Here is a 70,974-nt window from a genome sequence, read left to right on the forward strand (position 1 = left end):
CCCACCCTCCCGATTCCAGTGATTTCTATGCAGCTTGAGAAACTCTGAGGTCCCCAGGCGACACTCACACTGCTGCTCCGGAACTGCACTTTGGGAACCCCTCAACCCTGACTATATGCTAGAATCAATAGGAACTTAAAAAAAGGTGAAGCTCAGCCCCACCCCTAAAGATTCTGAGTTGATTGATCTGAGATGGAGGCCTAGGTGGTTCCAACCTGGAGCCAGGGTGGAGAACCATTGCTTTCAAAGCTTGGGGGGATGCTCTGTCACTTAACTATCTACCTACATTTGTGGATGCGTCAGTTCATTCATTCTTTTGCGTGTATACTTGTTTGTTTGTTTCTTTGGGGAAGCATGTTTCATGTGCCTTTAGGTATTCTCACTGGTTCTTCCAGCCAGCCATTGCAATCCACATAGTTGTTGAACCTTTACAATGCAACAGGCATGTGCTCAGTGCTGGGGAAGCAATGTCAGGAAAAACAGTCCCTGTCCTCATGAGATTGACAAGTCTAGCTGGGGAATGAAAATGGGAAGAGATTAGTGGGGTACACTTGTGCCCAGATGGGCAAGTCCAGAGGCCCCCAGAACACAGTGAGGAGGGCCTGGTGCAGGGAAGGGTTCTGAGGGAGAGGATGCTCCAGAGGGTTGCAGTGGGCAGAGATCACCTCCAGACTCCTTTAGCTCTTATGCAGGATAGAAACCAAATTGACACCAGGCAGATTAACAAAAAGAAAGCGTACACTTTGTATTAGTTTTACATGTACCCAGGGATCTTCACAAGCAAGTGAAGTCAGAAGTGGCCAAAGCAAGATACTTTTATACTTTTTGGACAACTATCAACTTGAGAAGAAATGACAGGACAAGGAAAATTTTGATAGGAACAACAAATTTTCTAGGGGAGCCTCTAGGAGATATATGGGGTACTGGTACCTGGAACTAGTGGATGTTGAGGGTTACTATGTTAAGTATATTCAGTCATATTTATTCATTGCAGCCCCTAAGTCTCAGTCTGTGGTTACAAGGGCTATTTTCTTACCCTGGTACGGCAAAGGGTCCCCCCTCCCTCCAAAGGAATCTTTATCACTTGCTATATGCAGGAAGAGAGGTCAGCTAGCCCTTTTGGAAATTACAATTACTTCAATGTTTTCAACTCAAAAGTAATCAATATACCAATCTGGCATATTTTGGGATGGTGCATCCTTCACTCCTCCAGGGATCCAGGAGTAGAAGCAGGAGTTCATCAAGGAGCCCAGAGAGTTGAAAAGGGCACATCTGGCAGAGGGCAAAGTCCTCTACATCCTATGTTCATGGATTGGAAGAGGAAATATTGATAAGATGGCAATACACCCCAAATCAATTGAAAGATTCATGCAACCTTATCAAAATTCTAGCTGTTTTCTTTGTTGTTGTTGTTGCACAAATTGGTAAGCTGTTCTTAAAATTCCTATGGAATTTTCAGAGAGGAGAGCAGCCAGATGAGTGTGCATGGGCAGCTAGATGGGGCTAAAGGTGGCAGGCCAGATCAGACAGGGCCTTGCAGGGTATGGAGAGAAAGTTGAACTTGGTTCTCAGCATGGTAGGAGACAGTTGGAGGGTTTTCAGCAGGGGAGTCACCCCGCCTGGCTATGCTTTAGAAAGAGCTCTCTGGCCATGGGTTGCAGCACTGAGTGGAAGCTGGCCTTGTGGCTACCACTGCTACTAGCAGTGGTCTGGCAGGGGGAGCCAGAAAGAAGAGGCCTGCTTTGAGTTATATGGGGCAGGACAGGGGAGAAGCCCAGGTCAGGGCCCCACATCACAGGCTGTGGAGCCGGGGTCTGGCTTCGGCTGAGGAGGTGAGATTCTGAATGTCCCAGTTGGCTGTCAAGCCCCATGTGGGGCTAGCCCACATGACCACTATTAGTCTGTTTGGGGGTCACCTCCTTCTTTAAAGTCTAATGAGGCCATGGTTTTGTTGCAAAATAGCTTAAAAATTATTTAAGTGCAAGGGCCAATTTAAAGTGAATGTTTCAATGGACCAGGACTCGGCTACATGAGGTGGGGGTGAAAAGAGAGCCAATGTGGGTCTTACCCTGTGTCCCAGGTCTCTTCTCCCATTGGACCAACTCAGAAACCACCTGCTGCCGGCAGAATCATAAAGTCAGCCCCTCCCAGGCATCCAGCCACCATCCTCTTACTCCTGTTAAGGTGGGGCCCTCTGCTTGCACACCTCCAAGGACAGGGTGCTCACTCACTACCAAGGCAGCTGGTTCTATTGTTGGACAGTCCCGACCATGAGAATGTCCAGTTCCTTAGGTACTGGAGCTTGTCTCCTAAGGTTCCCCTCTTACCCCCTAATACACACACCTTTGGCTTCTCTAGGATCACAGAGTACTCTGCACCTTTTTCTTTCATGCACGCATGCGTGCATTCATTCAATGTTTTTTAAAGCAAGTCACTTCATTTCTGTAAGCGTCATTAAGTGGGAGTTAGACCTGCCTTATGGGTTTTCATAGGTATTAATGACACAGAGGTTAGGCAGCACTTAGCTGGTGTGTATTGCAAAATGTTGGCTCTCAGGAATAGGAAACTATTAATAAAAGTGGATCTCTTTTAATCATTGGCATGTGGCAAATTTTGTGCCAGGCCTGGGGACACAAAGACAAATTGAGACACAGTCTCCCCCAACAACCTTCAGCCCCTGAGAGGCTCATAGGTTGGGGTGGGAGGAGCACAGTGCCAAGGAGCCTTGGAGCACAGGAGGGTGCTCAGCACATCCTGGGCAGGCTCCCGGGAGGTGACTTCTCAGCTGGGACCTGAGGAGAAGTTTACCAGGAGAAGAGGGGCAATGACAGGGATGGGAGTGTGTGAGTGGGGACGGGTCCTGGTGCAAACTAGAGCCTGCTCATCCTTCCACCATCCCCCTCCCCACCGTAGGAACCTGTTCCAAACCCTGTACCTTTCTCATCAAATGAAGGTGATACCCAGCTTCTTCCTAGAGTGTTTGTGTTTGTTTAAAATAGTTCCAGACTTAGAAGTTGTAAAATTCAGTCGGGCACAGTGGCTCATGCCTGTAATCACAGCACTTTGGGAGGCTGAGGTCGGTGGATTACTTGATGTCAGGAGTTTGAGAACAGCATGGACAACATGGTGAAACTCCATCTCTACTAAAAATACAAAAATTAGCCAAGTGTGGTGGTGCACGTCTGTAGTTCCAGCTACTCAGGAGGCTGAGGCAGGAGAATTGCTTGAACCCAGGAGATGAAGGTTGCAGTGAGCTGAGATTGCACTACTGCGCTCCAGCCTGGGCAAAAGAACAAGACTCCATCTCTAAATAAATAAGTAGAAGTTACAAAACTCATATAAAGAGTTTCTGTATACTTTTCACCCAGATTCCCCAAATGTTATTTTCCACATTTGCTGGCTTTATCATTCTCTCTTATGCTCTCTCTCCACACACATATTACATATGAATATAGTGTTTTTTTTTTTTTTTTCAGAGAGAGTCTCACTCTGTTGCCCAGGCTGGAGTGCAGTGGCACAATCTCAGCTCATTGCAACCTCTACCTCCCAGGTTTAAGCAATTCTCCTGCCTCAGCCTCCCGAGAAGCTGGGATTACAGGCACCCACCACCATACCCAGCTAATTTTTGTATTTTTAATAGAGATGGAATTTCACCATGTTGGCCAGGCTGGTCTTGAACTCCTGACCTCAGGTGATCCGCCCACCTCGGCCTCCTAAAGTGCTGGGATTACAGGCATGAGCCACCGCGCCCAGCCTATACCATATTATTTTTTTTTCTGAGTCGTTTAAGAATAAGTTGTAGACAAGTTTCCTCTTTAGCCTGAATACTTAAGCATGCATTTCCTAAATAAAGGACATTCTCTTACATAACCACAGTGTATTGATCAAAATCATGTAATTATCATCCATACAATATTATTATCTCATCTACATATCTTATTCAAGTTTCATCTATTGTTTCACTAATGTCCTTACAGCAAGAGAAAAGATATTGTCTCTGGTCCAGGATCCATTTCCTGATAAAATTGCATTCAGTTGTCGTGTTGCTAATCTGAACAATTCTTTGGTTTTTGTCTCTTATGACCTTGACATTTTTCAAGAGCATAGGCCTGTTGCTTTGTATACTGTTCCTCAATTTTGGTTCCAGGATTGCTTTCAACAGTAATTCTTGATGTGATGTGTGGCTGACTTTCTCCACTAGAAAGGCTTGAGGTGCTTATTAGAATGTAATTTCTGGGCATCAGCCTAGACTTCCTGCATCAGAGTGTCTGGGATGGGGTCTGGGGATCAACTTTCTGCCCAGCACTCTCTCTGATTCTTATGTGCACTGCTGGGTTAAATGGTTCTTCTAAAATGCAGCTAAGGGTTTGTGCACTGGGCTTCTGGGTTGGTGCTTCCTGGCATGGTCCTTGTAAATTCAGTCTGTGTATTTTACCCTGAAGCCCCCTGCAGGCCCAGGAGGTCAGTGCAGGCCCTTGCCTCCAGAGCGGTTGGCAGAAGATGTGGGGCTAATTTCTGAAGCTAAAATCACCTTTGCAAAAATTGTAGTAGTAAGGGAAATCGAACATACCTGACTTCATCTTGCTTCTACCAGGCTAGTTTGCTTTTGCTCATTCTTGTGCGGAGGCCATAGTAGCCCCTTCCTGGAGCTGTTCCCTTCTTTGTTTGAAAATTGCAATCGTATTTGTAAAGACTAACAAGAGGTAACAAGGTTAGAATTATGCTAGAGGCCTACAACTTTGCTAAAGAATAGGTTGAACTATAACCATCCATTGCTTGTTTAGTTTGCTTTTCTATAAGTTGCTTACTGCCCCAGAGTCACATAACCGGAGGTCACAATATTTGTAACTTCCCCAACTGCTCGTATAGATAACTTCACTATTGTGAAACGTAAAGGACTGGTATTTGAGATATTTTTCAGATTTAGCATTCCAGGAGATCAAGAGATGCCACATGATCTGAAATCGCCTCCCAGGAACTGACTCAGCTGCTCAAAGACAGTTTAGAGACCCCTGTGATTTCTGTCCCCAGCCAATCAATTGTTTCAGTTTCCCAGCCCTCTGCCTGCCCAAGTGCCCTTAAAAATGCTAGCTTCTGAATTTTTGGGGAGATAGATTTGAAAAACATCTCCCATCCTTCTGTTTAGTTACCTTGTGATAATTAAACCCTTTCTCTACTGCAACACTGCCGTCTCAATGTTCTGGCTTTTTCTTGCAGTGGGCAAGAAGAACCCCTTTGGGCTGTGGCAAGACTCCAGCAGGAAAGGGGCAGAAGCCCCCCATATTGATGCCATGGGCTTTTCCTGATCCGTCTCTTGCCTTAACTCTGCCTGATCTTAGATCTTAGCCTTATACCTTGTGCCATGTTTGTGACCATGGAGGCCACTATGCTATAGTGGAAGGATCTGGGCTCAGGTGTCCAGTCCCATGACTTTGAGCTGTGTGGCTTTGTGAGAAAAAGTTGCTTTCCCTCTCTGAGCCTGAGGATATTCATCTATAAATGTGGGTTAGTCCTTTCTGTGCTGCTATCAAGGAATATTTGAGACCGGGTAATTTATAAAGAAAAGAGGTTTATTTGGCTCACAGTTCTGCAGGCTGTACAGGAAGCATAGTGCCAGCATCTTCTCAGCTTCTGATGAGGCCTCAGGAAGCTTTTACTCATGGTGGAAGGGAAGGGAAGTGAGTATGTCATGAGAGAGGGAGTGAGAGAGATGCCAGGCTCTTTTAAACAACCAGCTCTTGTGCAAACTCATTACTGTGGGGAGGACACCAAGCCATTCATGAAACATCTGCCCCCACGACCCAAACACCTCCCACTAGGCTCCACCTCCAACATTTGGGATCACATTTCAACATGAGATTTGGAGGAGATGAACATGCACACCATATCAAAATGCCAATAATTACCTGCAGTGTTCTTTAGGTTTGTGATGAGGAGTGAACAGTATTCTATGAGAAGGTGCCAGGCACACAGAAGGCATTCAGGAAATAAGGATATCTTTTCCTTGCCTCTGCATTCCTGTAATTTGGAGAACTGCTGCGGGGAGTACAGTAGGCTAGTGGCCCCAGTTGCAGTGCCTTTGGGATGTCCCACAGTGTTGAGCCAAGTTTACACTCTCCCTGGCAGCACTGACTGTGTAGTGGAGTTAATAGGGCCTGGGCATTTCTTCAATGTGGAACTCTTCAAAGGACAGCCTTTGCACTGGGGCACCCTGGCGGGCTGGCTGAGACTCTCCCAGTGCTGCACTGTGGTCTATGACTCTTCCCACCCATGCGTCCTTCCTTCTCCTGCTGTCCAGTCATCAATGTGATCAAATGTCTTCCTGCCTGGCCCTGCCCTTTCTCCCCTGTGTCATTTAAGGGTGCTTACCCCAATAGCTAGAAGAAAAGATCTGAAATGTTCCCAACACAAATAAATGATAAACATTTGAGGCGATCGACATCCTAAATGCCCTGATTTGATCATTATACATTGTATGTGTGTATCAGAATATCACACGTACCCTATAAATATATGCAATTATTATACATGAGTAAAAAATTTTAAGGTGTTTACCCACAGGTCCCTTTTGCTGCTACATTTGTCTTGGCATCTGTTTCCTGGTGGACCTGAACTGACACCAACCTCGAGTAAACCACCACGACATTCTCTTTGACAGTATCAGGTGAAACACCAGTAAACACATCACTGGAACCCTTGATTTCTCCTTTGCCTGTGTTAGGTTATTGTTAGAGTTGTCTGTCATGGTGGGTCTCCTCTCCCATGTCCCATTAGCATTTTTTGGTAAAAGAAAATTTTCCTCCAAAAGCAAAATAAAGTCCTTAATCGTACGTGCATTATAATGAGATGCCTTGTCAGTAAATTGTCCTCCTCCATATTGATAAGCTCATGTGACTTTGTATGTTTTGTTTTGTTTTGTTTTGTTTTTTTAGAGATAGGGTCTCCTTCTGTTGCCCAGGCTGGCATGCAATGGTGCAATCACAGCTCACTGCAACCTTGAACTCCTGGGTTCAAGCTATCCTCCTGCCTCAGCTTCCTGAATAGCTAGCACTACAGGCATGTACTATCATGGCTGGCTAACTTTTAAAATTTTTTCTGTAATGATGGGTCCTTGCTATGTTGCCTAGGCTGGTCTTGAGCTCCTGGTCTAAACAGCCCTCCTGCTTTGGCCTCCCAAAGTGCTGTGATTATAGACATGTACCACTGTGCCTAGCCATGACTTTGTGTATTTAAAAATATAGTTTATTATGTATTTCCTATTATAAAAATAATACTCATGTCTGACACAGACAGAAGTGCTGGATGTCAGAGTGCAGGCACGGTGGGAGTGAGTGTGCGCAAAAATGAAGATGGAAAAGGGACTTGAGTGTTATGGCTGGAGCACTGACATGAGGGGTCACCCACACCCCATGGGGTGGTCCCAAGAGAGAAGTGAGAAAAATCTTGTGGGGTGGTTGGTACAGAGCCTCAGACTTAGTAGGGCCTGAATGAATAGTTGTTATCATTATCACTATTGCCATGACTGCCACTACTTCAACACCTGCCTTCTCTGAGCTGTCCTGACAGTGGCTCAGTGAGCCTTTACGGTGTCCCAGGGAAGGTTCCACGAGGATCTTAAAAGGGATGGTTTGTGAGGACAGAGAGAAGAGTAAGCAGCTGATGCTATTGTGTGGTCACAGAAAGTCATCAGAATGGCCCGATCTGACTGTTTCCTATGTACCAGGCCCTGTTATAAACACCTGACACTTACTAAGCCATGAATCCTCAGCCCTCAGTGGAAGATGCAATTACTCTCACATTTCCACCCAAGAGAGGGGCTACACCAACACAGGGTTGGAAAAGGGGATGGCCAAAAACATTTTCCCAGCCTTTGGCTCAAACTCTAAAAGGTTTGGAAGTAGAGAAGCCAGGACTAGAAAACACAAAGACTTCCTTGGGAGAAGAGATATCTATCTATCTATCTATCTATATCTATCTATCTATCTATCTATCTATCTATCTATCTATCTATCTATATCAATCTACACACATACATGTGCATATGCATATATCTATACATATAGATATACACATGTACATATGCATATACATGTACATATACATACACATATATCTATCCATATACATCCTGTGATTTATTTTCAACATACATAAGATAGTGTTAGTATTCTCAATATATTAAAAATAAGTCTTCCAAACAAATAAGACACATACAAAAACAGGATGCTGGCTGGGCACAGTTGCCCATGCCTATAATCCCAGCACTTTGTGAGGCGAAGGAGGGAGGATGGCTTGAGGCCAGGAGTTTGAAATCAGCCTGGTCAACACAGTGAGACTCTGTCTCTACAAAAGAAAAATTAAAAAATTAGCTGGACGTGGTGTCTTATGCCTGTGGTCCCAGCTACTGGGGAGGCCAAGGCAGAAGGACGGCTTGAGCCCAGGAGTTCGAGGCTGCAGTGAGCTGTGATTGTGCCACTGCACTCCGACCTGGGTGACAGAGTGAGAGCCCGTCTCTAAAGAACAACAAGATGCTTATGAGCTATAAATTCACAAAATAAATACAAAAGGCCAGAAAGGACATGAAAAAAAGTCCAGCATCAGTAAAATTCAAAGAAATATAGGCTCAACTATTAAGATATCTTTAGCTGTGAAATTGAAAAAGATTTTAAAAAAATAATAAGACCTAATTTTGGAAAAGGTCTGGGGAAATTGTCACTACCATATACTTCTGAGGGGAATAAAATATGGTCACCACTTTGCCTGAGGACAGTTTGGCACCAGGTATGAACAACCTTAAAAATGCACAGACTGCTAACTCAGCGATTTCACTGCTGGGAGTTTATTAGAAAGAAATAGAGATGTGTGCAAAACTTGAGCTTCAAAACTGTGAGCCATTTTCATGATCTGTATTAATTGGATCAAAGGTCGTGGTCACCTAACCCGGAAAATGTTTACTCCTCAAGGCAACCTTTTGTTTTAAAGAAAGAGAAATACAAAGTCTGCAGTCAAACATTTTGTAAGACATAGACCCTACCTGAGGTCCTGAACCTGTGAGGGTCCCTGGAAAAGTCAATGGGACATCCAGGACCTTTTTTTTTTTTTTTCCATATTATAGAGCCCAGAGGAAATCACATAATTACAAACCATCCGGGTAAGCTGAGGACCCCAAATGCCACATTTCTTTGCTTTTGCCTGGAATGATATCAGCTTAGTGCTGTCACCCTGGTTACCTCATGCTAATCAGGAGCTCTAATTAGCAGCCACATCTGATTAATAAAAAGGGGAGAAACAGCTTAATGATTAAGCGACAGTTTGGTAGACAAAATCCTTCAAAACATGGGGCTCTGGGTGGGGGACAGACCCCGATTAAAGAGGTTCTTCTAAGGGAACATTTTAGGAACCATTGCTGTAATAACATCACTATTTTTTTTAAGTGCTCAGTTTGGGCTAGGCACCATGTTATGTTCTTTCCTTGTTTTAACTCATTTCACTTTAACAACAATTTTGTGAGGAAACTGGGGCACAAAGAGATTTAAGCAACGTGTTCAGAGTTGCTGAGAGAGTGAACAGCAGAGCCGGAACTCACATGGAGAGCTGTCTGACCCCAAAGCCAGTGCCCGCGATGGCTGTTCCATCGCCATTCCTTGCCCATCCATCCATTCTGCCATCCAGCCATTCATTCATTCATTCATTCATTCATGTATTTGCTGAGCTTCTACTGTGTGTCAGGCACTGTTCTGGGCCTCTAGGACACAGTAGTGAATTAACAAAAGTCCCCATCTTCCCAGAGCTTCCTTTATTTTTATTTTATTTATTTATTTTTTTGAGACAGAGTCTTCTCTGTCACCCAGGCTGGAATGCAGTGGCACGATCTCGGCTCACTGCAACCTCTGCCTCTTGGGTTTACTCGATTCTCCTGCTTCAGCCCCCGAGTAGCTAGGATTATAGGCACCCACCACCATGCCCAGCTAATTTTTGTATATTTAGTAGAGATGGGGTTTTGCCCTGTCGGCCAAGCTGGTCTTGAACTCCTGACCTCAAGTGATCTACCCACCTCGGCCTCCCAAAGTGTGCTGGGATTACAGGCGTGAGCCACTGTGCCCGCCCCAAGAGCTTCCTTTATAGTGGGGAGAGATAGAGATTAAATTAGTAAGCATGCGAATGCTGAGAATAATAAAAATAAAGCAGGGTGAGGGAGCAGAGAGAGATGAAGGAGCATGTTATTTTGGCTAGGGTGGTCAGGGAAGGCCTCTGTGAGGAGGTGACAATTGAGCAGAGACCTGAAGGAAAGGAAGGAACCAGTGGTGAGGACAGCCGGGGAAGAACAGACCAGGTAGAGAAACCTCAGACTCTTATTTTCCAACTGCCCTACAGTGAGTGGTCTAAGGTCCGTTCCTGTAATAAAGCCCTGATTCCATCATATCCAGTGGCTCCACTTCCCAGGCTGAGCCTTGACTGACAGAGAGTTAGTGAAGATAAATGTGGCGACGTGTTAACAACTGGCAAATCTGGGTGAAGCGCAGATGTGTCCGCGGAACTATTCTTACAACTCATCTGTAGAATTCACATTTTTCTAAATACACTTTAGAAAGATAACAATGTTGAGGAAGGAATCAGTGAGTGAATGAATGAGTGCCGTTGTTCACTACATGTGCTCCTGTTCTCCTGCAGTTTTAGATCTTTAGTTGACCCCATGCACAGCGAAAGCACCTCCCTCGTGGAGCACACAATCATTTTCTATGACTCTAAGACTCTGGGGAAGTCCAGTTCTGTTTTGTTGGGTTTTGAGCCCCAGTCTCTCTCTGCTAGGGAAAAACAGTTCTGTGTATATGTGTTGTTGTTCTGATGAAAGAGGATATTGTGCCCCCACCCCAAAGAATTGAAGGTCTGATGTTGTATATCATAGAACCTTTATTATTTATCCTCTAAATTCTTAGAAACTTACATAACGCCCGTGCTCTAGTTATGACACCATTTATAGACATTTAAAATGCATCTTCATTTATAAATATTTTACATTTGGTCCATAGAACAGATAATTTTACTAAATAATACTGTATTTTTTAAAACAGGCTCTGTATATACTTTGAATATGTATATATTACATATATTTTTTATATAGAGATAGATTTACTTGGTGTTCTGAGAATAAATCCTTATTGCAAAAAAAGCATATATGATAATACAATATTTCCCCCGCCCCGGGCAAATACTAAAAAAAGTTACACATATTCACAGTTCTCACAGTAATTGTACGACACTTAATATTGTGCTCTATAAGATGGGTTTGGATGGAAATCAGTTAGGGGATTTCTTGCCAAACATCTCACTTAGAATTGCTTACAAACATTAAATACACTGCATTTGTCTCAGAGAGACTTGGTCTCAGTTTCACACTGAAGAACAAAGAGAAAGTTGGAAGTCTTCCTGCCCTTAGTCTAAAGGAATTCACACACAGATGGAGAAGTAGAACCATGAGACACAGTGATGGGTTCCTGTCATTCTAAACCCTATCATTTAATAATACGTATGCATTCTGATCATGGATTCACCAGCTGGCACTGGGGATGCCTTGGCAATGAGACTAATTTACAGATGACCTCAGGAAAAGGCTTCAGATTTCCTACACAATATCAAATGAGACCTACGTGCCACACGTGAGGATGAATGTGTATGTTGTGCGTTCATATGTGTACACATATTTTTTTTTTCTCTACAATAATGTGCTTAATATTCTGAGGGTAATATCTTATTGCAAGAACTGGTATGCTGGTCACTTTCAGATGAGAATGACAAGAGATTAAAAACCCCACAGTCACAGTTATTTACCATAGTTATTAAGGATTAGTCATAAAACACGGCTTGTGAGCTAACTAGCTAAGGAGCTACGGGGCACGATGTATGATTTGCTACGTGGGAACCCATCTTCCTGGCAAATGAGACACGCGGAGCTACTGGAGCTTGCAAGAAACTGTCTTCGCTTGAAGTGCCGCCGCCACCACGGAGCCCAGTTCCAGAAAGGAACAAATCATACTTTCCAATGAAGCATTTTGAATCTCGGAAGCACATTGCGGGGGATCCTCTGGATTAACACTAGCTCCTCAGTTAGTGGGCTGGGTGGGTTTTAGTGGCAGTGAGGAGACTCCCGCTGAGGAATTTCAAGGAAGGTGAGGTGGCAGCAGCTTGGGGTGGGTGGCAGTGAGGGTGGTAGTTTAAGAAGGAGACCGAAAGATAACTGTGGATCCGTCTTGACTGTCGGACAGATCCTTCACCTTGATTTCCCCTACAACTGTTTTGTACTCTGTGAAATTGGGCAGCTTAAGAGAAACCGGAGCTCCAGTATAGGAAGTTTCCCCAGTAGGACCTGAGGCCCCTGGAATGGCGATAAAAAGAGATCAATTGTGCTTGTGGCAGTTTTCCAGCAAGCAGGGCTTGTCTGGATGGATTGCACTGGGCCAGGTCCAATCAGAATGGCCCGGCGGGGAGGGGACAGGGACATCGGGCTGCAGAACGCTCATTCATTCGGGCCGCGGGGACAAGGACACTCCACAGACTGCAGGAGAAGCGGCCCTGGGAATATCGACGGACGCCCCTGGGTTTTTTTTTTTTTTGTCCAGCTGCCTTGGGAAGGAGAAAACCAAAACACGAAAGCCAGAGCTCCGCTGACTTCTGGTACTTAAAAGCAAGCGTTCCCGGGAAGTCCCCATTGTACAAAATGCCCTTTTCCTGTGCATGGAGCAGCGTTCAGAGGGAAAGTAACTCCTGCAAAGTCCGAGATAACAGTCATGGGTTTCGGCAGTAAGAGAACAGTCAGGAACAGGTTTAAAAGCCAGGAGCACATGTGGCCTCGCTGCATCACGCTCCCTGGCGGGATAAAAATGATCTACCGCGGCGGTTACCAAGGCCGATCGTGGGACGCTGATGGAGCCTGGATTAAAAAGGTCACCAGCCCGCCGGGCGCCGGAAGCCACCGGGTATCCTTGCCCATGGCAGGGCCCACCTAGGGGTCTAACTGTCCTCCCACCTCCCCTTTCTGCGTGGTGATGGTGTCTGGACTCGCCACTCGAGGTAGGTTGAGATGGAAGGTATCCTCAGACATCAAGTGGGGGTCGCACTCAGCCAGGTCGGGGGGTGAGAGGGGTCGGCGAGCGGCCCCCACCCTAGATGTAGGCCTCCTTGCTGGTGGAGCTGCCGGCCTGGGGCTGCTCGGGACCATTCTCTGGGCGAACGATGTCTTCGCTGGGTTGGACCATGACTTGGATGCGCTGTGGGTACCGGGGAGGAAGGCATGAGGCTCTCTGGGGAAAATCCCAGGCTGGGATGACAGGGAACCCGCCGCTTCCCTCTCCTGCCCTCTCTTCAAGTGCATCCTGTCTGCTCTGCCTCCAAACTACACCCAAACTCCAGCCACATCCCCACATCCTGCACCCCTGCCACAGCCCCTCTCACTTGGGTTACTGCAAAAACTCCCAGTCAGCCCTCAGCTTCCACTCTTGCCTTCATTCCGTCCTCTCAGCAGCGGGAGAGTTCTGTGAAAACCGGACTCAGATCACGCCCCTGTACTCCTCAGGACCCACTGAAGGCTCCCATTTCCCCAAGAGGCAGCGCCAAAGTCCTCCAAGGCCCTACATGACCTGGCTCCTGCCACCTCCCAGTCCTCAGGGTCCTCTCCTCTTCCTCACGCATCCACCCCATCTGCATGGGACTCCCCGACGCCCCGCAAACACAGCAGGCATGCTCCTGCCCCAGGGCGTTTGCACAGGCCCTGCCCTCTCTCTGGCACAGCCTTCCTCTCAGACAGGGGCAGCTCGCTCTCCGCCTCCCTAGGTCTTGGCTCAAATGTTTCGCCTTCTCAGTGAGGCCTCACCCGGCACTTCCTAAACCCCCTACCTACTTGATTTTTCTCTGTAGTGCTCCTCCCCACCTCACATGCTTTTATTTTGTTAGTTGCTTATCTTCCTCTACCAGAATGGGAGCTCCAGGTGGCTGCAATTACTGCTTATCTTGTTCATGGCTGTGTCCCCCGCACTGACAGTAGTGTCTGGCACATCATCAGGGTTCCATCCATGTATGCTGAGTGGACGGATCCCCCACTGCCTTCGCCATCCTGCCCTGTCAGCTCACACCCTGGCCTCAGGTATGTCTTGGCCCTTCCTACCGCTGGGCCTTTGCACAAGCTGTGCTCTTTTCTGCGAGGGCATCCCCTTAACCTCTTGCCATGCTAAGACCCAGCTGCTATTTGAGGCTCTTCAGTGGATCATGGAAAAGGAAAGCTTTGGAACTGCGTTGGGAAGAAAGGGCTGAAAGCCCTGGCTCTGCTCACAGCTTCCCGAACTGGGAACCTGCTTACTCAACCCCTGTGGTTCCTCAGTTTCTTCATCTGAGGTTGGAGGAGGATGACCCAGTAACTCCACCGCGGCACATAACCTGCAGCCCAGCTTCCCTGTGCCTCGGACCTGAGAGGGCTTCCCCTGGGTCTGGCAGGTGCATTTCCCAGGGAACTACAGTGGACAGCCATTCATCCAGGGCCTTCTGGGGCGGCCCTCATGCTCTGACTCTCCACATCTCCCAGTGGCATCTTTTCAGCCTGCACACACCTCATCAATGTCTCTTTGTGTGGCACCTCCAGCACTTCTTTGCTTCCCTCAAGAATTCAGTGCAATTTAACAAAGTGCAGGCATGGACAGAGAACCCTACGTGATGGTGAGGCCCCTGCTGCGGGCAGCAGGTCTTTTGTGCTTTGTCTTTCCTTGCGGGTAAGACCACATGTTCTCTATATCAATCCTACAAATGAGATCTAGAGTGAGCCCTGAGCAAATGTGATCCCACCCTCCATCTGTTCCAAGCCCTTCATGACACCCCATTGCCGCCAGGATAAAGTCCAAAGTTCTCGTCCTGGTTTTCAAAGCCCTACATGATCTGGCTGGACCTGCTTATATCCCAGCCTCATCTCTTGTCACGCCCTCTCCTCAGACCCCTTTCCACTTTACCCTCCAGCCACACTGATCTCCCTTCATTTCACCCAATGCAGTTTATACCCCTGGACCTTAGCACATGCTTTCCAACCTCTCCTCCCCTCCCTCTTCTAGGAACATTCTTTCTGCTTCTACTTTTAAGTTTGGTTTATCCCCAGGCCTCTCCTTTGTTATCCCCTCTTCTGGGAAGCCTTCTTTAATCCTCCTTAACCCAGGTAGGGCTAAGGGAGGGCTGTTTGCTCCGACCCCCTTGGCTTTCCCTAATCTCAGTGTCTCTAATACTCTACTGTCATTGGCTATTGACTTGTCTGTCTCCCCAGCTGGACTGTGAGCTCCACAAGGGGTGGGGCTGTGCCTGGCACAGTGGGAGAGGGGCTCTGGCAATTTGAAGGGTGGGGAAGGGCTTACCTGCTTCAGGGAGCCCTTTAAGGTGAGGAACATGTAGGCCATGTACCCGGGGATGAGGACCATGGAAGACAGAGCCATCAGCCAGCCCACGCCCTGGCCCCACTTGGGGAAAACATAGTTTCCCATGGTGAGAGGCGTCATCTGCACAGCACTGAAAATGAACACGCCCTGGAAAAGGGGGAGGGGAGGGGAGGGGAGGGGAGGAGTCAGTCACCCAGGATGGACCACCCTGAAGCCAGCAGGCTGACTGCCCTCCACCCTTACCGCGAGGCTGACCCTTACAGAGGCCCAAGGTCTTAGGAGTCCTGCACTCAGCGCCACTGCTAGCACTTAAGGTGCCTTTGTGCATAATAGAAAAAGACACCCTCTCAGGGAAGATCAGCAGGAAAAGGCAACCCCTCTAGGGAGACTCATTAGAAAAGGGAATCCCTTCCTCCAAGTTCCCCGGCTTCAAAAGCAGAGCAAGGGTGAGGTATCAGCTCCCAGTGTGCGGTTGGCGGGGTCCCCTTACGTGGTACACAACATATGCAGTGGCTCTGCCCCCACCTCAAGAACCTCGGGTGGCCCCTTCCAGGCCTGCCCCTGCTTCAGCTCCTGCTTGTGGGGATGAGGGACCCTGAGAAGGAGAGTCTCCAAGTGCCAAGAGCTTGGCCTTGGTTCGAATCCCAGCGCTGACTAGCTGGGTGATACTGGTTAGGTGAGCCCCAGATCCTGCAGCGGTAAAGTGGGACAATAATACCTCTTTTCTGAGGTTTGTGGAGGATGATATAATGTGTCTTGTACCGTACAGGGTGCAGAATAGATGCCCAACAAATGGTAGAGAGAAGTATTATTAAGGAACAGGGTTTCTGGGGGCCTCTTCCACCTGCCTCTGCCTCTAGAGGTTTCTCCCTGGACCTGAGTCCTCCCAGGGCTTGGTCTAGCCCTGATAGGGCTACTCAGGCCTTGTTCTTACCGCCACAATGATTGGTGTGAAGAAAGACCAGCAGAGTTTCCACCAGATGCAGGGCCTGGATCCAACCATCTCTTGGATATTGTCATAGAATCGGTTGACACCTGTGACATTGGGAGCAGAAGGGATGGATGAGCTGTGGGTGCTTCAGAGTCAAAGCCTGGTTCTACCACCTTCTCACAGTGTGACCATGGGCAAGTCACCTAACCTCTCTGAGTCTCAGTTTCCTTGTCTGTACCATGGGGGTAATGCTCTGGGGGTCCTCGTTACCAGGTATTTTTCAATAGCCCAGTTCTCACAGCAAGTGGGTTGTGTAGGTGAGCAAGTCACTTTAACGTGAAGATATCTACCAACAAAAGGAGACTGACAAGATGATCCCCCCCAACCCTTGCCACTCTCAATGTCCCTCCCACTCAACATCTATCCCAGCCATTCCTTCAAAGGCTTTCCTGGGCAGGGGCTGTTTTTCCCTGATGGTCAGATGCTATAAGAAACTGGCAGTCTGCTGGATGCGGTGGTTCACGCCTGTAATCCCAGCACTTTGGGAGGCCGAGGCGGGAGGATCACCTGAAGTCAGGAGTTTGAGACCAGCCTGGCCAACATGGTGAAACTCCGTCTCTACTAAAAAATACAACAATTAGCCAGGTGTGGTGGCAGGCGCCTGTAATCCCAGCTACTCAGGAGGCTGAGGCAGGAGAATCACTTGAACCTGGGAGGCGGAGGTTGCAGTGAGCCAAGATTGTGCCATTACACTCCAGCCTGGGAGACAAGAGCGAGACTTCATCTCAAAAATAAAATAAAATAAAATAAGTAAAAGAAAAAGAAATTGGCAATCAATTGCAAAGAAGAACTGCAAATCTCATGAAAAAGAAAAACCCCAAACCCCAAACTGGTGTCTTGAAGTTCACCAGAGTGGCTTTGGGCACTGCTCAAATTACAAGCAGAGTCACTGACCAGTGAGGATCTGACCATATTAGAACAGTTAGACAGAGAAGGTGTTCTTGGGAGTGTAAATTAGTGCAACCTCTATGTAAACCAGTACAGAGATTTCTCAAAGAACCAGAAATAGAACGACCATTTGATCTAGCAATCCCACTACTGTCTATCTACCCAAAGGAAAAGAAATTATTATATCAAAAAGATAACTGTACTCGTGTTTATTCATAATAGCAAAGACATGGAATCAACCTAAGTATCCATCAGTGGATGGCTGGATAAAGGAAGTATGGTATACATACACAATGGAATACTATTCAGCCATAAAATAGAATGAAGTCATGCCTTTTGCAGCAACATGGGTGGAACTGGAGGCCAACATCTTAAGCAAAACAACTCAGAAACAGAATGTCAAATACTGCATGTTCTCACTTAAAGGTGGGAGCTAAACACTGGGTACAGGTGGAATAATAGACACTGGAGACTCAGAAGGGTGGGAGAATGGGAGCTAGGGTAGATGATGAGAAATTACTTAGTGGGTAGAATGTACAGCTGGGTGTGGTGGCTCATGCCTGCAATCCCGGCACTTCGGGAGGCTGAGGTGGGCAGATCATGAGGTCAGGAGATCGAGACCATCCTGGCTAACACAGTGAAACCCCATCTCTACTAAAAATACAAAAAATTAGCTGGGCATGGTGGTGGGCGCCTGTAGTCCCAGATACTTGGGGAGGCTGAGGTAGAGGAATTGCTTGAACCAGGCAGGCGGAGGTTGCAGTGAGCTGAGTTTGTGTCACTGCACTCCATTCTGGTGACAGAGCAAGACTCTGTCAAAAAAATAAATAAAATAAATAAAAATAAAAATAAAAATAATGTACATTATGTGGTGATGGGTACACTAAAAGCTCAGACTTCACTACTATACAAGATATCCAGGTAACAAAATTGCACCCATATCCCTTAAATTTATACATATAGAACAAACATAAAAAAGAAGGGACAATGACAAGAGGGATGAGGTGGTAGATATTGCAAAGGGGACACAAAATATCATGTTTCTTTAAACATTTGCTCTGATGGGACGATCAAAGGTGCAGGAAAGGATGTCTTCATTTTTTACTGTCATGCAGTTGGCTCAAGAAACTTAGGCCACAAAATAAATAAAATCAATGTTTCTTTTGTTATTTGTTTTAAGATAGTGCACACTTTTAATTACAGCCTAGTTTTTGTTAAATATATAACTTTAAAACTTTAAAAAATAGTTTTGGTTTCCCTTTTCTGGATAAAATCTCCAAAAACCCTTTTTATTCCAAAATTTATGAAGAAATGTTGGCACCTATTTTAAATGAATTCATTTAACTGCTCTTATATCTTCTAAACATGGGGGACTCCTGGACTAACCTAATTTAATTGTAATATGAAGAATAAATAAATACATAAATGTAGGGAGAAGACCTGGGGTTCAAATTGCACTTGTTGAATGATGACTGAAGAAAGGAATGAATAGATGAATGAGTGAATGAATAAGGGAGGAGGGGCTGATACTCACCATAAAACCAGGAAATAGAGACACATTCAAAGAACACGAGGAACAGCAGGCTCATGCCACTGGCAGAGTAGTAATCAAAGAGTTTGAAGACGTAAATGCCCCCCTGCAAGAGGAAAAGAGGTGAGAACAGGTGCATTGCCCCCGGTGCCCATTGCATCCAGTTCACAGATGACATGGACTCTGGAGGCTGATGGGGCTGGGATTAGGCTGCACTGCAGCAAGAAGTCTTCAGGGTAGATTAGATGAAGCACTGAGGGCTTTGTGACCATGAGAGGTTGTGGACATTGACAGTCTGGGGATTGGGAAGGAAATGTCCAGGTGGTAGAGGAAAATGCCAATTTCTGGCAAGGTTGGAGGGCAGAAAGAGGTTGGAGGGCAGAAAGAGGACCAGCGCCATCTTTTTACAATGTAAATCAGTCATGTCTCTCCCCTGCTTAAAATCTTTCATGACTTAAAGGAGACAATAATATAACACATAAATAAGCAGAGAGAGAGAGATCTAATCCAATCCTATGCCATCCAATCTCATCCCATCCCATCCCATCCCATCCAATCCAAATGTCTTGGCCTGCAAGGTCCGCATGGGCTGGTTCTTCGTCTCCCACCCATTGCCTCACTCCCTCTGCCTCCGCCACACTGGCTTCCCCCGCCACCCGCCCCATCCCTCAAATGCCTCAGGGCTTTTGCACCTACTCTGCTCTCTTTCCCCAGATCTTCGTCTGGCTGGCTCTTTCTTATTATTTAAGTCTCAGCCCAACTGTCGCTTTCTTGGAAAGAGAGACCTCCCTTGACTACCTTGTCTGAGGGAGCGCCCCTCCTGTCCCACTGGTCATTCTCTATTCTGCTATCCTCTTTTCTCCAGGGCACTTGACACTCTCCGAAATCATCTAATTTGTCTGTCAGTCTTATCCACCAAAACGTAAGCTCCAAGACGGCAGACATGGTAGTATCTGTCACATTAATTGCCGAATTTCCAGGGTCATGCCAGGCCCATAGTAGGTGTTTGACAACTATGAATGAAGGGATGAATGAATACTAACTCTGGAGCAGAACTACATTTGGATCTGGGGGGTGATTTGTGGACTATAAAAATCAGACCTGCGGCGCTGAACTCATGTTGCTAGAGTCATTTATATTTATTGTACAATTCACCAGCTATGCGAGCATTTCTCATTCATGTCAATACAAAAGAAAAATGGGAACGAAAGAAAGCTTTGGGCAGTGTCAACTTCAAAGGCCCATCTCCAATTTGACTTTCTGGCTAATTTCTGTGGGCCTTTCTTGTTTCTTCCTTTTCTTTCTTTCTCTCTTTCTTTTCTTTCTTCCTTCTCTCCTCCTTCCTTCCTTCCTTCCTTCCTTCCTTTCTTTCTTTCTTTCTTTCTTTCTTTCTTTCTTTCTTTCTTTCTTTCTTTCTTTCTTTCTTTCTTTCTTTCTTTCTTTCTTTCTTTCTTTCTTTTTCTTGCTTGCTTGCTTGCTTGCTCTCTCTTTTCTCTCTTTCTTTTCTTTCTTCTTTCTTTCCTTCATTTTGAGACAGAGTTTTTCGCTCTTGTTGCCCAGGCTGGAGTGCAATGGTGTGATCTCAGCTCACTGCAACCTCTGCCTCCCGGGTTCAAGTGATTCTCCTACCTCAGCCTCCTGAGTAGCTGGGGTTACAAGCACCTGCCCCAAAGCCCAACTAATTTTTGTATTATTTATTTATTTATTTTTAGTGGAGATGGGTTTTCACCACATTGGCCAAGCTGGTCTCAAACTCCTGACCTCAGGTGATCCGCCCGCCTCGGCCTCCCAAAGTGTTGGGATTACAGGCATGAGCCACCATGCCCGGCCTTCTGTGGGCCTTTCAAAGCTCAATTCCTACATCCTCTTCTCCAGGAAGCAGTCCCTGGTGCTCCCAGTCCGGTTAGGTGCTTCATTCTCTAGCTCTGTCCTGTATGTCCTGGCTCAATGTTTGTGTTTCCCACCAGCCTGGGAGCCCCTGGAGAGCAGGGACCCCATCTGACTCACTGCTATGTGCTCAGAGCTTGGCACAGAGATGATGCTCAATGAAGGCAGGAAAGATGGGATACAACAGAGGAGGGGAAAGGAGGCCCTGGGCGTGGCCCTGGGCAGTGCTGGGGGAGTGCCAGGTGCTTACTGAGCTTACCTGAGTGATGTTAGAGAGGCCGATCAGGTAGGAGATGATGCAGACGGCAGCAATGAAGAGCTCTCTGCGGTTGCGGAGGAGCCTGGGGTACTCATCCACCAGGGCTGTGATGAAGCCCTCCACAGTGCAGAACTTCAGGTGGGAACAGAGGTCAGCCACCTACAGCAGCCCCAGCCCCAATCCACCCAAAGCCTGACCTTCTAAGGAAGGACGGGAGGCCCAGCAGCACTGAGCCAGCAGAGCCCAGGGTTCAGCCTGATTCTGCCTGTGACTCACTTTGTGACCTCAGGAGAGTCCCTTCCCTCTGGGCATCAGTTTCCCCTTCTGGAAAACGGAGAAGGTGGCTGAGCTGTTCCCTGAAGTTTCATGCAGTGGAACATTCTAGGGACCTGGAATTTCTGGTCATCTTCTTGGCAGCCTAAGAGTGGCTTCCTCTCCCTGCTTACTCGGGGACTGAGGAGTCTGGGGGTGGAGAAGCTCCTGGGTTGCAGAGGGTGCCCTCACCTGGCTGTCAATGCCCAGCATCAGCAGCATGGAGAAGAAGAGGATGGCCCAGAGTGGGGAGATAGGCAGCTGGGTCACCGCCTCTGGGTATGCCAGGAACGCCAGCCCAGGGCCTGAACAGAGAAGGGCAAAAGACAAGAAAAATAAAAGGTACTCAGCACCTACAGCCTTTCCAGCACATTGCCCATTTTCTAAGCCTTATTTCATTTCATCTTCAGAGTAACCTTTCAAGTGAGTGTTTTCAGCCCCTTTTTCCAGATGCAGAAAGAGGGTGGGGGATGAGGGGCCATAGTAATTGTGCCCAGAGACAAGAGGACCAGTAAGGAGCTGTGGCCATCACCTGGAGGGGGGACAGCATGGCCTGGCCAGTGGTGGGGATAGTGCAGGTGCAGAGAGGCAACCAGATAGAGATGTGGGGGGCAGAGGGGCAGGTTCTGGTATCGGCTGGCTTGCAGGGTGAGGGTGAGGGAAGAGTCCAGGATGATGCTGAGGTCTCCACCCTGGGCACTGGATGGTGAGACCCTTCTGTGATGGGGAGTATAGCGGAAGAGAAGGCTTTGGAGCCTTGTTTGGCATGTGTTGCGTTTGAGTATTTGGTGCAGGTGTCTAAGAGATCAGGAAATCTTGGAATGAGAAGGAAAGAGATTGTAACCTCCCTGGGTCTGGCTCTGGATGGGGGTGGTGGAATGGCTGGGGAGTTGCAGAGAAATGAGATGGCGGTTGCCCTTGAAGGGGAGACTAGAACCGGAGCAGAGAATGCTCCTTTCACGGGACCAGCCCACTTCTTCAAGGGACCAGTTGTGTGGCCTCCATGAGCCTCAGGGGCCTCTGCCCTGCACACAGCGAGTTCCTCCCATTGGCTGCTTGCCTGGCTGTGCAGAGAAGGGCTGTCTGGGGTTTTCCTTGGGCTCTGTGGCACTGATGACTGTGTGGTGAGCAGACTTGGCATGGCCCACTTGGTGAGAACATTTTTGGAGCTGAGACAAAAGCATGGATTTGGGGGTCTTTGTAGTATGGTGATGAACATATCTGAATTGAGCCAAAGTTTATACCCCCAAGGCAAGAGTGGATCTTCTCCCCAAAATGTCCAGGTTTGTGCTGGATGTGCCAGTATAGCCAAGAGACTAAGAGCCCAGGCTCGGGAGTCAGCCAGACCTGGGCTCCAACTCCAGATCTGCCACTTTCCAGCTCCATGCCCTTAGGAGGTGAGTCTCAGTTTCTCATCTATGAAATGCGCTAACAGTAGCATGTATCGCAAAGTGTTGAGAAGAATCACAGGTACAGTCCATGTAAAATGCTCAGTGCATTGCCTGGCACATAGGGAGTACTCAAGGCCAGTGAGCCACAGTAGTGGTGTTAATGGTGATGATGGCAAAGGCCAGTGTGGTTAGTGCCCCCATGCCAGGAGCCCGGCCCCACACAGTGTTGCACTGACCTGAGGCCGCCACGTCAGCAATGGACCTCTTGGTGACATGGGCCATGAAGCCCACGATGGAGAAGATGACGAATCCTGCGAACATGCTGGTGCACGAATTGATGCAGCAGACGATGATGGAGTCCCTGGAGAGAGGGAGGGGTGGGGTCAGGAGGGTGGGACTGGCAGACAGTGTAGCTGCTGGCTGTGGTTATGAAGGGGTGGCCCGAGGAGGGAGCTGGGAACGGGGCTACACTTTGGGCCCCAGAAGCACAGGCCCTAAGAGCAAGCTAGGGGAGGGCAGAGCCAGAGGATCGGGGTCAGGAAAAGGGGACAACAGGAAAGTCTGTGTCTCAAGGAGGAGTGACACAAAGGACTGGCTCAGGGAGAGGTTAAGCTGAGAGTGCAAAGTGGCCAAAGAGGGCCCTAACACATGAGTGTGGGGTGCGGACTCGAGGGGCTCGGCCAGGAATGAAGGGGCTCCCACAGCTGTCCTCTCCAACCTGTAGACGTTGTTGTGGAAAGAGTTGTAGCTCCCAAGAGCGATCAGGGACCCCAGGCCCAGCCCATATGAGAAGAAGATCTGGGTCGCCGCATCCAGCCACACCTGTAGGCAGAATTATCAAAGACCGTCAACAGTAATCACCATAGCCATGGCTCACCAGGGCCTTTTCCATATGCCCACCGGCTCTCCCTGGCAACAAACCCGGTCTACAGTGAGGGTCAGAAAGATGTAAAAGCTTGTCTCAAAGCTGCTAAGTGGTGGCTCAGAATCCAGGCCGGGAGGGGCACTCACCTCAGAGTCGGACAGCTTGCGGAAGTTGGGTGTGATGTAGAAGAGGATGCCCTCCTTGGCTCCGGGCAGCGTCACTCCGCGGAAGAACAGGATGATCAGCATGATGTAGGGGTATGTGGCTGAGAAGTAGACCACCTGGGAGGAAAGTGGGTGACAGGTGACGCCTCCTCCTGTACACCCTTGCTTCCTCCTCCCCCATTTCCCCTACATCCATATCTGTTGTGGCTCTGGGCTTGATTCCAGTTCTTCCACCTCCAGGAAGCCTTCCCAGATCCTTGCTCTCCTTGGCCACTTTTCTGAAGCTCCTCCTTGGAGTCTGAGCCAACCAGCTCACATTTGGTTTTTCCCTTCCCCTGTTTCGTCCTATTTTTTGACTTCTAAATTATCCAAGTAATGCATATGGTGACAGGAAAACTTTTTAATTACATATGCACACACACACATAAAATGAAAGTTCCCTTCACCAGCACCTAGAATGTAAGTTATGTGGGGGAGCAAGGCTTGCGTTGTTCACATCCCCATACCTATATAGTAGACACTCAATAATTGTCTGGCAAACACATAAGTGCATGGATGTTCCTACTTTAATGCTCTTCTGAAACTCTCCTTTGCAGATGTAATTACATTTTCTTACAAAATGAGGTTCAAATTAGGTACTTGCCTTTCCATGTAATATGTTTAGAATTAAAAAACAAAACACAATACATACAGGTTTGTTTCTCATTTTGTTTACTAAACATTGTTTTATTGCCTCATGAACAATTTGACATTTTAATTACACAAAACAGTCCCTCAGAAGGTCCTACCATTCTCTTTTTAAGTTTCCCCACTGTTATGCGTTTAGGTTACCTCCAATTTTATGTGACTCTAAATAATACCACATTAAATACCCCTGTATCTTCAACTACAAAATTATTATACCACTCTTGGGAAAAATTTCTAGAGGTGGAATTACTGAGTTAAAAGGAATAAATTCATCACAGGCTTTTGATCCATATTACCTTGTTGCCTTCAAGAAATGGAACTTCACCTGGTATTACAGAGAGTGTCTTCCTGTCACAAGACGAGCACTGGGTATCATCATTTAAACAATTATTTTTTGTCAAATTGATCATCATTGTCTAAAATTGCATTTCTTTGCTCACTAGTGTGGAAGAGCAATGTTCAAGTTCGATGACCTTTGTATCTGAGAGTCTAATGTGAGCCTGTTTCCCGGTCAGCATGGACAATTCACCAGCTTAGCTTCACCTCCATGACTTGACCCTGAGATTCTGCAGGATTAAGGAGGGCAGCCACAATCCAAGAGAAAACCCATTGTACTTGGAGCTAGGAAAAGGGAATTCAAACACATCTGTGTCACCCACAAGTTGTGTAACTTAGGGTCAATGTCGTATTTTCTCTTAGCTTCACTTTCTCTTGTCTGGAAACAGGCACAGTCACACCTACTGCTCAGAAAGGTCAGTCACATGAGGACATACTGCAGGCTTATTATATGTCGCCTCGGTCTCATACTTCCCCTGCCTTCTGTGTTCAGCGTGAAGCCAGGCACATAGTAGGTATTCAATAAATGCTTGTGGATGGATTGGTTGACATCCTCAATATATGCAGTGAGGGGGCCCTACTCTCTGTCCCCAAGAAGTGGCCAGTCTCTTAATGTAGCAGGAACTCTAATTACCACTCCAAAATGATTATAATTAATACTATGTGTAAGGCATATGCTAAGCATTCTCCTCATCTCCCTCGGTCTTTGTGACAACCCTGTAAGGTACTGTTGTTGTGACCATTGAACAGATGAGGAGACTGAGGCTCAGAGGGGTGAATGGCTTGCTCAAGTGCACACAGCTAGAAGCTCAGGGACTGAGATTCAAACCCTTCCAAAGCCCATAATCCCTATACTTTTCTGCCCCGAAAGTTAGACTGGGAGACACTTGTGCCCTCCTCTGGCATCCTTAATCCTAGGAATGGATCAGAGAGATTTTTACACCAGCCTTGGATTTGAGAACCCAGTGGGTCCAGAAGTTCCCACCAGATGGAACTGGGGCCACTTTTCATCAGCTCTACCAAGTGTGGAATTTGTTAAGGTTCTGCTTGGTTCGTTTCTGCTACTGCTTCTAGAACCTTGCATCCACTTCTTGGGTAGTTCTGACCTTCCCGCCTCCCAGCTTATTCAGTACAAATCTCTTCTCTGCCCTTGACTTGCCATAAGATCTGAGACAACACACTTGCCCTCTGGGTTCCCTTCAGGTCAAGGCCAGTGAGAGACTCTGCTATATTCTGTCCCCAAGCTCCTGGGGTAGGGCTTGAAAGGGAAAAGAGGTGGAGTAAGGCCAGTTTTCCACCTCCCGGGTGTCCCTGGGCTGGACATCCCAGCTTGGCGTTTGCTCTGCACTTGCTGATAATAAAAACAAGAGCAATAACAACCCCCCTTGCTAGGTGCTGAGTGCTTGACAAAATCACCATCTCATCTGATTATCATAATAAACCAACAGATAAGTATAATCATGAGCCGAGAAGGAACTCAGTTTCCTTCTCTGTAAAACGGGGCTTATGATTATACTTATCTGTGAGGCAAAATGACTTGCCTGAGCTCACAGCTAGTAAATGGTGAGGTTGGGATCTGAAATCATGGACTGCTTAACACAGAGCCTGAGTCTTTAACCATTAACCTATTCATCTCTGTTGTTCCTCAAGGGTCAGGATGTGAAGCTGTCATCTCTGGAGCTTCTGCACCTAGCACAAGGCTTGGTGCAGAGCAGATGCTCTGGGAAAGTTTGTTCAACAGTCCAGGAGCAACATTTGCCCTCTGTTTTGAGTTGACTCTGTTGAGCCCAGTGGAATCCCATGGGACTTGCTGTGAGCTTCCCACTGTGCTGCACGATTTCCTTTCATCCTCATAACCACCCTAGAAGGTAAGGTAATGTTATTATTCCCATTTTACAGTAAAAGAAACGGACACACCGAGTGATGAAGGGACCTGCTTAACTCTGGGTTAGATGGGACTCCTGGGAGTTGTGGGCAGAGCTTCCTCTATCCACTGCCCTCCTGTCCCCACTGTGCACATACATCCCTTACCTTTCCAGTCCAGCCGACACCCTTCCAGATACAGAAATACACAAGGATCCAGGCGATGGCCAGCGTGATGGCCAGTGGCCAGCGGATCTGACCTGGCTTATCCAGCCCATCTGTCATCTGATGCATGTTGCGCCTAGTCAAACAGTGGAGGGAGGAGAAAGTCACACAGAGCTGGTGGGAGCTGGAGTGATCAAGGGGTGCCCAGGGCATGGCCACAGACGATATCCCCGCCCTGGAACTGTGCTGACACCGTCATCACCGTGATTCAAGAGGTAGCTGGGGACTGCGAGGCCCACTATACTGATCGGTAGAAAGTGCTGTTTGGTCAAGAGATCAAAGAGAACCGGACCTCCCAGGGCCTTAGTCAGCCACCACTACTGCTCATCTGGATGGCCCGGTGGCCTCCTAGTGGGACGCTGCCTTCAGTGTTCCTCTGTCCCCTCTCCAGCCCCAGAGAGCCTTCTAAATTGCAAGTCTGATCATGTCACTCCTCTGCTTACTGCAATGAATAGCACCCGCTTGTTCTCAGAATGAAGCCCAAACTCCCTGGCCAGCCTTTCAAGGCCCTTGCATCTCTCTCTCCTCTCAGCACTCACTGCAGCCTGCTTGCCGGTGCCTAGCCTGACCTCATCTGCCTCCCAGCCTTCACTGTTCCTCTCCAGCACCTGCCTGCCCTGCAGTTTTCTCCTCTAGATGCCACTCCCCACCTGGGCTGGTCGAGGGGCCTCCCTGAGGTCCCCGCAGCCCAGCCGCCTGTGCTTCCGTCGTCTCTGCATTGGCCACCTGGTGGTGCCATTGCCTGTCTGCACGTCTGTGCCTGTCATCAGTTGGCACACAGTAGGAGCTCAAGAAGTGTTTACTGAATAAATGGTTGAATGAAAACTTCGAACGTGCCTAAGAGCGGCATGTGGGAGCTGCCGGAAAGCAGAACCCACCGGAGCAGAATTTGATTTTTATTTGTAAGGAAACAGTGTAACCACGGACATTGCACCATAAAGAGATCAGGCAACACTGATTCTGACACTGCCTGAGAACAGTTCCTCCTGGGAGCTTATCCAAGGTACTCTGGGACCTTCTAGACTGCTCCTGGATCCTTCAGAGCTGTCCAGCATGGATGCTTCCTTCATGCCAGAGAGATTTGGGCCCCAGCACCTCACTGTGTCACATCAGTGCCCCCCAACACACATCTCTACAAGGTACTCCCCTGAAGATACAATCAGCATGGCCTTCACTATGGCCGGAGTGTGTGTGCGTGTTTATTCTGAGTGACTCTAGGTTCGTAAGTAGATCGGGCCGGTTTTCGGGATGAATCAGGATAAGGTCGACCTCTCCATGTGATTCTAATTGGCTATGCTGGTTATTCCCCTCCATTTGCCTCTCTGATCCACTCTCCCCCTTGACCACTCTGTGCCAGGCCCCAGGATCTGACTACTATGGCTACATTATCTGGTCCCCTGCCCTCTGGCTTCTAGCTGAGTTCGATCACCGGGAGGTGCTGGCAGGAGATTAGAGGCAGAGATGTTGGGGAATGTATTGTCCCTGCTAGACCGTGGCTTTGTGGGTAGCTGGATTTCGCTATCAAAGGTCAGAGTTTGTGTGTCTTATGGCTCCATCTATGGTCCAACTCTTTCTGGGGAGAAAAGGCTTTCGGCATCCCTTGTGGCTGCCTTAGCCCTTGCCCTGCCACAACTCTGCAAGTATAGTTATGTGTCACTTAACAAAGGGGATATGTTCTGAGAAATGTGTTGTTAGGCAATTTTGTTGTTGTGTGCATATCATAGCGTGTACTTACACAAATCTAGATGGTGTAGCCTGCTATACTCCTACACCATATGGTGTGGCCTATTGCTGCTAGGCCACAAAGCTATACAGCACATGACTGTACTGAATATTGTAGGCAACTGTAACACAATGCATTTCTGTACTAGACATGTCTAGATGTAGAAAAGGTAAAGTAAAATATGGTATTATAATCTTATGGGACCATCATTGTATATGTGGTCCGCTGATGACCAAGATGTCATGTGACACATGACCGTAGCCCCTGTCCCTGCCATCCCCTGGCGGCCCCATACTCACTCCCAGAACTCTACCACAGCGCTGGTCATGTTGGTGGTGTTGACCATGCTGTAGTTGGAGAAGCAGCGGTCCGTGTTCCAGGGGTTGTCACACTGTTTCCACGGCAGTGTCTGCAAGGACACAGTCATGAGGACACATCCCGCTGGGCTCCCAGGGGCTGGCATGAGTGGTCCCAGTGCACCCTGCCCACCCTCATGGTCCCCAAGCCTCCTCACACCTCCCTTTCCCAGCAGCTCTGGGAGGTAAGTAGCATTATGATCCCCATTTGACAGATCAGAGAGGGACAGTGACTTGCTTGAGAATACACAGCTACTAAGTGCCAGGGCTGAGATTTGAACCTCAACCCGTTCACTATGAAAAGAGCCTTCCAAGCTGCAGCCGGGGCTACTTCCCCACCATGTGACCTTGGGCAAGAGATCTTGCCCATCTAACTCTCACTGCGATGACACCAGCAAACACTTACAGAGCTTGTTCTCTGCCAGGCGCAGTTCTAAGTTCCTTACACATATCTGCTCCTTAATCCTCACGAGAACCCTATGAGGTGGGTTTCACTTTTTGTTTTCTTTCATTTTTTAATTGTGATAAAATTATACATAACATTTACCATCTTAACTGTTGGTGAGTGTACAGTTTAGAAGCATTAAGTATACCCATAATGTAGCTCCCTTAGCCCTGCCACACCTCTGCAAATATAGTCATGTGTCACTTAACAATGGGAATACATTGTGAGAAATGTGTTGCCTAACATTGTCAGCATCCAGCTCCAGAACTTTCTTCATTTCGCAAAACTGCAACTTCACCCACTAAACAACAGCTCCTCATGCCCCTACTCACAACCCCTGGCAACCATCATTCTACTTTCTGTGTCTATAAATTTGACTACTCTAGGAAACTCATATAAGCAAGATCATACAGGATTGTATTTTTGTGACTGGTTTATTTCACTTGACATAATATCCTCAAGGTTCATCCATGTTGAAGCACGTGCCAGAATTTCCTTCCTTTTAAAGGCTGAATTACATTCCATTGTATGTATAGACCACATTTTGCTTACCAATTCATTTATCAATGAACACTTGGCTTGCTTCCACCTTTTGGCTACTGTAAATAGTGCTGCTGTGAACAGAAGTGTACAAATATCTCTTTGAGAGCCTACTTTTCATTCTTTAGTTATCTACTCAGAAGCAGAATTGCTGGATCATATGGTAATTCTATGTTTAACTTTTTGAAGAACTAGGGCAGATTCTAATTTTATTTCCATTTTGTAAATGAGGGCACTGAGACTCAGAGAGGTTAAGTCTCTTTTCTGAAGTTGCACAGCTGGTATACAGTAGAGTCAGGATTTGAACCCAGGCTGTCTGTGTCCATACAAAATGGACTAACAATACGCACTTAGGGGGGTGTCATGAGGATTGGATGTGAGCCTACAAGGAGTGTCTGGCTCACAGGAGATGCTAAATTCGTGAGGCTATGGCTGTTGTGGGGAGACCAAGGCCCACAAAAGACAAACCAAGTTCCCCACTCCTGGAGGAATGACCTTGTCAGCAGAGTGGTGGCCACGGCAGGCGGAGGGTGGGCTCTGGGTGTGGCTCCTGCTGGAGGGGGTGGCCAAAGGGACCACTCACCGTGGTGAAGGAATTGTACAGGTAGTAGATGGCCCAGGAGATGATGACGATGTAGTAGATATTCAGCCAGAATGACAGCACAGCAGCCGCAAGGCCCACGCCTGGGAGCAGAACACAGATACACATCCATTTAATACAGACTTAACATGAACTGTCCTGGCATGTTCCATGACCTCTACAATCTTATCGATCTCAGAGAGAGGCATTACTGAGGACACTGAGGTTAAGAGAGAGGCAGTGACTTGCTGAAGGTCATGTACATCTGGCAAGCCAAGGGGCCAGGACTCATGTCTGGGGCCCAGTGCAGACTGGTGGCAGGCAGGGCTGGGGTCTCAGCTTGCCAGATGAGGTGGGGCCCAGGCCCTCAGTCAGCAAGCATGACTCACCATGTATCTACCTGGGTGCCTGTCAGGCACTGAGCACGAGGCAAAGCAAGTCACACCCAGCTCTCGCAGGGGAAATGAATGGGCTAACAGGACAGAACAGGCTGATGTGCGGGAGATTCTGGATTGGGCTTCTCCACCTCCACCTCCCTAGTTTCTGACCAGCACTGTCATCTGCCACCTGGCCCCTTGCAACAGCCCTCATTCTGCTCAGACATGCACCTGATGGACGGATATGTGATGTCAACCCTGGTCTGGGTAGACAGCTCCCTCTCTCCAGAGGGGCAGGGGTGTGTGTGGGCAGGGGCACCACCACCCAGGGCTCCGCTCTGCAGACTTACCCTTGAACATAGGAGCCAGCTTCCATACCCCCAGCCCCCCGATGGAGGTGTACTGGCCCAGGGAGCACTCCAGCAGGAAGAGTGGGACCCCCGCAAAGATGAGCGTCAGGAAGTAGGGGATCAGGAAGGCTCCTGCAGGGGAAAGAAGACAGAGCTCATGGCCCCAAGACTTTCAAGACCTGCCCTGGTAGAGGGATTGCCATGGTTCTGGGTCCCCATCCAGGATTTCTCTATACCCGCCTCAAAAGTAGGACCCACAGCCAACTGCAGGCCCAAGGACAGCCTTATGTGAAATACATCCCATTTTTTGCAGGTGAGTAGATGAACTTCTTGGTATCATTAACAGAGGACAATCGTCCTTCGGGAATCTTTTGATAAAGGGATAAGAGACAAGAAATGGGGCCTGGTGCTCCCTCTGGAGTCTTTAGGGGAGCTTTTCTCCTACAGTTGCCCCAGAAAAATGCCTAAGCAAGATCCTTTTTGCAGGGTCCAGACCCAGCCAGGAGGTCTCCAGGCCAGCACCTACCCCCACCATTTTTCCCGCAGAGATAGGGGAACCTCCAGACGTTGCCCAGGCCGATGGCATAGCCCACACAGGACATGAGGAAGTCGAAGCGGCCCTTCCACGTGTCCCGGTCGGGGAGGTCCGCTGCCTTCTTCTGCACCTTGACCACCAAGGTTTTGGGCTTGTCATTGGCCACAGGGGCCTCGCTGACCTCGGTGGAGATCTGCCCATCAGCCACCTTGCTGCCGTTGGTCGCCATGTCTCGGAATTTGGACGCAGGGGTCCTGGCAGATGGACGTGCGATGTCAGCCCCGGTCCACGTGGACAGCAGTTTTGCGGCTCAAGGGCACCCTAGGAGGACAGGGGTAGGGTGACAGGCACAGAAAGAGAGTATGACCTTGGAGTTGCCTCACCCTAAAATGACAAAAACAAAATAACCCATGAACAAACTAGGGGCTTGAAAAGGCTCTCTATAAGCTCTTCCTCTCGCCCACCCTCGCTCCTGGAGGAAGGAAGGTGACTTTTGTTTCCAAAGACACAGCGATGTTTCCTGGCCTAGCTTCAACTCCGGCCATCTGTGTCCAACCCTCTGTTGTATGTCCTGCTCAGAGGAGAAATCTGAGGCCACCAAACTTCCAACATGAAATATTAAGTATTTAATCATAAAATCTTTAACTTTGCCTTCAAGGATGCAATTGGGAGCCTTGTCCCATTCTGCAGCCATACTAGCCATGGCCAGGGCAAGCAAGAAAGAAGTTCAACCTGTGGTTGAATGGGGAGAAAGGCGGCCCCACTATGGAGGGTCCCAGTGAAGACAACAGAGCCTAGGAGTTACAACCTCTGATCACAGTCCACTTTACCACTTTTGAGCTGTATGACTTTAAGTACACTCAACCTCTGTGTGCCCCTATCTTTTAAAATGAGGATGACACTGGTACATCTCTCACTGGGTTGCAGGAAGTCCTGAGTCTATACTTTTAACAAACTCTGCTAAAGGAGATTCTTATACTGGCAGCCCAGCCCTGGCCCTCAGCTAAGGACCACTGGTTTAGAGTACCTCTTTCAGCCTTCAGTCACCGCAAGATATTCTACTGACACCCTGAAGCCTTCTTACCTTTTTATTTCCAGGGGCAGCATGGGGTACAGTACAGTGGAGGAAACTGGGCTGAGACCAGTCCTGAGTTCAAATCTCCAGTCTGCCTTCTACCAGCTGAGTACTACTGCTCAGTACTACTACTCAATACTATTAAGTACTGCTCTTGTTTGTGCTCAGTTTCCTCAAGTATAAAATGGGGGCAATCCCCTCTGGCTTGTAGAGTTGCATGAAAACTCAGCCGTAATCGCTGCAAGAGTGCTTTTCGTCAGCCTGGTTAAGAGGGAGAACTCCACTCATGGATGTTGTTACTGTGGCTGTTGATGTTACCTGATGGTCGTCGGGGGTGGGTCAGCTCCAGAAGGGCTCCTTCTGCCACTCTGGGTGACAGCCTGCAAAACAGAGAAGGGAAGGAGAGGAGGGATGGCGAAGCAGCGGTGGGGCAGGCAGGCAGCTCCTACAGAGGGCAGCGGGGGTGCAGGAAGCCTGCCAGGTCGTCCGGGCTGTGCGTGTGTCCTGCAGAGCATCCCCAGCCAGGGTGGCCGCAGCGAGTCCATGCAGCATGGCACTGGCCCTCGGGGTGCTGGGAACATGCAGGAGTGGGGCCTGCTGCCCTCAGGACAGCTGTGGGGATGGGATGAGGGCAGCGTGGAGAAGACATTCTATAATTGTATCAGAGGAGAAGAGAAACCGGCAGAGGGGCTGCTGAGACTTTTCTCCATCCTCCATCCAAACTCGTGGAAATGTTACAAAAAGGCCACATAAGAACACAAGAAAGAGCACCTTGTTTTGGGGTGAGAAAGGCAGGTTTCCAGAGAGTTTATTTCGAATTATCCAATTTTTGCCCCCTCCCCCCAAATTTATTTTTAAAAAGGATATATCCAAAGATGACTACAATGCTTAGTTTATGAGTGACTTTTGTTTTCTTCTTTGTGCTTTTTTAAAATTTCTATAATGTTCTACAAAAGTGATTTAAATTAATAATATAACACAAAATAAACTTATGGAACCCTCGGAACAACCAGAACATGTGAAGCACCAGTCTGCGGACCCTCAGAGGTGGGAGCTGCGCCAAAGCAAGGTGCAGTGTGACCCTGGCCCTCCCCCCGTGACCTCCACCCTGCAGCTTTGCCCAGTGGGGGCCCAGTCTGCTGTGGACTGGCCCTCCAGCCCTTCACATGCAGTCCCCATTACCAAACACCATCTTCTCCTCCCAGAGTTCACGGAGAACCAGGCCATCTTCAGATCATCCAAACTTTCCTGCCACCCCTGCTCCTCGTTCTCAGGGATGGCCTGCTCACTTTGAGCTCCTTCACGGCACACAGGCTGGTCTTGGATGCCCATCTAGATCCTGGCCTGGGCATGGCAATGTTAGAGGGAGCTCTGGACTCAGTAGGGTGCCTGCCTCCCCTCCTCGAGAATGGCAGGAAGTAGGAGGCGGCCGATTCTGTGGTCTACCAGGGAGTCTTGGGATATGCAGGAGAGAGCAGCCTCAGCCATTAACTGTCCTAACAATGATGGCCTTGACTGTCCCATGATCTACCCTTGTGGTCTCCAGCTGCCATATTTGTTCAAAATGATCCAATCACCTTGGATCAAGACTGACCACTTGACCCAGGCTAGCCAATCAAATTCCTTCCCTGGAAATTTGGCATGGGACCCAGGAAGAGGGGCAGTTTTGCCAGTGACTTGGGAACTCTGGGGCAGTCATCCTCTGCCCATCTTGTACTCAGAGTGAGAGTTGGTCTGCTGAGGAAGGAGAGAACTAGAGATCAAAAGATAGAGTGTCTTGAAGCTCCTAGTTTGCAGTTCCAGGCTTTCTTCAGGCTGGTACTTGGATTTTACAAAATATTCCCATAGTCATGAAACAGATGTTTTGCTTACATTGGCTTGGGGGTTCCTGTTGCAATCTTAAATCTCTGCACCATCCCTCTGGTTCACCAGGATGTTCAGTCCATGAGTTCTTCTCCATGACTATATTGAGCACCTCCTCATGCCAAGCCCTGAGCAATCAGAGATGGTGGCTGCTCTGAAGACCCCACCATAAAGAAGACATACATGTGATTTCCAATTTCTGGAATATGGGGATATGTATTCAGATTCAGCTAAATGCCTATAACTTCCCTAGGAAGAGCCACATGACTATATTTGGAGTTTTCCTTTTAGAAGATGTGGCACATATGAAGATAAACGAAGTAAAGCCATGAATTGATACAACTCAAACTTCTTTGAGGATTTAAGACTGAGAAGGCTCTTTGACTTACACAGCGGCAAAGCCACCCTAGTGCTAAGTCAGACAGACCTCGGCTCCCTCCAACACCTGCTAATGCTGGGTGAGTTACTTCACCTCTCTGACCCTCATCTGTAACATGGGAGGATAATAATACCTCCTTCAGAGGGTTATGGTGATGATTAAATGAGATCATGTGTGTTAAGCGTGTACAACTATGCCTGGCACATAGTTAGGGCTTAGGAAATCTCAGTCATTGTTATCACTGCAATCGCCACCGAGTATGGATCCATTGTTCTTAATCTGGCATTCACAACTTCCCAGAAGGCTACAACAACAACAATAATAATGCCGACTAACGTTTATTAAGGGTTTACTATTCAGGTCTTTCAGTGTCTTCAGCATTTTAAAAACTCCAATGGAAATCATCCTTTTAGTCCCCCTGGGGAATACCAGCTAACAGAAATGTCAATTCTCTTGGCGTTGGGCTCTCTTTGTACCAAAGCAAAGAAGTCTAGCTCAGCACCTTGGGCCAGTCAGAAGCTGGGAGTGGTACATGTGTTTGTTAATACAAAAATAATTATTCTGTAATAAAGTCTGGTAGTAAAAAAAATCCCAAACATCTAGTCCATGGGAGGAAAATGAGAAAGAGCCTCCTGCTAGTGAACGCGCCTGGGACCCAACACTTAAATGGAGTGGTCCCAAGAAGCATGCCTCACCCGCACACCTGGGGAACAGTGCTTCGGCAATTTTAATTCCTGGCACTTCCCTCTCCTATGAAAAATAACATGCAGAAAGCACAGGTGTGTGTGAGTTCACGGCAGGGTAACTTGGCTGTCTTTCTAGAACATTTCTCTGAAGCAAAACCAACCTTTTTGCAAGTTGTTACTTTTCCTTTCCTGAGACACACCCCTGTATTTTGTGGCTCTCTGGGATCATGTTGGAGGACAGCTCTGTGAGTCTGTAGTGGCAAGACCACACGTTTCTTCCACCTTGTCCTGAGTGCCAGTCTGTGATCAGCCTCCTCTACCGGCTGGTGGAGCAGGCAGAAGAAACACCTCTCACCTTCTCATGATCTGGGCATTTTTCCAAAGCCTTCTTCCAGCGTCTTCCCGTTCTTCTTCATCAGGTAACAACATTCTGAGACCCAGAATCCGGCTCCACGTTCCTTCAGGTGCATACTATACCATGATTAACTTAATTCCACCAAAGCCACGTTCACAGGGCACTACTAATGTGAGACCACCAGTGACGACAGGTCAGGTCCTCTGTACTCGCTCACTAACACATTCATTCTGCAAGTATGTACTGAGCACATGCTGTGTGCTGAAACGACAATGGAGCCATCTCTTCAAGCATTTTATATTCTGAACTACACCCTGGTTGCCAGAATCTGAATCAGTGAACTAACAGGTTCCAGCAGAAAGATTCATTTCTGTAAATACTTAGTGAGGCCTCCTATGTGCGTGGAGCTGGGGTGGATACTCAGGGTGTGAGAATTTAGTAAGACAAGACACTTGCCCTTGTCAAGGTCATGGCCTAGAAGGAGAAATATTTCTGCCTATAGCTGATCATAATACCCTGTGATAGTGCTGCAAGAGGTGTAAGAACAAGACACGGCAGGCCTAGAAGAAACGCGTTAATACAGCCAGAGAACGCATCCTAGACAAGGGGTCACTTGAGCAGGGCTTTGAAGGTTGAATAAATATTCATCAGGTTTAAAAAGAGAGAAAAGGTGTTCCAAGTGGAGGGAAACACGTGTACTAAAGTACAAAGTGTGAAGCTAGGAAGGTCAGTATGTGAAGGGTCTTGGACACTGGGCTAAGGAACTTACGGACTAGCTGCAGGGATGGGGCAGGGCTGATAATGGGATCAGATTAGTAAACCAGAAGATGACTCGCTCATGGGGCCTCTGGGAAGGATGGAGTTAGTGAAAGACACTCCAGGCAGGAAGATGGAGAAACATTCCCAGGATATCCCATCCTTCCTCAGTGTATGCTCTATGACCAAGTGTTAAAGCCATTGATAAAAATGGGGCCAAACCAAGCACAAAGAATTCCTCTGCCAATCTCTGAATGACAAGATGCTTTGTTAGGGAAAGAAAACATGTACAGTTTGGAAGCCCTACATCAGAAGTGGCAAAATGGGTCAAAACTGGCCCTTGGGCTTGTTTTATTTGGCCTGAGAAAAAAACATTCAGTCTGAATTAGGAGCCAGAAATGGGACTTTCTGGGATACAGTATTTCAAACAGAGGGAGCAGCAAGTGCAAAAGCCCTGAGGCAGGAACGAGCCTGGCACCTTTGAAAGACACCAAGGTGGCCAAAGTGGCTGGAGTCCAGTGTGAGCAATATGAGAGGAAACGGATTCAGGAGGAGGTGTTGGGCAGGGGCCAGGTCACACACGTGTCAGAGGCCACAGCAAGAATTCAGGTTTCATTCTAAGTGGGATGGGAGGAAGTGGGGGGTTGCAGTGGTGGGGGAAGAGCCTCCCTCTGGCTGCCCAGAAGAGGCTGCATAGGGGCAAGGGGGAAGCAGGGAGACATAATCAGAGGCTGCCTGTCCAGAGAGATGACAGCGGCTTGCATGGGGGTCGCTGGACCGGCAGAAGTTGGGGAAGTGGCACTGGCACCCACAATCTATTCTGGAGGTGGCGCCCTTGGGCCGTGGGCCTTGCTGGATGATTGGCTGTGAGCAGCCCAGCCCTGGACCAGATGGCAGGCAAGGGGGAGGGGAGTGTGTGGAAGCCGCCTTGGACAATCTCCCTCTGTCCCACTGCATCAGAGGGACAGGCGGCTGCGTGGAGTGGGGACCTAGGCAGAGACCAAGAGGTCAGGGCTGGAGTCTCAGGGCTGCCATTGTCCCAGGCCATGGCCCCACCATGGAGTGAGTGGGGAGCCCTGAAAAGCCAGGGAAGCAAGGAGGGGGAGCAGTGGGTCTAGAAGTAGGACCTGCTCTTCCCCTCCCCCTACCTCACACCACTCCCTCCATGAGGCTGTGCTTGCTTTGCTTTGCTCTCGTTCTGTAATTACAGAAATTACAGAGGCTCGCTTCGACTGCAATCACTCTAGTTTGCCTTTCTTTCTTTTTGAAACTCCGTGGTTCAAGAAAGAAATTAATATTGAGTTTGGCTTCATTCCAAGGGGAAACATAATACAGTTTATTCTCTGCCTTTGGGAAAAATGCTAGGCTCAATCCATTGGACAAGGCTTTATTGAGCATCTGTTGTGTACCCAGACTCATGCCAGCTCCTATCGAAGAGCTAGCATTTATTGAGCGCCTATTGTGTGCCAGGCATTTTGCAGGCACTATGTCATCCAGGAGTCATTCCATCTATGTAAGCCAGGGCTACTTCACCCATCTGACAGATAAGGAAACAGCCTTGCCAGCCTGGGGTCTGAAATTGCCCAGTGATTTCAGGGCCTTGCTTCTCAAAGTGCGGTTCTTCAAGAGACAGCATCAGCATCACCTGAGAACCTGTCAGAAATGCAGAATCTTGGGCCCCACTCAAGACCTGTGGAATGAGAAGCTGATTTTTAACCAGGTCCCATGATTTAGGCACATACGACAGCTTCAGAAGTTGTTAAGTTAGGGATGACCCAGATTATTTCATGGGACTTCGTTCAAATCTCTGTGCAATAGGGCTAGATATCTGGCTTGCTTGAGTCCTGATTTTCTCATCTGTAAATGTGGATTTCACAGAATTGCTCTGAGAATTGCATGATAATGCATGGAAAGAGGCCAGCCAAGGGCCTGGCACACAGGAAGTGTCAATAAATAGCAGCTTAGGCTGCCACTCAAAGAGATGAATGGCCGCAAAAGTGCTTTGTAATTGAAAAATGTTATACAAATGTGAAGACCAATTAATACTGGATGATCAGGTACAGAAGGTTAGATGGAGGTTGGAATTGTGCAGGACAGCCGGTGCTGTGGGCAGCGCTTGCCACGCACTGTCCTGGAGATCAGGGAAAGCTCCCTGGAGAATGTGCCCTGATGGAAAGGGAGCCACCAGAGAGGGTCTCCAAGGCCCAGCATTTTAACAAGACCTCAGAGGCCAGCCAGGCCTGTGGTGGGATGCAGGCTACAGGAGAAATGAGCTGGTTGGGACAGCTTGGGGCCTAAATGGGAGGCCTCCATTCTTGGATCCTCAGCCCCATGCACAGTGGTGCTTAGGGCCAAGACACAACTGGCCTCCTTCCTGGTCCAGACTTGCTCCATGCCAAACCGGTGCACCTGGTCTACCATGGCATTCTATAGATGAAGAAAAAAACCCACCGAGGACTGGTGGTTGGCCCAAGGTCACACAGCATGAGAGTGACCTGAACATTACAGACTCCCACCCAGCTCCCAGGCAGCCACATACTCTTACTCAAGAGATGAAGGAAAGCAGTTTCATGCCTTGGTATAAATCCCTCCATTGCCTCAACGTACCTGAGAGGGAATTTGCAGAAGCAGGTGTCTTTGTCGGTAGTATTTATTGCATGCCTACTCTTTACAACATCCCACTGTGACTTTCAAGTAAGCTACTTATTTTCTCAAAGTTTTTGTTTTGGCCAGGCGTGGTGGCTCACGCCTGTAATCCTAGCACTTTGGGAGGCCAAGGCGGGTAGATCATGAGGTCAGGAGATTGAGACCATCCTGGCGAACACGGTGAAACCCCGTCTCTACTAAAAAATACAAAAAATTAGCCGGGCGTGGTGGCGGACGCCTGTAGTCCCAGCTACTCGGGAGGCTGAGGCAGGAGAATGGCGTGAACCTGGGAGGCAGAGCTTGCAGTGAGCTGAGATTGCGCCACTGCACTCCAGCCTGGGCGACAGAGTGAGACTTAGTCTCAAAAAAAAAAAAAAAAGAGTTTTTGTTTCTTCGTCAATAAAGGAGGTCAATAGTGACCACTTCCCACTCTGTAATGACTGGATTTGAATTTTCTAGCACCGTGCTTAGTTCAGGAAGTGCTAAATACACTGAAGCTAAAATGATCGTTTGTCCCATTTTGCAGATGATGGCACTAAGGCCCAGAGAGGTCAAATGACCTGCCCAAAGTCACACAGGACTTGACCCAGGCCCTCTGACTTATAGTCTGGTGCTATTTGCTTGTCTAGGAAGTGCCTCCCAGGCACTGGCCTGTGTGAAATTCCCTGAAGCCATTAGACCTATTGGGCCTCATGACCTGACCTGCCCAAGCATGCCTGCTGGATGCCAGAGGGAAAGAAATGTGACTGCATGGAGATGAGCTTGCCTAGCCTCACTGTCCTAGGACAGATGAATATATGGAGGCTCTAGCCCTTCCCCTCTGCTCTCAGCCTCTGAGAGCCTAGAAGTCAGGTTTTCTAGGACACCTCTGAAACCACAATGTGGAAGAAGGCCAGAAGGCATCCCCACCCCGACAACCCAGGTGAGAACAAATTCAACTTTGCAACTACTGGAATATGACAGACCCATCCAATGGTGAAACAGATTCCAGGAGTATGGTTCTCCTGCTTCTGTAGCCACCTGCAGAAAAGAAAAATTCCTCAACTTTTCATTAACAAGGGGTGAAAGAAAAAGAAGAGCTCAGCACAGGGAGGAAGTGAGCCGGACACATTTACTAATGTGCCAGGGGCCACTCTAAATGCTTTTTGTCTATTAAATTGCTGTTAGCCCCCATTTTATTGATGGGTAAACTGAGGTACAGAGAAGTTAAAGTGACTTGCCAAAGGTCTCCCAGTTAGGAGCTAGGGGCTCCAAGCCTTGACCCAGGCAGCCGGGCTCCTGTGTCCAAGCTCTTAACCACTCTGCTGTCTCTAATGGGGTACCTGTGGAACCCCCCAAGCCCTCCATTTGGGGTGTACAAGTATGGCCTATCCCCAGCAGCCACCTCCCTCCAGGACAAACCTCCACAAGGACAAGGCCTGCTGTTCTTTTTAAGAAACTCAAGAGAGGCTGCCAGCATAAAAGCCTCTGAGTTCTGGCTCTAAAATAGCTCCTATGGTTGTGCTGGACAAACCCTACAGGTATCCAGGGAGTCTCTGGGAGGTCACGTGGGATTCTGGCTGAGCCGTGGGGCTGGAGGTTCTAATCAGAGTCTCCAGGAGGCAGCCAGCCTCTAGGGGCAGCACTGCCCTCTTGGAGACCCCAGCTGTCCTCTAACTGTAGACATGGCCTGTGTCTTGCAGCTGCCGCGAGGAGCTGACCTGAGGAGGAAGGGCTTGACACCCTGAAGTCCAGTAGACACAGGTTTAAAATCTCACCCTGAACTTACTAGCTGTGTGACCCTATGCCAGTCCCTTCCCCTCTCTGTGCCTCAGCTTTCTTCTGTGCGCAAGCAGGAGAGTCAGACTCCGATTTCCAGCTCTACCTCACTCTGATCCAATCCTGCTTGTCTCGCTCACACCATCAGTGGTTTACTAATGTCTGTTCCAGCCCCTAATTATCTATAGTGCCCAACTGAGCACCTCATTTTGTCAAGGCAATTTTCTTTTTTTTTTTTTTTTTGAGACGGAGTCTCGCTGCGCTCCCAGGCTGGAGTGCAGTGGCGTGATCTCGGCTCACTGCAAGCTCCGCCTCCCGGGTTCACGCCATTCTCCCGCCTCAGCCTCCCAAGTAACTGAGACTACAGGCGCCCGCCACCACGCCCGGCAAGTTTTTTGTATTTTTAGTAGAGACGGGGTTTCACCATGTTAGCCAGGATAGTCTCGATCTCCTGACCTCGTGATCCACCCGCCTCGGCCTCCCAAAGTGCTGGGATTACAGGCTTGAGCCACCGCGCCCGGCCAGTCAAGGCAATTTTCAATCCAATCCTCATCTACTGCGCACCTCCAGGGAGCCGGGCCTCATGCTGGGTGCTGAGGGACAAAGATGCAAGTTGGAGTCTGAGTCCTGCTGCCACTGAGCTCTTGGGACAGCTGGGAGATGGGCCATGGACAATCCACATCCACGGTGTAAGTTCTTCCACAGCACACAGAGAAGGAGAGGTGGTGCCCTGCCCTGGGGTCTGGGTTCAGGCAGGCAACTGGGAGGGGTAGCATTGGGTTTGGTGGAAAATGGAGCAGAAGTGGGGATATTTTTAAAATAATCACAGCTAGAGGAGCAGGACCGGACTGCTTGCTCTTAACCGAAACCCTAACTGCTCCTGGTCCATTCCAGGCAGACAGAACAAAGCCAAAATACAGAACATATGTGAAGACAGTGAGGAGGCTGGCTTGGGGGCTAGAATCTGGGGTGATTTAGGGAAACGTGGCCAGGAAGCCGCCAGTAGTAGTAAAGAACTCTGATGCAGGAAAAGAGGGCACATTTTACTCTGTAATGAGAATGATGATCACACCGAAGGCTGAGGAAGTGCTTAATGTATTTACTGCCTTTCTGTACTGCACACTGTACAGATGAGGAAGCCGAAGTTCAGACAGTCAAACAACTTCTCAGCTCCCAGACACTGCAGTTTGATTCCAAAGCCCATGTTCTTAACTATCCCTCTCCGCTGTGGGCATGGAGTGGTCACCAGGGCTGCCACCTGAGCCATGGAAGGTGGGGAGATTTGATGTGATGGTGACTTGGCAAGATCCCCCAGCAGCTGTGTGGGGAGGAAGAGAGGAGAGGGAGCATGGGTGGAGGTTGCTGTAACAGGGCTGGTGGAAGGATGAGAGACAGTGCCTGAGCCAGGACCATAGTGGGGGCGAGGAGGAAGGCCTGGTCACCCTATACAACGTGGGTTCTCTCCTGACTAATTACAGATTCTTCTGTCTTAGCTTCCCAGCTGCACCGTCACCTCTGCAAGAACAGGGCTCAGATCTTCCACCTGCTCTGCTTCCCCGACAGCAGGCAGCTTAAACAGTGCTAGATGTGCGTGCGCTCTTCTGGCTTCTGCCCTGTACGGCAGCAGACATTGTTCTTACAAGGCCTCAGCACAGGAACGTTTGCTTCGGAGAAGGCGGCAGGTCTACAGAGCAGTGGTGTGCTGGTAAGTTTTAACAACGGGCTCTTAGGAAACAAAACAGAAGACTCAATTTGCAGCACCTGCTGATTTCTGTGGTGTAAACACTCCCACCGTGACCCATGCAAAGTACTAATACGAGGTCACAGGATTGGGTGTGCGCCATCTGCGAGCAGGCTCCAGCACACCACTACGCCTTAGGCCTGGTTCTTCTTGTGGGGCCAGTGAGGCATGCTCTTGGGCAGAGACTGGCCTTGCTTCCTGAGTGGTTTAATGCTGGAAACCCTCTTGATTGCTTCCTGTAAGGGAAGCCCCAGATGCCACCCCCTGGGCTGGCCCTGGAGCGCATGCTGGGGCCAGTGGGTGCCCGCAGAGATGCCTGCTGCAGGGCAAGGAACATCGCACCCTGGGATCAGATACGGGAACTTGGAGGCATCCCCTGGGTGGATTTAAAAAAGCGGAGAGGGATGGAGAGAGAGGAGGGTGGGAAGGAGGCAGAAAGGAGAGAAAAGGGAGTGGAAGGAGAGGAGGAAAGAAACAGACAGGAGGCTGGGGTAAAGGAGCAGAGTGATGAGGAGGAAAACAGGAGGAGGAAAGGGGGCACACAGGAAGGGATCAGAAAGGGGAAAGAGGAAAAACAAGGGCAGAAGGAAAGAAGGATGGAAGAGAAAACAGATGTGCCATTCACTGCTTGTAAGCTGTCCAAGGCTCCACTGTGTCAGCTCACTGAACCAAGGAGGGAGGGAGGTAGCCTACCTTTCAGCCAAGAGAAGCCTGAGGTTGGCGGAGGCCAAGGTCAAAAGTGGCGGAGGAGCCGGGATTTTTGAACCCAGGCTGCAGGGCCTGTTCCACTGACTTCCTTCAGTTGGTTCTGACTGTGTTTGCTGGGGGCCCATTAGTCTTAACCTTCCACGCGGGGCAGCTACTTCCCCACACCAGCTGGAGCCCCCAACCCTGTGCTGGGTATGAGGGCGAGCCCCTGTGGAACAGGTCCGGGTGCCCTCCCTCTGCACCCTCACCGCCTGTTCCAGGCTCCTTTCTTCCTTCTGCCTCTGATGGGTGTGGGACTTTCTGGAGGACTTCAGTTCCAGGGGATGCCTCTGTAAAAGCCCCGTGCTCAACCGGCCAGAAAGGATTAACTCAGACCAGGAAATAAGAGCGGCACGATGACCTTTTGCCATTCTTTTACATCACTCTTTGCCTTTTAAAACACACTTGTAAGAAGCCCGTGGGGTTAAAATAGCTGTTCATTTCTGTTCAAGATGTGCTTGGAAGACTCCGACGGGCATTAAGGTAAAGGCCCTTTAAGAACTCAGATTTGGGGAAAAGAAAACATAACACTGCAAGGGCTGCCTGAACTAAACGATGAACTAAATAAGTCACGTGCAGGAGCACAGCCCAAACGGAGAGCTGGCTTAGCGTCGCAGAAGGCACATCCAAGACAGTGGCTGCAGACAGCGCCACGGCTCTTTATCAAGCGTCCACACCTGGGACTGCATTCCTCTCTCTGTCTCAGCAGCTCTGCAGGCTCTATCAGCCCCTTCTAGAGACAATCAGACTGAGCCCCAGAGAGAAATTGTCTGGATCAAGATCATACAAGGTCACAAGAACCACCAGGGATCTCAACGTGGTGGTTTTGGGCCGAATGGATCCCACAAATATGTTTGGTTGAGTGGTATCGGATTTGAATTTTAGAACTTGAACTTGCATGCTTTGGAGAAGGGCAGGGGTGATGTGTTTTCTAGTTTACTACAAGTCCCACCATTACTATCATCCTATCCCTGACCTCTTTACGCATTTCTGTGACCTGTCTGGCCCTCAACGGCCCCTGAATTTGCAATCCTTGTATACACGGTGCAGTCGTAGTCACTCAGTAGAGCTCTTTCTCTGAGCAGTGGAAGACAGATGAGGATTAATGTCCCCTTCCCTAGGGGATATGTCGAACTCTTGGGGGTGGTGAAGTTTGAAAAAGCATGTTTGGTGTTATAATTTTATATTTAGGAAACAACAAATCCTATTGTTCTCTTAATAAAAGCTCAGTTGGATTTTAAAAACTTCAGAGAGACTCTGCTTTAGAATATTCTGCAAGAATGAGGGAGGCGTGTATTTTCAGAGTCAGTTAAGGGTCAGATTCCAGGGTCTAAAATATTTTCCCACAATATAAAGGCTGATTTTATTTTTAAAAGACTTGAATGCTCACGTTCACCAGTGCATCTGTTCTTAACTCACTCACTTAGCTGTGGAAAGGAATTTTATGGTATAGAGCCCCTTGTTTTTGTAAAGTGAAAACACCTATGTAACAAGAACAGTCTACCCATTTGGTAAAATCAGATTATTTATTTATTTATTTAATTTTTTTCTGAGACAGGGTCTTACTCTGTCACCTAGGCTGGAGTGCAGTGGCATGATCTCAGCTCACTGTAACCTCTGCCTCTCAGGCTCAAGCAATCATCCCACCTCAGGCCCCCAGCTAGCTGGGACTACAGGCATGTGCCACCGTGTCCGGCTAAAAATCAGATTTTTATTGAACAAATTTTCTTTAAGTCCCATGAACAAGAAGCAATGCCCTCTTCTGCCTGCCCCTATCATGGCTCCTGACAAACTTCTCATCAGTCTATGATATCCCAAGCAGGAGCTCTTCATAAGTATGCTCATTGTTCGCGGGACTTAAAGAAAATTTGTCCTTCCCTAGGAGCAAGGACACCTCGTTTTGAGTTTCAGCTCTGGTTCAATGCTGTGTGACTGTAGGTTAGTCACCTACCCTCTCTGTCTAAAACAGAAGTGATAACACTTACTTCTAGGGCTGCTATGAGGATTAAATGGGAAAATATGTAGTTAGTACAGCATCTGGGACATAGTAAATGCTTGATATCTGGCAGATATTATAATAAACCACCTGATCAGGGCTTTCATTTATATTTTTAGTTAGTGATGGAAAAAAGTTCTGGGTGGAAGGAAGGCCAGTATTATCTTTTTTTTTTTTTTTGAGACAGAGTCTCGCTCTGTCGCCCAGACTGGAGTGCAGTGGCGCAATCTCAGCTCACTGCAAGCTCCACCTCCCGGGTTCACGCCATTCTCCTGCCTCAGCCTCCTGAGTAGCTGAGACTACAGGTGCCCGCCACCATGCCTGGCTAAGTTTTTTGTATTTTTAGTAGAGACGGGGTTTCACCATGTTAGCCAGGATGGTCTCGGTCTCCTGACCTCATGATCCACCCGCCTCCGCCTCCCAAAGGGCTAGGATTACAGGCGTGAGCCACTGCGCCCGGTCCAGTGTTATCTTAACCTATATGCAATCAATATAAAGGAATGGTGGGAGTCACTGGGAGATGCTGATCAAATCAAATTCTTAGAGCAAATTGTTTATTAAACGCGATTCCCAAAGTGGTATGTGTATGTATCCTGCAATTTGGCACACCCGTTAAAATCCTGGTTAAATGTCAACTGTCTTTATTTGTCCACTGAATCAGTCTCCCTGACCCCTCTCCTGCCTGCCTGGAATAGGGGTGTCAAGATCCAAGGTCTTCAGCTCATTGCCTCATAGCTTGGCATCCAGCCCCAGAAACAGCAGCAAACAAATGACCCTCTCTCTCAGAGGACCCAGAAACAGGTTGCTATCTCTGGGGGTGGATTTGCTCAAACAGGTTTGCGGAAACAAACAAAATGGTTGCTTGCATCTAAATCATCAGGATCCCAGCTCTCACCAGCGCTTTTGAAACAGCCAAATGCCTGAGTCCAGCACCCTCTTTCCGCTTCCAAAATGGAATGGGGTTGTCTGCCAGCCTGCATCTTTGCCAGCATGCAAATGATGCACTTTGGGGTTTCACAGGGTATTAACCCCATGTTCTCCAATCCCTGATTAGGGAGGTAAGTCTACTGCACCAGCTGTGCTTCTAGAAGAGAAACTAGGTGTGTGGGTGAGAGTGTTTATTTTCCAAAAGCGTTTGCAGCATGGGGTCATTTAGATAGCTGGCATAGAGCAAACACAAATTCCCCCAGTGAGGTGTGCATAGAGGTTTTTAAGGACAGTACGTTTGCAGTGAGGTACACCATTCACACTCTTCAAATGCAAAATATTTATGTATATTTTTGGTGATGGAGCTGTTCATTTGTTCTAGTGATATTTACTAGCCTGGAATGAAGAACCCTGTTATGTACCATGCTTGTACTGTATTAGCCAGTTTCACTCTTCCAACACCACAAATTACAAGCCGATACATGGTTGGGAGCGGACCCTTTTCCTAACCTCTCCCCTTTGGCTCATAACAACAGCTGCTGGTGATTGAGCTATGGCCAGGATTGGGGCTTGATGCTTTATCTGCCTCATGATATGCAGTCTCACCACAATCCTACGAGGTAGGTGCTGGTATTATCCCCATTTTGCAGATGAGGGCACTGAGGTCCAGAGAGAAAGTGACTCGCCCAGGATTACACAGTTTCGGTAGTGGCAGGGAGAGATGTGACTTTGGCTCCAAAGCTGATGCTTTTAGCTACCCTGATGTTCTGTTTTCTCCTCCTCTTGGGCTGGAATTGTCATTCCTGGCCCATCAGGACCTCCACAAGCACTTAAGACTTTAGAAAGGTCTCTGTCAACCATCCCCTGGCCCTGCAGGGCAGCCTCCTTCCAGGCCTCCCTATAGCCTAGGCCCTCGTGTTGGTTGGAGGTGTAATCCCAGCTCTAGCTCTTTCCTGGTTGTGACCTGGGGTGAGTCACTTCACCTCTCCTCACCTGACTCTGCACCTCCACGAAGTGCAGGGAAGTATCCCATTCTGACAAGGCTGTAGGAAGGATGGAAGTAGAGGAGGCAAGTTGCCCCACCCCGACCAGTCCCGCACCTCCTTCTTGGGGAAGCTTGAGTTCTAGACACGGTCCCCTCCACTCTCCTCTTGTGCTCACTCTCACTCTAGCAGCTCCCGAATCAGCATTCAACACACATCACTCTGCCTTGTGCAACGCCATTATCTCCCGAGGACACAGGCTCCGTTGTCACGGCAACCAGAGTCCTTCCACCAACTCTATTTAATAATTTCTTAACGGAGGAGCTGGGCTGGTTTGGTGGAAGGCAAAGAGCACTGCGTTAGGGGTTAGAAGCTCCGGGTCCTAGCATCTGCAAGACCTAGGACTCTTCCTCTCTAGGCCTCAGTTTACCCATCTATAACACAGGTGTGTCTGAAATGGGTGGATTTTGTAATGTTCTCTAGCCTAGAAAGACCTGAGAAATGGCTTTCCAGGTTCAGGAAGCTGGGAACAAGTGACCTGAGCTGCTGGAAATGAGTTGGGGGTTGGAGTGAGGTTTGAGTGAGACCCACAGGAAGAACCGGATGCCGCCTTTGGTGACTACCCTCTCTCTGCTGAATTGCCTCCAGAATGTCACTCTTCAAATGTTTATGAGGTGTCTGTGATCCTCCAGATTCAGGGCCAGGGTTGGTTAGGAGATGGTGGTTTTGCCTGCAGCCATCATAACCCTTATCTTCCCCATTTTGCAGATGTGCAAACTGAGGCTCAGAGACTGCAAAGGAGTTGCCTGTGGTGCCTCAGCAAGCGGAAAACCCAGCTCTTCATCCACGTCATGCCTCATTTCAGAACCTGGGGCTAAGCCGTGCAGGAAGGTCACGTTGCTTGTACCTGGAGAAGACAGCCTGACCCCTGGCCCAGTCCCCTGCCCACCGATCTTGCTCTGGCCGCAATCTGTGTGGCCTCTGGTTCTCATTCAAGGAACCAGCAGATAATCAAAGTAATAAAGAGGTACCCACTCTGTGTTCTTGACTACGGGACCACAGACTCCAAAAGACAGAGCATTCCTGCTCTTAAGGGATCTACGGTTTTCACTGCAAGCAGATCTTCAAAGGGCAGCAACAGCACCCGGTTTCTTTCTACAATCCAAAATAGGACCTGGCACACAGTAGGTGCTCAGAGTTTTATTCGGTCCAATTGTTTGTCCACATCTGCTCCTGAGGGTAACTAGTCTAGGCCCCCCAGGGGCCTTTAAGAAAATCTCCCAAAGCAGCCACTGATCCATGTCTCCAAGGAGCTGCTTCGGACCCTGAGCTGAAGGGGGTCTATGACCAATGAGGGGACCCTTCCTTTGTGATTCCTGTCTAACTCCAAGTTTTGGGAGGAGGCTGTTCTGCTCTGGCCCAGGCTGATGGCACCACTTTTAAGTACAGCCGTTGCCAGATCAGTGGCGCTATTTAACTCCTCCAGGGCTGGCGTTTTCATTTAATACCCGTGGAATAATTAACAGTGCTGCATCTGCTCTGTCATTAGTGGCATTCACTGCCATTTGGAGAAAGGGCTCTTATCTTCCTCAGTCATTAGTCTCGGGGAGGCTATTATGGGGGAAATGGAGGAGGAGAGGAGGAAGTGGGGCGTACAACTTCCCTCCCCTTGCCTGGAGAACTGGCGCCTGGCGCAGGGAGCAGCCGATCGTCCTATCCAATGGTCCAAACCCCTTGGCTGTATGAACTGAGCATGCAAAGCCAAGAGAGGGGAAAGAACCTGCCCACGGTCCCCCACAGGCTTGAGGCCCAGCAGGAGGCAGCTCTCCCACTTCTTTCTCAGGTCTGCAAGCCCAGGCCTCGGAGCTCTGCAGCCTTGGATCTGATTCCCAACTCTGCCCCGTGTCAGTGATATGACCTTGGGCAACTTCTTGAGCTCCCTGAGCCTCAGTTTCCTTATTGAGGATCCTGGGACAATGCTTGTGAAGTACTGGCTCAGTGCCTAGGTCACAGGCAGAGCCCAAGACTGACAGATGTACATATCAGATCATTCTGTGTCATTATGCTGAACCAACCTGCTAAAAATGCATATGTAATCCATGAGTGCATTTAAATTCCACCTTTAAAAAAATACTCTTCAGTAAGATGACTTCTTCCCTTTCCCCAGGCCTACTTTTTATTTTTTTTTAAATCATAGGTGGGTCCTTGATCTTAAGCTCTGGAAACATCTGACTTGGGCAGGAAGGGGCTTAGTCAGCTCAGGCGGCAGTGAAGCCTGGATTGCAGGCTGGCAGCTCAGACAGTGCCCAGGAAGCTGGTGGGTTTTCCTTTTGGCCACTTCTATTTTGCATTGCTTTCACTTTTTCTCAGCCCTTGCATGGCACAGCCAGAAATGGCGAATACAGAGAAAAAGCTCCTGGCTCCCCCACAGTTATCTTGTCTCAGGTGCTTTTCAGAAGCAGCGTGAGGTTGGCATCACCAAGACCTGGGTCCAATCTTGGTCTGTGCACCCCGTGGCGAGTGACTCCACCACCCTTGGGCTCAGGGTCCTCTCTGGCAGAAGGGGAGAGTAGCACCTATTGTCCAGCATCAGCCTTGGCTCAGGGACCAGTGCCCAGCAGGCCCTTTGAACTCATTGTCAGGGTCAAACTGGACAAGTTCTCTCCCCACCATCCAGCCAGGGAACTGTCAAACCCTCAGGTCTCTTGCCTCCCCCGGCACCTCATAGGGAAGCTCCTAGAACTCGTGATATTTCTCAGTCTCCAGCATGGCGACAGTCCAAAGGCAGAGGGGAGTGGGTCATGGCCAGGGTAAAGTGGTTTCCATCCCATATCCCCACCCCATCCCTGCCCTCTTGCCTGGGCATGGCTCAGAAGCACATAGCCTGCTCCTCCAGTGGGTCTGAGCTGAAGCTCACATACAAACACTCCCCACAACCTTCCTGGCTATGAAGACCTTTAGATCCTTCTATGAAATCTCATGGGGGCCCCTGGTGTTCATTTCTCCCCCAATTCACTGAGAAAAGCATTCTTGTGTGCAGGTAGGTGTCTGAGCGCAACCATCCCTTCCTCTCCCTCCAGGTCTGGCTACTGCTGGAAGCCCCCAGCCAAATGATCACTCTTTGGATCCAAACTCTGGGCATAACCAGATAACCAAGGAGATGTTAATCTCTGGCCAGAGCTCAGGTAAGGTTAGAACAAGATGCCATGGCCCTTTTCTCCCAAACCTCACAGCCATACCTTCCCAAGCTCTCCTGTAAGTCTCGATCTTTGAGTACTCTGTGCTCTACCTCCTACCAGAACTGGCCTCATCTGGACTACTTCTCAATGGGCTACCTGGTGAACCTGGATTTCAGCCTAGTAAAGGTGATTTCCATCAGCTGGGAAACTAGGGGACAGAGACAAGGAGTCAGGGCTCACTGAGCCTCAGTTTCATCTTTTGGATGAGGATAATAATGGTACTAATAACAACAATAAAATTACCTTCAGTTGAAACTCCCAGGGCTGTCACAAGCTTCAACTGAGAAAACACTTTGAAAACTGAAATTCTACGTAAGTGTTAACATGTGCATGTAAGCACATGTGTGCAAAGGAGCCTCATTTGGGTCAAGGTCATTCTGATTTGGGTTTTATGAGAAAACTAGCTTAAAATAAAAGTCACTCTTTATTAGAGAGAGGATTCTTCTCCAGGATCTCAAGGACCATATTTTCTTCCCCTAGAATACTTTATATATGATCAAAAGAAAGAGCAGCTGCAAGAGCATTTTTAGCAAAGTATAACGTGCGGTTCTGATGACCGGGAGTATCGTGATCAGTGCTAAGTTGCAGCAAACCGCAACACTGATACCAAATGTCTTTGCTCACCTCCCTGTGGCTGCTGCCCTCTCCCTGCACAGAACCTCCTTATCAAACAACACATTCATGAAAGCAACCTGCTGTCTATGTTTCAGGGCATCTTTGACCTTGAATGTCCCTCTGGCCAGGGCTCAGTTATCTCAGGAGCTGGCGTGAGACACAGATCTTGCAGACACCAGGCCACCGACAGGTGGGCAGAGCTGCAGGTCACTGTCCAAGGCAGTCACTAACTCCTGCATCCCCAAGCCTGGCCTGTGTGCCAGGATCCCATCCAGCCCCAGTAGCCGGGGTACTCCTTTCACAGCCAACAGGGCCCCTGGCATCCTAAAGTGGCCCGTTCCACCTAGTTGTACATCCCCTGCTTTCAGAGCGCCACAGCCAATCTCTCTGCAAGACCTGGCCTCCTTGTAATTTCCAATTTGTGAGAAATGTAAAAATAGAAGGCCATTCGCTGCAGGCAGCTTGCATGGAATCGGATGCCACTTTTGTGTCACGTCAGATCACGGTAAACGCAGCTGATGGCTTTGTCAGGGCACTCTCAATAGCTTCCTAAGCAGTAAGATGGTGGGGACAAAATTGGGAGACACCCGAGAGTTAGGGAAAGGTGGCTGAGTGCACGACATCAGCACTAGCTGCAAATGAATTTAAAATCTAGGTCCCGGCCGGGCGCGGTGGCTCAAGCCTGTAATCCCAGCACTTTGGGAGGCCGAGATGGGCGGATCACAAGGTCAGGAGATCGAGACCATCCTGGCTAACACGGTGAAACCCCGTCTCTACTAAAAAATACAAAAAACTAGCCGGGCGCAGTGGCGGGCACCTGTAGTCCCAGCTACTCGGGAGGCTGAGGCAGGAGAATGGCGTGAACCCGGGAGGCGGAGCTTGCAGTGAGCTGAGATCCGGCCACTGCACTCCAGCCTGGGCGGCAGAGCGAGACTCCGTCTCAAAAAAAAAAAAAAAAAAAAAAAAAAAAAAAAAAAAAAAATCTAGGTCCCAAATATGTTGTAATAGGCTGGACATCTCAATTTGAACCCCAGTTCTGCAACCTAGCAGCTGAGGGACCTTGGGCATAAATTCATCTCTCTGCAAGTCAGCTTCCCCAGTTATCACGCAAAAGTTATGCCACCCAGCCTCCCAGAGCTGTGGCAAAGCTCCACAGATGGAATGGATGAAGAAGTGCTTTGTAAACTGTGCAGCTCCTTAACTGGGGTGGAGGCGGTGGGGGGTGCTCATGGTCATTGCCAAGTAAGCAGTGTCAGGGGCTTTTTAGTGGCAGGGATTTAAGCATGCTGTGACTGGGTTTGGGCTTTAAGGCTATTTACTAGCCCAGTGATCCTGCAGCAAGTGCCTTAGCCCCTCTCCTCCTCAGTTTCCTCACCCTTATAGGGATCATTATGCTATGTATCTCACAGGGCTTTGTGAAAATTAACTGCAATGATATAAGTAAGGCACACAGCACAGTCCCTGGCATATTGCCAACATGCAGTAACTGACAGTTATTACTGTTTTTGATACAATTGCATTGGAACAATATTTAGTGTTTTCTTCCTTTTCTGTTTATGACTGAATTCCAGGTCTCCGCTGAAATATCACAGCTTGCATTCACACCTACTGCCTATGCCAGGCAACTCTCCTCTCTGCTACTGGCCCACTTCCCACTGACTCCATAGCCCCTTCCCCTGACCCCAGAGGTCTTGGGTGAGCATGGAGTAGATGAAGATGCTGGATGTTCATACGCTTACTGAGACCCATTTCCTGGGTGCTTTGCAAGCACCAACCTCTTCCCCTCCATCTCCCAGCGCCCTTCAGAAAACGGGGTAAAGTTGGCAAAAAGAGCCACCTGAGCAGGGCCTGTTTGAGAAGCCAGCATCGAGGCACGCCAAGCCACAGAGCAGTGGACACATGATGATCTTTTCACCTTGTGGGGGCAGTGCCCAATGCTCTTGGCAACTGAGGTCAATTTGAGGTTGCTGTCATCCAGCGGGGCTATACCCTGCCCAGCATTCTCCAGACACAGAGAAGCTCAGGCGACACTGCGCGGTTGAATTGAAGGGGTAGTTCCGACACAGGCAGAGACAGGCCTGCTGACGCTCGCATTTTAGTTTCCATTTGGGCAGAGAGGCGATGAAGTGGCTCTAAGTGGGTTTGGCACTGGGGCTGTGGCTGAGGAGAGGGGCTGCTGGGGCGGGGCTGGTGGTCAAGCGGAAGGTGGGTGCATTTTGGACTAGGCAAGGGATGGGCTCCTAAGGACAAAGGAGATGAACTTCAGGATGCAGGCCGCTAAAGGTGGTGGCAAGGCTGAATCAACTGTCATTAACAACACCCTGCCTGTGAACCACTGACAAGCAAGAGGGTGGAAAAAACATCTCCAAATTCCAAGTGGCATGGAACTCAATCTCAGCTGCTGAGCTCACAGCCAAGCCAAGGAACGGCGTCTTTGTGTGATGGCAAGAAGTGGCCTGATATTGGTGTTTTATTTCATGGTGCTCTCAGCATGTCATATGCCACCAAGGCAGAGGACCAGCCACTGCTCCAATGGCAAGCCCACAGGAACTACCACCCCATCACTTCACTTTACAGATGGAAAAACCGAGGCCCAGAGACCCACGAGAGGACAAAGTTGGCCTGCAAATTAGAACAGTAGGGTTAAGATCCCTGCCCTTCCTCCTCCTGGCTATGTGACCTTGGGCAAGTCACTTCCCCTCTCTGCATCCAGTTTCATCGCCTCTGAAGTGGGGATTAGAATAGTGCCTGCTTTACACAGTTCTTATAAGAATAACCCCTGGCACATTGGAAGCTCTGGGTACTCCATTCCTTCCTTCCAACAGGAACAAGAATGTACCCAAGGTCACCCGGCCAGAAATGGCAATGCCTCAGCTCAAAGCAAACCCTCATCTGGGGCTCATTCATTCCTGGCTATGGGCCAGGGGGCCACATTTTATAGCCTTCCTGGCTCAGCAAGACAGGTAGAGATTGCAGGTAGGTCCATGCCAGTGATAGCATCACCTTCCATACATGCAGGCTTTATTTTAAGAGATTTATTGAGGTCCTGCTGTGTGCTGGGCCATGTGTAAAAAAATTCATAGTCTTTGCTGCTCTGGGGTCACCAGGCATGTAAAATCCATGGCAGGCAGGAGAGACGTGGCCACTGTGCATCTTTCGGCTTTGATGGACTTGATTTTGCCTCATTTTTACCCTCTAAGCTACTACTCCTTGGTCTCTAGACATCCTTCCCAGCCCCATCTAAGTTCCTGGAGACTCACTTCTCTTCAAGCCTCCAGACCTGAAATAAAGTGTCCCACATCAGTACAGAGGGTCCCTGATTTTACTTCCAGAGTGGCTGCCTCTCTCCTGTGTGTTCCTAGGGGAACCCCACTTTCCAGATGCTCTGCCAGACAGGCCGGGCTGTGTCTCTCTGCCTGGGACTCACTGTTTGTCCTCCAAGGACTGGCCACTGAGCCAGCGCTTGGCTGGAGACAGAGCTCTTTCTTTGTTTGCTGCCTGCCTGACGATTTATTTCTGAGGCCCGAGGGAGGCTCAGCCATTTTGCCAGGGCTGCTCTGGGAAAAGGTCCGTCCCACTCCCGCAGGGACTCCCACTTCTAAGGGCAAGTTCTTTTTCCTCTTCTCTGCCTTGGAGAGGGTCTGTGCCTGCTCCAACCAGACCCTGATCTGGAGCTGGGTCAGTCCCTCCTAATGCGCTCCAAAGATAAAGAGATAACATGCAAGATGCGAGTAGCTTTCACTGACCTCTTTTGTTTTGGAATTTGGGGGACAGGGGTAGTAGCCTTTTTAGGCTCCCTTAGGAGGACACTTCCCCCAAAGTTCCCAAAGACACAGAATCTAGGCACTATCCAGCACCCAACATCCCCTACTCCCTTGCCAAACACCCACCTTGTGTGTCACAGAAAAACAAAGGTAGACCCCCAGTGCCACTCAGTCTGACACGGTCTCTGATTTTTGGGGTGTCACAAAAGCTCAGGAGCCATTTTATTCCCTCTCCCCCACCCCCCGCCAGCTCTTCATGGGGATAAGGCTGAGCTTCCTGGGAAAGGGAATGAGCCTCCAGCCCCACATCGGGGAGGAACGTGGTGTTATCATTTAGCTTTTAAAAATTCCAATTTTCTCCTTGAGGTTCATGTCTATTTTGGGAGGATATTAGTTCAGAGCCTCAATAGGGGACTGCCCGGTCTGAGTTTCTTGTCTGAAGACCAAGCCAAGCCTAGAACAGGACATCTGTGGGTGCCACCCGTGGGGACGTGTGCTCAGGACCCAACGGACACTGCCCGAGGCTACCGTGGTGAGCAGTGTCGCCCCGGGAGTAAACGCAGAGAGCAAAAGCAAGAAGGGGAGCGCCGTTCCCGAAGCAGCAAGGAGACACAGTCCTCCAGCCCTCTAAGGGACCTCCCGCGCCCCATATCTCTTGGAGAAAGTCGGGGCTGGGGTGGCGCGATGCGAGCTCCGGTGCACTAGGCTTAGCTCCAGTGCACTCGGCCCAAGCCCAGGTGTGCTTTTAAGCCAACGTTTCTGAGAGCTTGGGCTGTCCCAGAGATGTCCCATCCTCAAGTCGCACCCGATCCCGCCGTAGCCGCAGATAACAAATGAGGGGCATAGCTCTAACTCGGCTCAGCTGACCCCAGGATTGGGAAAGTGGCGCACGGTCCCCTAACGCTGTTCGTGTCATTCACTCCGCGTCCCCTCCATCCCCTGGGGAATGAATGGGGAGCTTCGACGGCTCCAGCAGAATCCAGCGCCAACTTGCGGGGCCAGAGGGGCACCGCAGGAGGGAAGGGGCATGCAATTCTCGCCTCTGCTGGAGCTCTCCTGCCTCCCGCGTGTCTCAGAGGATGGATGGCCCGGGCGCACGTCGGGGTCCGAGCGGCGCCCCTGCTCCTTCATGTGGCTCCAGGGACGGTGCCGCGCGGGGGCTTGAATCTCGAGGTGTCCGCCCCCCACCCGACCCGGCTCGCGGCGGCGGCTCGGGACTCTAGCCGGTCCTGCGCCGTTATCCTAGGCTCAGCTCCCCGCGCCCCGACGCCAGCCGCCCGTTCCTACCTGCGGCCGGGGCTGCACTGCCCGGGACGGGCGCTGCGCGGGGCGGCTCGGCCGCTCCGGTGCGCTCGGGACGCGGGGCCGCTCGGGCTCGGGCTGCGCTGCGCTCCCGACTCTTCCGCTCCTGGGCACAGCGCAGCTCACCCGCAACCTCTCCGCTGTCTCGGTCTTCCGAGGGCGGGCGGAGGGACGCGGGGAAGGGAGAGGAGGGGGGAGCGAGACCGGAGGGATGGAGGGGGAGGGCGGGGCCCGCGGCTCCCGGAGCCCGCCCAGCTCGGGGAGGGCCCTGCCCGCACCGCCCGCCCCCGCCCAGCGCTCTCCCGGCCCGCGCCGCGCGCTCCCTCCGCAGCTGCCTCTTGCAGCTTCACCGCCAGCAGCCTCTCTCCTTTTCACTTCACCTCCTCTCCCCTTCTACGCCTCCCCTCTCCCTTCTTTTCTCTCGCATTCTCCCGCTCTCTTCTCCCTCCTTCTCCCCTCTCTCTTCCTCCCTCCCTCTCCCCACCCCCTCCTTCCCTCGCTTGCCCCGCAGTCCCGCTCCAGTCTCTCTCCTTCCTTCTCCTTCCTTGGATGGCTCTTCCCGGCCTTGTCCTGGGTCATCAGCTTGTCTGCTTGTCCGCCTTGGTCTCTGTCTCCCTGTCCTTCACAGCAAGCACTCCCCTCCTGGCTTTTCTCTGTCCAGCCTTGCAGGACTGCTTCTGTTGGCCTGTCCTTTCTGTTTCTCTCTGCCGTCGTCCTCTTTTCGCCCTCTGTGGGTCGCTGTGGGTGGGGGTGGGCCCCTGCCCCCTCCCTGCTCTCGTCCTAGGGCAGCGTCTCCTGCCTGTTACACCTGGAAACACAGGCCTGGCCTGGGGTGACCAGGCTCTGGGTACCAGGTGGGAGTGTGTGTAAGAGGTGGGGTGGGAAGGACACCCTGTCCACTGCCAGCGGTTGGTCATGGAGACACAAGTAACTCTGTGTGTGGATGGACAGATGCGGAAACAGATTACTCAAAAGGGAAACAGGGATGGTGGCAGAAGCGCCAGACACCCTTCTCCTCCCAGTTCTTGAGGTTTGAGGGATTCTCCCAGAGAAATCCCTTTTCCAACCAATCCCAATCCAGCACATAGGGACTCCTTCCCTTGTCCTTGCGAAGCCCTGACCTCCCCACTCTCTTTTATAAAGGCTCCTGGGAATGGCGCCACATCAACCCTTCCCTCTGGGCTCCCCAGGAACTCAGAGAAAAGATTCCTTCTCTTCAGCCCTGACCTACCCTTCCCCTCCTCTCTGTGTCCCCAGGGATGGCTTTTGCTGATGGATCTCCAGTCCTCTACCCCATGTAACCTCGCCTCCTCCCGCTTTCATCCATCCTTGAGTCCCCCAAGGCAGTGCTCACCAAGGTCACCTTGACTTCTGTCTCCCCACACTCTCACTCATGAGCAGGGAATCTTGATGTCTTTCTTGACCCATTCGCCTCCCACCACTGATCACCAGGTCATATTTGCTGTGGACCTCCATTGGTACTTCAAATAAGTATTTACTGAGCTCCTCCTGTGTGCCAGGCACTGTCCTAGGCTCCAGGGACAGAGCGATGGGCAAGACAGGCCACAGCTTTCAAGGTGATGCCAGTCCAGTATGGGAGACAGGCTTTCATCAAATAACCACACAAGCCCAGAATGACAAGCTCTGCCAAGAGCACACATGCAGGGGATTCCAGTCCAGTGTGGGATGGTTTGGGAAAGTTTCTTCAAGGAAGTGCCATTTGAACTGAGGATGAATAGGAGGATGAATAGAAGCTGTCTGGATGGAGATGTGGAGCATAGCCTTGAGTGGAGATACAAGGGTAGCAAAAATGAAGGCTACTTTTGCTTGCCTGACATTCATTTCAACTTCTTTAGGTGACAGAACCTCAATTTTCATTTGGGAAACTTCCCCTCCTTCACTCATATTCATATGGTTGGGTGGGGTTCCCTCCTCCTGGAGACAGACTTGTGACCCAGGGCACAGACAATCAGAGGGCACTCTGACAATCAGACAACCAAGGCACTCTGACCTCAATGAGGGGACTTGTGACATGTGCTGGGCCAATGAGAACTCTGCCTGGGACTTTGCAAAAACTATTGTCAAACAGAAACTCAATCTCCACCAAAGCTCCTAAGCATAGAGCTGTTGGCAGCCATCTTTGTAGAACTTGAGCAGACCCTACCTAAAATGAAGCCAACATAGAGGAAAGCAGAACTGAGAGACAGAGAGCGGAGTGAGTCCTGATGTATATCAAGTCCCTGGATCCAGCCATACCTGAAGGCAGTGTCAGCTATTTATATCATTAAGTCGTTTTTCCTATACTACACAAGTTTGAATTCAGTTTATGTTGCTTAAAACCAAAATAGCCTTCATGAATCCAGTGTTGGATTGAGAATTATGAAGCATTATAAAAAAGAATAATAATAGCCATTCCCATCCCCCTTTTGTCCTTCATGTTTTCTGGGTAACCCCATTCACAATTGTCTCTCTGTTATTTCTAAGTTGCTGACCAGAATGAATTCCCCTCTCTTTTTGTCCCTCTAGATTTGTTTTACTTACCTATGAAAGCAAACTCTAGCTATCAGATCAATTTCATAGGTTGACCATCTGACGCTTGAATTATCTCCACGACATTCCCTGCCCCCGCTGACATTATCTGCCCCTGCCCTACACCCATGACTGTCCAGCATATGTCTGCATCTCTGCAGGGATGGGAAGCTCATTATTCCACCAGGAAGATGGTGTCCAACGAACTCTTATCACAGTCGAGCTCTGAGAGCTGTCTCTGGTGCAGTGAGACTTCAGATAGGGACACTATATTGTGAAGGTGAGGTAGTTGCATGCAGGACCTCCAATGCTCTTTCAAAAAACCTGAGTTAAAGTCTTTCAGAGAACTCATATGCATACCTCCTGAGCTGGAGCTGTGGGCTCTGCAGAACAGGGTTTCCAAAGTGTAGGCTGCCACTACCTTCTTAGGTTGTAGGGGGGCTTCTCAGTGTTACTATAATTTTGGAAAACCTGGAAGATGGGATTCTTTGTTGTCATGGAGACAGAGTCTGCTATGAGCAGCAGATGGGGTCCTGGACAGGGGGCCTGGACTTGGGAGAGTTCGTTGAGTCATAGACTCACAGGCCATTGGGCTAGAAATGGTCCTTCGATATTAGCTAGTTGAATGCTTTTGCAGGTAAACGGAGGCCCAGAGAGAGGCACTGACTTGCCCGAGGGTACTTGGCTATCTGCTGACAAAGCCATGAAAACTATGCCTACTAGCTACATTTTTGAGCACTCGCTGCTTGGTAATGATTGACATATGGGGAAGCAGGTGCAGAGAGGACGAATCACTGGCCCAGAGACACACAGTAGGAGAGGAGCAGAGCCTGGATCCCAGTTCAGCCTAACTTCTTAGGTGGTATCCTACCACGCTGGTAGGTAGGATAATTTTCAGTGGAATGGGATAACTTAGAGTGAAACAGCTCTTCCCTATTCATCCCCTTGTTACATCCTTGTGATTTCTGTCAATAGGTAAGTCTCAGGTTGGTGCTAGTTTAGTCTTTAACACCTCTCCAAAGCACTGACTAATCCCGTTTTAACTGAGAGGCCGCCAGCTTTGGTAGACAACAGTATCTAGTTAGAATTGAATGCTTTGCTCATTTGTCCTTGTATTTATTTTAATGGAGACCTATTTCTGGCAAGTAATATTGGCCTTCTAGTTATAGCATGATGTAAAGTTTCCTTTTGAGATACATTTATTTAATCTAAAAAAGGAAAATATTTAAGTAAATAAAAATAGACATGGCATGCAATTTTTGCAAAACTCTTGTGGCTGCTTTGCAAAGGACTCAAGTTTGAGTAGCCTAATTTAGAGAAACATTTTATCCATGCGTTCATTCACTTGACAAATATTTATTGAGCACCTACTGAGTACGAGGAATGGGGAGGACTAGACAAAGAGACAACACAGTCTGTCGGAGAGTCCATGAGAAAGGGAAGGGCTTGAGCATGGAAGGCTCACTTGCCACATTAAGGAGTTGGGTCTTGACCTTGAGGGGCACTGGGGAGCCACTGAGTGTTCTGGAGCAAAGGAGCAGGCAGGGTTTAAGAAAGCTGAAACTGGCCAGGTATGCAGGATGGATTAAAAGGGAGAAGACCGGAAGTGAGAAGATTGTCAGGAGGCTGCACTGTAGGTGTGAGGCGAGGAGGACCTGGTGCCCAGCAGGGTTCCCAGCACACAGTAGGCACCCAATAGATGGTGGAAATGATTATTGTGGATGCCATTATCATAGTCCTGTCTCTTTCTTGACTTGGGAGAGTTCATTGAGCCATAGACTCACAGGCCATTAGGCTAGAAATGGTCCTTCGGTATTAGCTAGTTGAATGCTTTTGCAGGTAAACGGAGGCCCAGAGAGAGGCACTGACTTGCCTGAGGGTACTTGGCTATCTGCTGACAAAGCCACGAAAACCATGCCTACTAGCTACATTTTTGAGCACTCGCTGCATGGTAATGATTGACATATGGGGAAACAGGTGCAGAGAGGACAAATCACTGGCCCAGGACACACAGTAGGAGAGGAGCAGAGGCTGGATCCCAGTTCAGGCCCGGCCTCCTCCAAAGCCAGGGCTCTGGGCCTGTAAGCTCATGAATCCTGCCAGGGGGCTTTTCTGCTGCCCCAGAGAGCCTCTCATCAGGTCACAGTGATGCTCCGGGAAGAGACCCAATCTGGGATCAGGGCCCCCAGACTTGTTGCCAACCTGCTTTACTCTCCTGCCCGTTGTCCAGGACCACTGTCCAGGACCCCATCCGCTGCTCATAGCAGACTCTGTCTCCATGACAACAAAGAATCCCATCTTCCAGGCTTTCCAAAATTATAGTAACACTGAGAAGCCCCCCTTCAACCTAAGAAAATACCCCCTATAGGGAAGCGGGCCTTTGTTTTTTTTGTTTTCAGAAGAAATGTTATCACCTTAACCACACCCCACTCCATGCCAGAAATTCCCCCATTAGCAATTAATGTGCGTAATCATTAATGTGCGTAATCACTTGAGAAACCACAATACGCCTCACAGGAGATAGTAGGACGTAGGTTCATTTTGTTATTCTGTCCCCGAGTCACGCTGGGCCAGATCTTGGGCAGCGAGGCCTCACTGCTGAATGTTTAAATATTTGTGCCCGTCATACCATGCTGAGATCAATACTTAAACACTCAACAGGCGGATGCCTCCAAATGGACAACCTGTGAAAAGACAGGCCAGGAGCAGCCATGGAGATGAGCCTGCCCCCCAGGAGATGGCTTCATAAACATTTCTCCACAGCACATTGTACTACAGGTGTTATGCTGGCTTTGAGCTAGACAGACCTTGGACATGTGACCTCCCCTTTCTGGGCCTCTGTTTTCTCTCTGTAAAGTGCGAATGATAGTAGTCTCTACTTCAGAAGGTTGCTTGGAGAAAGCCAGCTAACGCCCTGGTTGTGGTAAATTCTCAGCATATATTAATTATTCTGCTGTGAATTGCAAGGAATCTCCATGCCTTACCTCCCCAGTTGGCAAGATTCTAGTTGAGGTTCAAGGTCAATCTCAAATGCTACCACCTCCAAGAATCTTGACTGATTTTTTCCCAACTACATATGATTTCTTCTCCACTGAAACTCCCACACAGACCTTACTACTGCCTTCCTTCAGCTTCTTACCACTCTCCCTTTGGTGGGGGCAGGGACTGTTGCCCCTTGGACTACTGCACACAACAGGGCTCAATACTTGTTGACTGCGACCCTTACATCCTCTTGCAGAGTCCCTGGGACTCTTGAATTCCCTTCCACACTCATTGCCTGCATCCAGCCAAATGAGGCTACTTTCAGTGACCCTCAGAAGGCTTCCACCTCTGGGCCTTCATATATGCTATTCCCTGTGCTGGAAACACCGTTCACTCATCCTCTCTCTTCTCCTGGTAAACTCTTTCTTACTCTGCAGGTTTCAGCTTGGGTGCCACCGGGACACTTCTGGCCCGTGCAATAAATATCTTTTTTTTTTTTTTCTTTTTTGAGACAGAGTCTCAATCTGTCACCGAGGCTGGAGTGCAGTGGCATGATCTCGGCTCATGGCAACCTCCGCCTCCTGGGTTCAAGGAATTCTCCTGTCTCAGCCTCCTGAGTAGCTGGGATTTCAGGCTCGCACCACCATGCCCAGCTAATTTTTGTATTTTTAGTAGAGATGGGGTTTTGCCATGTTGGCCAGGTTGGTCTTGAACTCCTGACCTCAGGAGATGCCTCGGCCTCCCAAAGTGCTGGGATTATAGGCATGAGCCATCACCCCCGACTGGGAACATGCAATAGATATCTATTGAATAGATGAAGGCACTAAGGAAAACCATGCGTTTGTGTCTCACTCAAGTATAAATTTTTGAGGGCCTGCGCGTCCGCCTCTCAATGGACAGGATGTAAGGAGCAAGGCTTAGAGTTAAAAAACCCTTATTTTTTCTTCCCTGGGCAGTGCCAGCCTCCTGGGACTAAGAACCCTGCCCAGTTGGCAAGGATTGTAATGTCACCAGTCACCTGTGGGTGTCTGACAACTAACCCAGACTGGATCTTGTGTGCTGCACACTGAGGACGCTGATGCATATCTATCTGGAAACCCAAGGCTTATCTGGAGGGTAGCGAGGTGGTTGGGCTGGAGGAAAGACAGGCCTGGAAGGGAGGCACAAAGAGGCAGTCCATGCTGTGGAAAGAATGTGGGCACTGGGGAGGGAAGACAGGATTCACATCCCAGAGAGTTATCCAGGAGGTATGCGCCCATGGGCAAGTCATGTCTTTAAAACAACAAGTAACTATGTAAGTATTTGTGGAAGTTCTCTCAGTGCTGGAGCCATTCACATGAACCATTGCAATCCTCCTCCAAAAGACTCCATAAAATGGGTGATGTTATTCCCATTTTATAGATTAAGACTCCACAACAGGCTAATGGGTGCAGCAAACCAACACAGCACATGTATACATATGTAACAAATGTGCATGTTGTGCACATGTACCCTAGAACTTAAAGTATATAATATATTAAAAAAAAAATAAGACTCAGAGGGTGAAACCACTTGTCCAAGGTCACACAGCCAGTAAGACCCGGTTTAAACCCTGGTGAGCTGCTTACTCTCTTGGGGCCTCTGTTTGGGAAAGGGACTCATTTCTTCAAACTTCTTTTACACAGTCTGTGAAATGGGAGTGAGCTAGAGACTCCCGGTATGGCCCTGAAATCTGAATGAGGTCAGCTGCAGTAGTGGAGAAGGCTCAGTAAATGCTGGCTTGTATTGACTAACATGCAAATGGCTAACATTACTGAGAGCCTACTGTGCCAGAGAATATTCAAGTGGCTGCACAGCAATCCTCTGACAAGCCTATGAGATAGGTACTATCAAGAGCCCCATTTTACAGGTGAGGAAACAGGCACAGAGAGGTTAAATCACTTGCCCAAAAGCGTACCTGGAAGTGCTAGAGCTGAGATTTGAAACCAAGCAGTTTAGCTTGGGCTTCCAACCATTTTCTTACTATGTAGAAAGTGCCTTCATATGTATAAAGTGTCACACTTCTGTAAGGATTTTTTCTTGGTCTTATCTATAGAGCACTGACGTGTGGTGCAGATGCAAGTATGACTGTTAGAGTAATTAAGACAGGGTGGCTGGGCACAGTGGTTCACGCCTGTAATCTCACCACTTCGGGAGGCTGAGGTAGGAGGATCACTTGAGGCAAGGAGTTTGAGACTAGCCTGGCCAACATAGTGAGGGCCCATATCTACCAAGATAAAGAAAGAAAGAAAGAATAGGAAAAGAAAAGGAAAGAAAAGAAAAGAAAAAAGAAGAAGGAAGGGAGGGAGGGAGGGAAGGAGGGAAATAGTTAAAAATCACAGCATGCCCTCACAGCTGTGTGGCCTATGGCAAGTTCCTCAACATCCCTGCTTGTGTCACTGCTTCTAGGGCTGGTTGCCTGGGTTCAATAGAGTGATGCATACCAAGTGCCCTGTGCCCAGCCAGATGTGGCAGTTTATACAAAGGCAGTCCTAGGAGAGGGCTTTTGGTGGCTTTTAAAAATGGTATCGCCTCGGAAGCAGCTCTTGAGATAAGCTGTGAGGAATGTGCTTCTAAGAAGAAAATGGGAGAATAACTTCCCTGCTGCCAGGCCCTTGGGTGCCTCCCTGATCCCACTGTGCCCACAACTGGTGGTGACAAAAGCCACCAGCCACTGGATCTCATCAACTTGCTTCTTGTCTCTCCATGGGGCTGGAGGGACCCACAGCAGCCAACGCACCTTATCTTCTGGGCTGGCCAGCAGCCTGTGAAAATTTTTTTCAAATTGGGGTATAACATACAATAAAGTGCAGAAAGAGCTCTAATTCTGAGTGTATAGTTCAGTGACATTTTGTATGTACACACATCTATGTACCTACTGCTGCAGCAAGCTGTGGAACACTTTTACCTTCCCAGCGATTCCCAGTCAATATATCACCCCAAGAGGTAGCCACTATTATGACTTCCATTACCATAAGTTAGTTTTGCCTGTTCTTGAACTTCACACAAATAGAGTCATACTCTCATGTGCCTGGCTTCTTTCATTCTGCATTATGTCTGTGAGATTCATCCATGCTATTGGATGTAGCGATTGTTTGTTATTTTCAGGGCTGTATAGTATTCCCTTCTATGGATATGCTGCAATGTATTTATCCATTCTCCAGCTGATGGACATTGGATTGTTTCCTGCTCTAGGGTGCTCTAAATAGTGCTGCTGAGAACATTTTTATGCATGCCCTCAGGTGCACATGTCAATGTACTTCTGTTCAGTGGTTCTTCTTTCACACTTACTGATTTCATGATAAAAAGTCATGCATTTTTAGGCCAAGACTCACTTGCAGAATTGTCTTTCTAATACCTAGGAGTGGGATTGCAGGTCCTGGGGAGGTGTGTGTTGAACTTTGGTAGATATGCCAGCAGCCCATTTAAGAGCTCTGAGTCTCCATTACTAAGAAGCCAGACCTGCCTCTTTCAACAAGAAGGGGCTCTGAGGCTGAAGGTGACATGAGCAGGGCTCTGGCTCCACGTCCATGGTGCTAAGGGAGGGCCTACAATCCTTTGACTCAGAGGGTTCAAAGGCAATTTAACCCCTCATCTAACAGCCCTGATCCTTAACCCATTAAAATGTTTACCCTTTCCTACCCTTGTTTAGAATGATACTGCATTCTATACAGGCACCTTTACTTACATTTAAAAAAAAAAAAAAAAAGATTTCAGTGTCTGCCTTTGCTGAGGAGTGGGTGGCCAAGATGACAGTTGGACATGTCACCAGGCCCCTTTCCCTATGGCTTTGGCAGTCCAGGACCTATAAAGGCCTCAGGGTCTGCTGTCTAGACCAGGGGGTCAGCAAACTTCCTTGGAAGAAGACCAGGTAGTAAATATTTTAGAGTTTGCAGGCCATAAGGTCTGTGTTGCAACTATTCAACTCTGCTGTGTAGTCCATAAGATAACACATAAGCAAGTGAGCATGGCAGTGCTCTAAGAAGACTTTAGAGACTGTAGTCACAAAAACAGGTTGTGGGACTGCAGACTTGGCTGATAATTCATAGTTTGCTGACCCCGGTCTAGACTGTCCTCAAAGTGTAATCCATGGACCATCAGCTGCATTGGCCTCACCTGGGAACTTATTATTATGCAGAACCTCGGCCCTTCGTCTCCAATCTGTTTAATTAGAATCTGCATTTAACAAAACCCCAGGAAACTCACTTGCACATTTAAGTTGCAGAAGCCCTGGCCTATGGCAGAATTTTCCCTAGTGTCAGATTCTACCACTAGAGGGCCAGGAGAGGATTCCGGGTGAGACCTGGACCTGGCATTAGATGACACAGACTTACAATCATGGAAAGTGACCTCCTCTTCAATTCACACCTAATCCTTCTGTTCACATGAAGAAGAAAGTCGCACTGTGGTGCTGCCATGAATTTAACACCTCTCCAATCCTTGCTAATCTCCTTTTTCAATAAAGACAGAGCTGGCCTCAGCTTCCTTCCTGAAACTGAGTCTGGCTAGAATTTAATAACATTGCTCTTTGTTTGTTACTTTTGTTGTATTTATTTTAACAATTTCTATTTTGGCAAGGAATACTGGCTTTCTATTTGTAGTGGCAGTGGTGGAATGTTTCCTTTTAAATAAGTTTATTGTAGTTTAAAGGTAGGGATTTATTTAAAGAAAGATATTAAGTCAATGACAATCTGAGTACGTGCAGTCCTGGCAAAATTCCTAAAGAGTGGCATGAATGTTTAAAAAAAAAAAAAACCTTTTTGGCGTGGCATGTGAGTCATGGAAACTTAAAAAATACGGTCAGGGGAGGTGCAGAGAGTGGAGTCAGGGGCTCATCGGGATTCCAGCTGTCACTCTAACATGTGATTTTGAGCAAGTCACTTTCCCTCTTAGATTTTCTGTTTGTTCAGCTGGATTGTTACAGGGGTGGTACAGGACAGTGGTCCCAGTCCTGGGACCCCAGTGATCCCTGGATCTTCCTGCGGACGTGTCTCTGGGAGGCAGTTACGTGTGAGTGATATTTCTTTGTGTGAATAGAGTTTCCCCCATGCAATTAAACTCCTATTGCCCACCCTGGTAGCTGGCTCAACCGTGCACACGACATTGAGGGGCATGATCTGAGAGGCTCAAGGGTCTCTATCTTGAATTCAACCAGTACAGTTGCACTTTTATAAGCTGGACATCTACTAATTATTTTGATACAATTTTTGGTTGGCTAAAGATAAAACCTAGAGGTCACTGGCCTTAGGATGTCAAAGAGCTACTGATTATTTCGATACGATGTTTATTTGGCTAAAGATAAAACCTAGAAGTCACTGGCCTTAGGATGTCAAAGGGCCATCTGACTCATTCAATTCAGATCTAGAGCGTGACTCCATCCTAAATTCCTTTGCTTGCAGGAGATGGAATCTGAGCTCAAACCACCTGAAACACCAAATGAAATTTATCGACTTGCACAGCTAAAATGCCAGGAGTATATCTTGTCAGCATGGCTGGATCCATCCCCGCCCCCCGCCTCCATTTCTCAGCTCTGCTTCCCTGAGAGTTGGCTTCATTCTCCCCACGTGTTGACAGCATGGCTGTCAGCAGTTCTAGACAAATACCCTTATCCTCTCAAGAGGAAAGACTCTTTCATTCCCAGCCTTTCCGGCAAATTCCTAAGGCTGGTTCTCATGGGGCTAACTTGGCCCACAGACTCCTTCCCGAGCCAGTGGCTGTGGCCAGAGGTATTTGTGTTTTTCTGGCTAAGCTTGAGTCATATCCATCCCATTTCCACGGAATCTGGGGTGGAATTAACCCACCTGAATCACATGCCAGGTACTGCCAGCTATTATACTCAACCTTTTGTGTGTATGAACTCATTGAATCCACACAAGACCCCATGTGGGAGGTCCCATCCTTGTTGCCCATCATATAAAGACTAGAGGCTCAGTGAAGTGAAGTTGAAGTGAACTTGCCCTAGGTCGCCCAGCCAGGATTCAGATCCACACACTCTTAACTATAGTCTTGACCATGATACTATCCTGTGTCCTGTTAGGACTGAATTTGGAGAAGTAATTTCCTACCCCCATGCCAAGTTGAGGGTTGTAACTAGGTCAGGGAAAATGGCTGCTGAACAGGCAAAACCTATATGTCCAAATACCACTTGAAAGAGTTTGAACTTGGTGTAGGAGTCCTGAAGAAGGATGTGATTGGATCTGACTCTTAGAAAGTTCCTTCTAGAAGACATACTGTTGATGACCAAAACTTCTGTTAGAGTGTGTCTGGATCTCAGCTTCTGAAGGAGGTGATTGTTTGGTCTTTCCTAGAAGCATACCCTGACATGAGGACTTGAGTGCAGGCAGTTTATTTGGGAGATGCAGGGAACCTGGGTAGGGAAGTGAGATTGGGAATGGAAGGCAGCCAACACAGGGTGTATGATTGAGCCAGTTACCAGGGTGGGCAACCAGAGTTTAAGTGCCTGGAAGAAACTCTAGGAAACAGTGTAGCACACGCACCTCAGAATTATCCTACTCAAGGAGAGAGGGAGCTGGAGTATTTGTACACCAACTCCTGCCAGCCGTCAGTTGAGGGCTGCTTCTCAGAGTGTTAGTTTCCCAGTCTTCTGGACTAGTGACCACTTGGGTACAACAGCCTTCTGGGGTTGTAGAAAAGCCCCCAGGCACAGAGGTGCAGGCAATGGTGGTGGGAGATCGGCCAGACCAGCTGGGAAAGGTAAAGTCTAGAGATAAGAGTGGCACACTGCATCTCCTTCAGTGGGAAAGGGGTGGGCACTGCAAAGGTAGCTTATGCCTCATGGGGTTGTGCCAGTGAGCATTACCCTGAGATCTTATTCATTTTCTGGGATTTTCACCTTCCAAGAGTAGCGGGTAGTGGAATCCAGAGGTAAGAATCCTGGCCTTGGAGTCAGAAGGCCCCAGTTCCTGTAGGACTTCCTAGCCGGGCCTCAGTCTCTTCCTTTCTTGCATGGGCACAGCCGTGAATACTCAAGAGAGGCGTTGAGAGGTGGAAGGAGTTTGTGCACTCAAGACCTAGCATGGAGTGGCTGTCCCATTAAGGCTCATGGCATCCACACATCTCTATCTTAGGAAATCCAGAAGCAGCAAATGCGCGCTCTGCTCTCATTACTTGCCATGAGAATGGCAGCTAATCACAATATCATTATTTAGGAGAAAAAAATGGATTCAGCCTTTTTATCCCAAGCGGAAGCTATTGACATTCCTAGAATAGTTCTGGGAGAGGGAAAGCCCACCGTCAAATGCTCCTTCAGAAACAAATGGCAATCAGTGGGCCAGGCACAGGGCCAGCACTGAGGTCCTTTCTGGTCCTCTCTGATAAGGGGAATGAAGCACTCCACAGGAGGCCAGGGCTGGGGGCAGGCGGGCACAAGGACAGGAATTGAAATCGTAATGGGAGAGAAACCTGCAGAGCCCTTGGATTTCTGCTTGTCTGCCCCAGGCTGATGGGAACTGGGGAGAGATTGGTAGGCGGGAGAAGAGAGGACCACAAGGTGTTTCTGCACCTGTTTCCTTCTCACCCCCTTCGTCCCTTCCCCCTGCCCTCCTCTGTCTACTTCCAATTTTAACTTTCATTCGCTCTTCCCCCCACTCTCTCTCCTTTCTTTTCTTATTTTGTTCTCTTTCATTTTCCCTCTTTAAAAATATTAATTACAGTCCAGACATGGTGGCTCATGCCTGTAATCCAAGCAAGCTGGGGGCATTGGTTGAGTTTAGGACTTTGAGGCCAGCCTGGACAAAGTAGCAAGACCCCACCCCATCTCTACAAAATGTTTTAAAAGAATTAGCTGGGTGTCAGGGCGCACACATGTAGTCCTAGCTACTCAGGAGGCTGGCGGGGAGAGGATCGTTTGATCGTTTGAGTCCAGGAGTTTGAGGCTGCGGTGAGCTGGGATTACGCCACTGTACTCCAGCCTGGGCAACACAGCGAGGCCCTGTCTTTAAAAAAAAAAAAAGAAAAGAAAAAGAAAAAAAAGAAAGAAAAAGTTAGACTGGTTGTGGTGGCTCGCGCCTGTAATCCTTGTACTTTGGGAGGCAGAGGCAGGTGGACCGCTTGAGGCCAGGAATTTGAGACCAGCCTGGTCAACATGGCAAAACCCTGTCTCTACTAATTAGCCAGGTGTGGTGGTGCATGCCTGTAATTTCAGCTACTCAGGTGGCTGAGGCATGAGAATCACTTGAACCCAGGAGGTGGAAGTTGCAATGAGCTGAGCTCACACCACTGCGCTCTAGCCTGGGCGACAGAGTGAGACTCCATCTCAAAAAATAATAATAATAATAATAAAAATTATGCAAGCATTTCAGGAGTTTACTCCTTGTAAACTATCACAACATTTAAGACAGTTCTTTTTGATCATCACACGTAATCATCACTCACTCCTCCTCCCTCCCCAGATAGAACCATCATGAACTGTTTACAACACATCCTTCCAGGCTTGGTTCTTTCCACTTGATTTCATCTATATGTACCTAGAAAACATATGCTGGTGGGTTTTTTGTGTTGTGTGTTGACATTATAAAAATGGCATTATACCATGCTATCATTGGGCCAACTTGTTTTTCTTACTCAATAGTTTCGGTGATCTTTGCACTTTGCCATGCAATAAACAGATCTTCATTTTTTCTCTTTGAACTGCTGTGAGTATTCCGAAGTGCGGCCTAGAGGTGTATGCACTTCCCCATTGATGGTTATTCAGGCATTTTCAATTCTTTGCCATTGCAGACTGGGTTGCAGGGGACTCTTGTTTACAGAACTTCTCTCCTTCCCTTTCCCTTTATCCTTTCTTCCCAGGCCCCACCAGTTTTCACTGTGTTCTTTTTACAAAACAAGATCCCTTGGAGATACATCTTTTTTTTTTTTTTTTTTTTTTTTTTTTTTTTTTTTTTT

The 70,974-nt window shown here is 48.8% G+C and overlaps 1 protein-coding gene across 5 annotated transcripts; it reads right to left on the reverse strand.

Moving 5' to 3' along the window:
- Positions 1 to 10,891: 10,891 nt before the first annotated feature.
- Positions 10,892 to 56,754, reverse strand: SLC6A1 (solute carrier family 6 member 1). 5 transcript variants are annotated; one of them, XM_025375547.1, is made up of 16 exons: positions 56,527 to 56,754; positions 33,103 to 33,164; positions 31,701 to 32,093; positions 31,175 to 31,306; positions 30,451 to 30,551; positions 28,826 to 28,935; positions 26,747 to 26,879; positions 23,675 to 23,809; positions 23,382 to 23,485; positions 22,900 to 23,024; positions 21,465 to 21,577; positions 20,961 to 21,092; positions 18,818 to 18,920; positions 16,339 to 16,439; positions 15,384 to 15,551; positions 10,892 to 13,265 (listed from the first exon to the last, which is right to left on the reverse strand). In XM_025375547.1, the coding sequence occupies exons 3-16, from the start codon at positions 31,936 to 31,938 to the stop codon at positions 13,161 to 13,163; spliced, it is 1,800 nt and encodes a 599-aa protein (XP_025231332.1). In that variant the 5' UTR covers positions 31,939 to 32,093; positions 33,103 to 33,164; positions 56,527 to 56,754; the 3' UTR covers positions 10,892 to 13,160. The 5 variants fall into 5 exon arrangements, with proteins under 5 accessions (XP_025231332.1, XP_025231333.1, XP_025231335.1 ...); XM_025375548.1 differs by having other exon boundaries at positions 10,898 to 13,265; positions 31,701 to 32,030; positions 56,527 to 56,722; XM_025375550.1 differs by having other exon boundaries at positions 10,898 to 13,265; positions 31,891 to 32,030; positions 56,527 to 56,716.
- Positions 56,755 to 70,974: the final 14,220 nt, after the last annotated feature.

Source organism: Theropithecus gelada, chromosome 2 (genome assembly GCF_003255815.1).
Source record: "Theropithecus gelada isolate Dixy chromosome 2, Tgel_1.0, whole genome shotgun sequence".
In the NCBI taxonomy this organism is placed as follows: domain Eukaryota; kingdom Metazoa; phylum Chordata; class Mammalia; order Primates; family Cercopithecidae; genus Theropithecus; species Theropithecus gelada.

Bases quoted from the DNA above. Each gene is read 5' to 3' on its own strand.
- SLC6A1 (XM_025375547.1), bottom strand. From the start codon at position 31,938: ATGGCGACCAACGGCAGCAAGGTGGCTGATGGGCAGATCTCCACCGAG. The intron at 23,486-23,674 runs GTGAGTGCCCCT...TTCTGCCTACAG, and splicing joins GCAAGCTGTCCGACTCTGAG to GTGTGGCTGGATGCGGCGAC. The intron at 21,578-22,899 runs GTCAGTGCAACA...TTCTCTGTTCAG, and splicing joins TGCTGACGTGGCGGCCTCAG to GCCCTGGGCTGGCGTTCCTG.